The sequence below is a fragment of the Papaver somniferum genome, chromosome 3, assembly GCF_003573695.1.
Source record: "Papaver somniferum cultivar HN1 chromosome 3, ASM357369v1, whole genome shotgun sequence".
NCBI lineage: Eukaryota > Viridiplantae > Streptophyta > Magnoliopsida > Ranunculales > Papaveraceae > Papaver > Papaver somniferum.
The window spans coordinates 32,871,750-32,943,838 of NC_039360.1; the positions used below are offsets into that span (position 1 = coordinate 32,871,750).

At 37.2% G+C, this 72,089-nt stretch overlaps 4 protein-coding genes and 1 long non-coding RNA gene across 6 annotated transcripts; 1 reads left to right on the plus strand and 4 right to left on the minus strand.

Moving 5' to 3' along the window:
* The first annotated feature begins 5,803 nt into the window (after positions 1-5,803).
* Positions 5,804-6,670, plus strand: LOC113359258 (F-box protein At3g07870-like). The gene has a single exon (XM_026602923.1). It carries the CDS (start codon positions 5,804-5,806, stop codon positions 6,668-6,670), a length of 867 nt encoding a protein of 288 aa, XP_026458708.1.
* An 11,841-nt stretch (positions 6,671-18,511) lies between these two features.
* On the minus strand, positions 18,512-20,321 carry LOC113355778 (NADPH-dependent oxidoreductase 2-alkenal reductase-like). The gene is made up of 5 exons (XM_026598723.1): positions 19,937-20,321; positions 19,650-19,839; positions 19,270-19,436; positions 19,106-19,188; positions 18,512-19,011 (listed from the first exon to the last, which is right to left on the minus strand). The coding sequence occupies exons 1-5, from the start codon at positions 20,171-20,173 to the stop codon at positions 18,639-18,641; spliced, it is 1,050 nt and encodes a 349-aa protein (XP_026454508.1). The 5' UTR covers positions 20,174-20,321; the 3' UTR covers positions 18,512-18,638.
* Positions 20,322-20,345: 24 nt separating this feature from the next.
* Positions 20,346-24,401, minus strand: LOC113359259 (L-type lectin-domain containing receptor kinase IX.1-like). Its single transcript, XM_026602924.1, has 7 exons — positions 24,370-24,401; positions 24,180-24,327; positions 23,967-23,995; positions 23,801-23,869; positions 22,808-23,241; positions 21,838-22,563; positions 20,346-21,609 (listed from the first exon to the last, which is right to left on the minus strand). The coding sequence occupies exons 1-7, from the start codon at positions 24,399-24,401 to the stop codon at positions 20,795-20,797; spliced, it is 2,253 nt and encodes a 750-aa protein (XP_026458709.1). The 3' UTR covers positions 20,346-20,794.
* Positions 24,402-24,412: 11 nt separating this feature from the next.
* Positions 24,413-26,899, minus strand: LOC113355779 (RHOMBOID-like protein 5). The gene is made up of 6 exons (XM_026598724.1): positions 26,340-26,899; positions 25,709-25,872; positions 25,452-25,615; positions 25,078-25,337; positions 24,849-24,933; positions 24,413-24,743 (listed from the first exon to the last, which is right to left on the minus strand). Exons 1-5 carry the CDS (start codon positions 26,702-26,704, stop codon positions 24,849-24,851), a joined length of 1,038 nt encoding a protein of 345 aa, XP_026454509.1. The 5' UTR covers positions 26,705-26,899; the 3' UTR covers positions 24,413-24,743.
* Positions 26,900-50,386: 23,487 nt separating this feature from the next.
* LOC113361115 lies at positions 50,387-54,294 on the minus strand. Of its 2 annotated transcripts, none has more exons than XR_003364950.1 (6): positions 54,203-54,294; positions 53,657-53,875; positions 53,367-53,552; positions 52,945-53,044; positions 51,455-51,532; positions 50,387-50,670 (listed from the first exon to the last, which is right to left on the minus strand). It is a non-coding gene; the product is annotated as an uncharacterized LOC113361115 (long non-coding RNA). The 2 variants fall into 2 exon arrangements; XR_003364951.1 differs by lacking the exon at positions 50,387-50,670 and adding an exon at positions 50,891-50,963.
* Positions 54,295-72,089: the final 17,795 nt, after the last annotated feature.

Below are 72,089 nucleotides of genomic sequence, written 5' to 3' on the forward strand. Positions count from 1 at the left end.
GTATATGAGCGAGCCAAGAACAAATTACACTATGCCGCTGCGAAGAGAATTCTTCGATATATCAAGGGAACAAAGAATTTTGGCATCAAGTATACAAGAGAAAAAGACAATGATTTAATTGGCTTCACAGATAGCGATTGGGCAGGTTCTATTGAAGATCGAAAGAGCACATCAGGCTATGTTTTCTGTATGGGAACAAAAGTTTATCTCTTGGAGTTCTAAAAGCAAAGTACGGTGGCACTATCATCAGCCGAAGCAGAGTACATAGCATCAACAAGTGCAGCATGTGAAGCAGATAGGTTGAGAAGAATAATGACCGACCTACTACAACAAAGCAAAAGCAGCCGACGACTATCTACTGTGACAATATGTCTACAATTGCAATGACAAAAAATCCAGTCTTTCACGGACGGACGAAGCACATAGAGCTACGACATCACTTTATCAGAGAGCTGGTCGAAAACAAAGAAATTGAGCTCCAATTTTGTCCAACACAAGAGCAAAATGCCGACATCTTCACAAAAGCAGTCACAGTGGACAAATTCAATCATTTTAGAAAGAAAACTTAACATCACAAATTAAGAGGGGGTGAAAAACATAATTTGTGAAAACCAATAGTAAGGCCCAAATAATCATCTACTCTAAGTAAAGCCCAAATACTAGAATCTTCTAGGCCTTCTTTACATCAAGTATTATCTAGAGAATTCTTTTCTCTAGAATTTTCTTATAATATCTAATTTGAAGAAGAGTCTAGATAGAACTATCTAGAAAAGTAAGGAGTTGGTCATGAAGCCTATAAATAGGCATAGGATGGATTCATTTGGGATCATCCAACAACAATCCACAACTCAAGTGAGTGAGTAAGTAGTAAGAGTGAGAGCTAGAGTTTAGAGTAAGAGCCAAAGTGCCTCTTTGTAAACAACTAGTGTAAGCCAAAGTTGCTACACAAGCCTCTTGTAATATTTTCATTTTCATATTAATATAAGCCTCACCTTTCAATTAACCAACCTCTCTTCCTAAATTCATTTCCATAAACCCATCACATTTCCGCATTGCGCCAACAAATTTGGTATCAGAGCAAACCTAACCCAGTAATCCTAAAACTCTACTCATGGCAATTAACCAAAATATTCAAGGTTTCAACTATGCCCAAAGTCTAATTCCAATTTTTGATGGTGAGAGTTACGATTATTGGAGTCTACAAATGAAACACTATTCATTTCACAAGACCTATGGGATTTTATAGAAGAAGGTTATAAAGTACCAGAGTCGGCAGAAACTCTGTCGTCATGGACGGACGCAGAGAAAAAGGAGTATAGGAAAATAAGAAGAAAGATGCTAAAGCATTACTGTTTCTACAACAGGGCGTAAGCAAAGCTATTTTTCCTCGAATTTCGGTGGCAAAACTTCACAGGAGGCCTGGAATATTCTCAAAGTAGCATTCCAAGGATCAGAAAAGGTAATCTCCATTAAACTACAAAATTTATGGCGAGATTTTGATAATTTACTTATGAAAGAAAATGAAACTATCCAGAACTTCTTCTCAAGAGTTACTGGCATAGTAAATCAAATCAGTAGTTATGGAGATACCATTGAAAAAAAAGAGTGGTAGAAAAGATATTAAGAAGCTTACCATTCAAATTTGATCATATCGTCGCTGCCATTGAAGAATCAAAAAATTTATCGACTCTCTCGGTACATGAATTAATGGGTTCACTCGAGGCGCACGAGAAAAGAATAAATAGGTTCGCGGAGCAACCATTGGAGCAGGCATTTCAATCAAAAATAAATTTCAGTGAGAAGAAAAATACAGAAGCCAAAAAGAAAGCTCCAGAGGGGGATCGTCATCCAACTCGCAGTACGAGAAAGGGTCGACGTCAAATCAAGGACCCAGAAATTTCTACCGCGGACGTGGAAAGGAAAAGGAGGTTATAGAAACAACAATCAAAGGTACGGAAAAAATAACTCCTCAAATCTCCGATGCAATGTTTGCAAAAAGTTTGGACATGCAACTGAAGATTGCAAGTATAAGTGCACCAAGTGTGATAAATTAAATCACATGGAGAAAGATTGTTGGCTTAATGAAGCAAACTATTCCGAGAAAAACAATTCTCAGAATCAAGTATTCTATTCCTGCCTCACCTCGCAACAAGAATCGCAAGGTATATGGTACGTCGACAGCGGATGCAGCAGCCATATGACAGGAAACAAAGAATATTTCGTAAAATTGGAGGAACAAGAGATTCGCCAGTCAAACTTGGAGATGGAAAGTTCCAGAATGTTGAAGGAAGAGGAGTCATATCCGTACGTACAAGGTCAGGTAAAACTCGATACATATCTGATGTTCTTTATTTCCTGGCCTAGCTCAAAATTTATTAAGTGTTGGACAACTTATAAGAAAAGGGTACTCACTACATTTCGAAGACGGAGAATGCACAATTTATGATAAAATTAATAATCAATTGGTGGCAAAAGTAAAAATGTCAGGAAATTTTGTCTTTCCCCTATCTATGCCATCAATTGAAAATTGTGCAATGAGTACCAACCATATTGACGAAGGAAAGCTATGGCATTTGAGATACGGGCATCTCAACTACAGATCCTTAAAGGTTCTAAAATCAAAAGGCATGGTAATTGGTCTTCCCAATATCGACGGTGGAGATAAAGTATGTGAAGGTTGTATTCTAGGGAAGTTTCATAGACTTCCATTTACGAAGACATCGTGGAGAGCAAGAAGGCCCCTCGAATTGGTGCACGCTGATATGCGGTCTCGGTCCGACAAGAACAACTTCACTCAACAACAGAAGATATTTTCTCTTATTCGTGGACGATTATACCAGGATGATGTGGGTGTACATTCTTGAGCAAAAGTCCGAGGCATTCACTAAATTCCTAGAATTCAAGGCGCTGGCAGAGAAGCAAAGTGGCCATCAATTGAAAGTTTTCCGTACAGACCGTGGTGGAGAATTTACTTCAAAAGAGTTTATCAACTACTGCAAAGAAAATGGAATTAAAAAGGAGCTCACCGTCCGATACACTCCACAACAAAACGGCGTCGCGGAAAGGAAAAATCGTACGATCGTGGAAATGGCTCGCAGTATGCTAAAAGCAAGGAAGCTACCCAACACCTACTGGGCGGAAGCAGTCAACACAGCAGTGTACATCCTTAATCGCTCGCCAACAAAAGCGGTTCACAATAAAACTCCATACGAGGGATGGCATAAGAAAAAGCCTGAGGTAACTTCTTTCAGAATTTTTGGTTGTGTAGCATACTCACATATTCCATCCCAACATAGAGAAAAGTTCGATGAAAAAGGAGAAAAGCTTATATTCATCGGATATAGCGAGGAGTCTAAAGCCTATAGACTTCTAAATCCAGATACAAAGGAACTGGTAATATCAAGAGATGTTATCTTTGATGAATTCAAAGCTTGGGATTGGAATGATGAACCAGATAACCACGAGTCTCCACTACTCATCGAAGAAGAGCCATATCTGTCACACCAAGAAGAAAACACTCCACCAGCAAGCCCGAGATCTCCTAGTCCAACACAACAAAGTCCAAGCTCATCTGACTCAAGTGCCCCACCTAGAAAGGTGCGTTCCCTAAGAGATATTTATAATGTATCTAATTGTGTTTTATAGCACTAGAACCTCAAAAATATGAGGAAGCGGCAAAAAAAGAAAAATGGAGAAACGCCATGGACGAAGAAATGCGAGTAATTGAGAAAAATAAGACATGGGAGCTCGTCAATCAGCCAGTTGATAAAGAAATAATTGGTCTGAAATGGGTCTACAAGACAAAATATAATGAAGATGGGTCAATTCAAAAGCACAAAGCAAGGCTAGTTGCAAAAGGATATTCCCAGCAACCAGGAATTGACTACAACGAGACATTCGCCCCAGTCGCTCGCATGGAAACAATCCGGATGGTGTTAGCTTTGGCAGCTCAACTCAAAATGAAAGTCTACCAATTGGACGTAAAGTCGGCGTTCCTAAACGGAGAACTTGAAGAACAGGTGTACGTTGAACAACCTCAAGGATATATCCGAAAAGGAAAAGAAAAAATGGTATATCGTCTCCGCAAAGCACTATACGGTCTTAAGCAAGCACCGCGTACATGGAACAGCAAAATCGACAAGTATTTCCGAGATAATGGATTTGAGAAAAGTCCAAGTGAGCCATCACTCTACATCAGAAAACAAGGTACGGACTTCCTAATTGTCTGTCTCTATGTTGATGATTTAATTTACGCCAGCACAAAACAAGACATGGCAGAAAAATTTAAGAAGGAGATGATGAAAGAATATGAGATGACAGACTTAGGACTTATGCGATATTTTCTTGGGATTCAAGTAAAACAATCCGGAAGAAATATTCATTTCCCAAGAAAAATATGCGGAAGACTTACTGAAAAGGTTCAACATGATGGATTGCAAACCAATTGCAACTCCAATGGGTACCAATGAGAAATTGGTAAAAAATGATGGAGCGACAAAAGTTGATCCAACCTTATTCAGAAGTCTAGTGGCTCACTGATCTACTTAACAAATACAAGGCCAGACATAGTCAATGCAACCAGCATTGTTTCTCGGTATGAGCGAGCCAAGCAATTACACTATGCCGCTGCGAAGAGAATTCTTCGATATATCAAGGGAACAAAGAATTTTGGCATCAAGTATACAAGAGAAAAAGACAATGATTTAATTGGCTTCACAGATAGCGATTGGGCAGGTTCTATTGAAGATCGAAAGAGCACATCAGGCTATGTTTTCTGTATGGGAACAAAAGTTATCTCTTGGAGTTCTAAAAAGCAAAGTACGGTGGCACTATCAGCCGAAGCAGAGTACATAGCATCAACAAGTGCAGCATGTGAAGCAGTATGGTTGAGAAGAATAATGACCGACCTACAACAAAGGCAAAAGCAGCCGACGACTATCTACTGTGACAATATGTCTACAATTGCAATGACAAAAAATCCAGTCTTTCACGGACGGACGAAGCACATAGAGCTACGACATCACTTTATCAGAGAGCTGGTCGAAAACAAAGAAATTGAGCTCCAATTTTGTCCAACACAAGAGCAAAATGCCGACATCTTCACAAAAGCAGTCACAGTGGACAAATTCAATCATTTTAGAGAAAAACTTAACATCACAAATTAAGAGGGGGTGTTAAAAACATAATTTGTGAAAACCCAATAGTAAGGCCCAAATAATCATCTACTCTAAGTAAAGCCCAAATACTAGAATCTTCTAGGCCTTCTTTACATCAAGTATTATCTAGAGAATTCTTTTCTCTAGAATTTTCTTATAATATCTAATTTGAAGAAGAGTCTAGATAGAACTATCTAGAAAAGTAAGGAGTTGGTCATGAAGCCTATAAATAGGCATAGGATGGATTCATTTGGGATCATCCAACAACAATCCACAACTCAAGTGAGTGAGTAAGTAGTAAGAGTGAGAGCTAGAGTTTAGAGTAAGAGCCAAAGTGACTCTTTGTAAACAACTAGTGTAAGCCAAAGTTGCTACACAAGCCTCTTGTAATATTTTCATTTTCATATTAATATAAGCCTCACCTTTCAATTAACCAACCTCTCTTCCTAAATTCATTTCCATAAACCCATCACATTTCCGCATTGCGCCAACAGTTTCTTCAACTACAAAGCATGGATTATTTCAAGTTTCTACCTACGGAAATAACACTAGACATTTTAACTCGTCTTCCAACTGAATCGGTCCTCGAACCCAAACTAGTATGCTTAAATTGGAGAAGTATTGTTAGCCATCCATCATTCTTCAAAATGCATTTCCATCATTTCTCGAATCATCATGATTCTGGTAAACTGGGTTTTATTGCTTTGACTCTTATTGGTAGTTTAGATCAAAAATTACATTACTTGGAGTATAATCAAGATCATAATGAGTTAACAGAACCCATTGTGAGAAGAAGGATTAGATACAACCCTCCATTTGAGAGACCAGAGTTTGCTGGTTCCTGCAACGGGTTGGTCTGTCTTTCTCTTCCATCTTATATAGTACCTTTTTTGATATTTAACCCGATCATTAGAGAGTGCGTTGAACTTCCTTTTATTGAGATAGATTGTGAAAAGATAGATCGTGAAGATAAAAGAAAATTTTATTGTGCAAGTGGATTTGGTTATGTTTCTTCTACCGATGAGTACAAAGTTGTGGAAGTACTTCATAAGACCAAGTTTTATTACGTATACATATATACTTTAGGCAGTGGGAATGGATGGAGAAAACTTGGAACCTTCGATCAGAAATCTGCCGATATTTGGTCAGAAGGTACCTATGCCAATGAATGTGTTTACTGGAGGCGATCCAAGTCATTATTGGTGATGACATTCGATTTGGCTGCGGAAACTTTTCGTGATCATCTTTCACCACCTTCTTTGTCATCAGAGGGTTATTGGCATAGAATAGGGGTTTTGGATGGGGTTTTGTTTTTTGCTGTTGAGATATATGTCAGTGGAGTCGGGGGATGTTATGACGTGTGGCTATTGAGAAAGAAGAATAATAAACATGATGAAATAGAGCAAGGGGCACATCAGTCATGGGTTTGGAGTAAAGATATGATTAAAGGATTGAGAATGGGTGCTTGCAAATTTATTACTAGACTTCTTCTATCTGTTGCTGTTAGCATTTAGTAAAGTTGTGTCATTGATTGCTCAGATTTCTTAACTTTTTGCTAAAATTTCTATCTTTATAACTAAGTAATCAACTTCAACTGTTTTGTTGGTTAGTCCTTTCAAAAGGTCAGAATATTGAGGATGCTTTTCACAAAAATTTCTCTAGTGGTCATCTCTCCATTGATTCAACTAAGCTTTGTAACATCTGCATAGTCGAACCCTAGGAACAAAAAAGAACAGTCATCTTTGCTTGCAAGTGTCAGAAAGTAGAAAGTGTTTCTGCAATTAGGATTCCTAGTTAGGGGATAGATAGATAATTGTGGTGTATTTCATAATGTCCAGTTTTGCCAGACACTGTAGCAGAAACTTACATGAGCAACTAGACCAGATTTATCTGTGAAGACTGATGCTTAAATTGAAATTTGAAATAAAGTGGTAAACAGAGATTTTAACCTCAAATGTCTTGTACTCTATAAGAAGAACCGCGTGTATAGATAGGAGACTAACCATATGAAAAATTCGATCGAATTGTTTCATCATTTGACCTAACTGGACCCTCGTCAGGAATCGGTCTTGCCACAACAAAGGCTCTTGCAGAGACATGAAAATGCTGCGTAATTATGGGATGCGTGGATATCCTCAAGGGCGAGAGAGCCAGGTAGAACTACACCATTATGCAGCACATCAACCTCTCTTGCCTTGAGAGTGTCAGAAAGTTCGTCCATGATGTAGATGATGTTGTTATTGGTGCTGATCCTGCATCTGTGGTGGACAGAAGTGGATGGCATCTTTTGTATGAGCGCTTGTTCGTGCCGGGCCATCATGCCTGAGGAATGTTGCATAAAAGCCCAGTCCGATGGGGACAATGAATGCCCGAAACGTGATTCCGATGGTCGGGGAAATGTAATGTTGACGTAAATTTCTCTATATTTGCCTTGTCATCTTCTTTGTATGTTGTAAAAAAAAAAAATCATAAAGGAAGTGTGTCGATGTCTCTATTATTTGTGGTGGGACATACTTGCACAATATGGCCGATGGACAATGCAGGTCCATTATTGTTGCTGGTTTGTTATCCTTAGGTTGGGTCCTTAGTCCTCGTAACTCTTCTTGATATCTCCGGGAAACCGGCAGTTTTCTTTTAATTACCAAATGGACCCTCGTCAGAAATCGGTCTTGCCACAACAAAGGCTCTTGCAGAGACATGAAAATGTTGCGTAATTATGGGATGCATGGATATCCTCAAGGGTGCTGATCTTGCATTTGTGGTGGACTGAAGTGCATGGGAATTTTTTGTGTGAGCGCTTTTGTTCATGTCAGGCCATTATGCAGCTGACTGAGGATGTTGCATAAAAAGCCCTCCCCTCCAACAGCATAGGCAGATGTTCTTGCAACTAAAAAGTTTGCGGAGCAAGGGGTTGGGAGTCAGAAACTGCAAGATGCGTAAAATTATTGTGAGAAGCAGGGCTTTATACTAAATCTGTTGATCTGTAATTAATATTAGGAGGAAATGGTGGCATCATAATCATTATCTGAGGTGCCTATTGTCGCTGCATAATGTTTTTCACTTCCACTTTCGGTTGAAAATGAATCCTATAGCATTATAATAGAAAGGTTGCTGAATAACACATGTCTTCACCTTAGCTGCCAGTTGTTACAGTTGTACCCGTCTTTCTTTCACACGTGTCACTCTTTCATTGGTTCTCTTGCTAACTAACAGACTGGTTGTCTGGTTTTGATACATGTGTAAACCTATAATTGGTTTTATAATTTCTGTCTGATTCTATTTTTAGGGTTTTCTCTGTAAACCATTTTCTTCTTCATATTCTTATTTTATCAAGAACATAAATCTATTATGGTATCATTCGTATGGTAGGATCTTTTTCCCGCTGCTTTCTTCTTTGATCTCTCTGCAATTTTACTTTCATCCTTCGATCTATAATGGCTTACAATCATTATGATTCTCGAATTTCTCAATTTTCTCTCAATCGCATCTCCAACATCATTCATTTCGAACTTACTGAAGATAATTTTCTTACCTGGAAGAGTGTTTGTTTCCTCTCTTAAACAAATACAAAGTCTCAAGTTTTCTTGATGGATCTCTTTCTTTTCCAAGAAAATACATTCAATAATGGATTGATAGTGATAACAAAGACGTCATCAATCAATCTAACAATAAATGGATCGAAGATTGTAATACCTTAATTCTGTGGGTTCAATCAACAATATCTGATTCAGTTCTTCCTTATGTTATTGGAGTTACTTATGCAAAAGAACTTTGGGATAATATTGAATTGTGATTTGGAAGAATCTCGGCAACACATTTTATTCAACTTCGTACCAAACTTCAATCCTTGAAGCTTGGTTCAGGATCTATGTCAACATATCTAGGTGAGATCAAGAAAATCGCTGATCAATTGGATGCATCTGGATCTCCTATTTTAGATGATGAACTTGTTGTAACTATTTTATACGGAATCAGTCAAGATCAACAAGCTTTTAGCACTTCAAATCGAATTCAATATCCACCTATTAATTCGAGGGAACTTCACAATCTCCTTTTTTTCTGAAGAATAGATCTTCATCTCTCCTTTCTAAAGCTAATGGAAGAGCTTTTGATGTTTTTCAAGCCTCTATGCGCAATCAATATGCTTCTGGATCTCGTGGTCGCGGTATAGGTAATTTATTTCATCAACAATCTATGAGTTAATTTTGTTAGAGCACTTCTCGGTCGAACTCGAAATCGTTACTATATCAAGCATGTTGTCAAGTTTAGTTGCCAAAACTATAGATCTTGATTTCTAGTCTACTTAAAACTAAGTCTCGGATTAGGATAGAAAGTGTAGTTGAGCATTAGAATTCACGGCGTTCATCGATTGAAGACGAAGAACTACTAAGGGGAGCTTGTGGAACTTCATCAACAAAAGGTATGTGGAGACTTGAACTCATCTATCACTCAATAGTCTATCTACTTTATCTCCAATTTGAGACAAAAGTCGTATAGCTATATAGACTTCAATTATACACATTTGATATTTCGAGCTGAGTTTAACTCGCTTACATATTTATCAAAATATGTGTTGATAAGCTTTTGCTTTAACCAAGTTCATATTATATTCTTGACGAAATTCAAAAGATGATCATGTGAAAATCGCCCTGTAACATCTTACATGATTTATGTGAGACAGTCATTTGATGTAGACTCAGAATGTTTCGTATTGATCATTCAATCACTTGAAAATTTCTTTGAAGCTAATAGTTTGTGTAAGACAACTATTGTCGTCTTCTAAGAATGTTTCAATGATTAAAATGAGAGTTTAGAACAATTAACCATGACTGATTGAACAAGAGAAATAACTTGGATGATATCACAAACCAATATCCAGTGTCAGTCAATTAATCAACAACCCAAAGGTCGGATTCAAGAACTGATTGATCTTAACACACAACTTGTGATATTTCTATTATATAACAAAATATAATGCGGAAAAAAAATATCACAAATGCCAGAAATTTTGTTAACGAGGAAACCGCAAATGCAGAAAACCCCGAGACCTAGTCCAGATTTGAACACCACACTGTATTAAGCCGCTACAGACACTAGCCTACTACCAATGAACTAATCGGACTGGACTGTAGTTGAACAGTAATCAATCTCACACTAGTTCAAGGTACAGTTGTGCTCCTTACGTCTCTGATCCTAGCAGGATACTACGCACTTGATTCCCTTAGTTGATCTTCGTCTCATCGTTTGTAATTTCACAATATCTTGTTTGGCTACCGTACGATTAAGATTGTTGTGAGGTGATTGATATTTCTAGGTTGTTCTTTGGGAATATAAGTCTGGTATATCAATTGTTTCTTGTTCACCTTGATTTATCAAAAGACGGAACAAAACTCGTAGGTATTTCTGTCGGAGATAGATTTATCTATTCCTGTTGACTTTTCTGTGGGAGATAGATTTATGTATTCATATTGACTTTTCTGTGTGAGACGGATTAGTTTATTAATTCTTCGACTTTGGGTCGTAGGGACTCTTAGTTGTGGGTGAGATCAGCTAAGGGAATCAAGTGCGCAGAATCTAGCGTGGTTCTAGAGGCGTAAGGAACGCGACTGTACCCTGATCAGTATGAGATTGGTTATGGCTCAACTACATTACAGTTTGAAGTTAACTTGGAGTAGGCTAGTGTCTGTAGCGGCTTAATACAGAGTTTGGTGTTCAAATCTGGACTAGGTCCCAGGGTTTTTTTGCATTTGTGGTTTCCTCGTTAACAAAATTTTTAGTGTCCGTGTTATTTCTTTTCCACATTATATTTGTTTATATTATTAAAATATCATAGGTTGTGCGTAAGTTCAATCAATTTTGAATTCAATCTTTGGTTGTTTATTATATTAATTGACACTTGGATATTGGTTTTTGATACCATCCAAGTTATTTCTTATATTCAATCGGGCTCGCAAATTTCTATTTGTTTGATTGCAGATTGAATTGAGAAATACAGATATAACTCTTGGATTTACTTTTCTTAAGATTGAGTCTGACTGTCTAGTTGATTCTCTTGGAAATATATTGGAGTTAGTCCATACAGATTGCTTAAATGAAATATTGGATGTGGTTGTTTGACCCCGGATTTTTCAACCAATTTTTTGCTCGACTGAGCAACATGGTTCGAACGGACGACCATCCAATATTTCTGATTCCTACTTTGTCATTCGACCATTCATCATATATTAGAGAATTCTGTATAATTCAACAATATCTTTGATTTCCTGTCGAATATTCGACATATCAAAGTAAGTCCTCGATCGAGCAACTTCATCGGACGATCGGTCCAAATTATCAAAATATCATTATTATCTCGACTATAAAATGATTTCAAGACTCAACGTCTGAAGATCATTACTGTCCCAGCAGACATCTTATTTTTAATCCATGAGTCTCAGAGCATACCACATTCGTTCATTATGCTCGACTCATCAAGTCTAAGACTCATTGTCTAGTCAAGACAATAACTGACTAATTAAATACACGTCTTCCTTGCAGACTCCACAATCATGAGACATCAATCATGTCATATGGGGGATATTAATTAGGGTTTTGGTATGGCGGCCTGCGGCAAGTGTGTTCATCCACGATGAGAAATGTGAGTAAGTCTTTCAAGCAGTTGATGGATTTAGCAAAGTAGTGAGTGGATAATAAACCAAGTCTCTGCACGACCTGGAAATGGTTTAACCGCGATTTCCCACTCTTTCACTCGATCAACCGTCACACTTAATAGAGATCAATGTGTATACATTCTGGCAATATAAATAAGTTTCTGAATTCATGATTAAGGACATGACATATATACATGAATTATCAAAAGAATTCTCATTTGAACAATCACTCTCAACTGAGCAGAATTAAAACTTATTCGAACTGAACAGTTCATTTGCAGAAACCTACAACACATTCATATTCGTTGATCACCATTGACCTCACACACTTCTCAGCTTCCCTCCTACAGATCGACCCTCTTCCCTCTTTGTGACCGAATTGACTCTGGAATGACCATTGTCTTGGTTTAGGCCGAAGTCTTATAGATTGATCTCTCGAACTCAAAGCACTACCGTGCAGTGCATCTGTTTGAGGTTAAAAAATATGCTCGGTCAAGGAGTCCCTTCCGCACAGTCGTCTCTTCACTTTCTTAAAAAACTAGCAAATCGTTTTTCCCCATCAACAACTGCTAATGGTACAATTATGAAAATAGCTCATATTGGGTCCTTTTTAAGTATACTCCTTCTCAGATGCTTGCTTTGAATAATGTTCTACATATACCGCAAGCTTCAGCCAATTTGTTGTATGTCCATAAATTCACCTCTGATAACAAATGCTCAATTACTTTTGATCTTACTGGTTTCACTGTGAAGGATCTCTTCTCTGGGAAGATTACTTTACAAGGCCCTCGTAGTAATGGTCTACATCCTATAAAGTTCACTGCCATGACCTCATCTCAAGCTTCAAAAATTACAGGACATCATGCTTACTTCAGTACTTCTCCACCATCTGCAGCTATCTGGCATAAAAGACTTGGCCACCCTTCTTTTAACACAATGCAACATGTTAGTAGAGTCCTCTCCTTATCAAACATAATAAATACACCCATATTTTGTCATGAATGTCATCTTAGTAGAAGTCATAGACTTCCTTTTTCTTATTCTTCTCATTGTAGTACTAAACCATTACATTTGTTTCATCTTGATCTTTGGAGTCCAAAACCTGTAACATCAAACAATGAATTTAAGTACTATGTTAATATCATTGATGACTTTTCCAAATATTGCTAGATTTTTCCTCTCTATGACAAATCATACTTCGAAACTATCTTTTCTCACTTCAAATCTCACGTTGAGAATATGTTTGGCCTACCTATATGGGGATGGTGAATTTCTACATAATGAATTGAAATTATTTTTATCTTTATGCGGTATTCTTCATGAATTTTATTATCCACATACACCACAACAAAATGAAGTTGCAGAAGTGAAGCACAAGCATTTAGTTGAAGTTGGGAGAACTTATCTTATCCAATCAGGATTATCTGATGCTTTTTGGGTTGAAGCTTTTCAAACTGCAAACTATCCCATTAACAGATTACCAACAAAATCCATAACCTATAAGTCACCTTATGAAGTTCTTTTCAGTAGGTCTCCAGATTATCATTTTCTGAAATCTTTTGTCTGTCTATGTTATCCTTGGCTCAAACCATATACAACTCATAAATTGGAACCTATAATCCTCCAATGTATCTTTCTTAGTTATAGTTTGACTCACAAAGTCTACCGGTGATGTTAGAGCATAGCTCGGTTGAACCCACCAAGCGTTGGTATATCAAGTTTGGTTGTCATATTTTAGTGAGCCAAAACTCATTTAAGAGTCGGTTGATTATGTACTAGAGTCAACTTCATATAGGTTATCTTGCAAGTATTAGGATATGAGACATTACAAGTATTGCGAAGACTTGAAGAAGTGAAGAAGTAAGGAGCTACAACGACAACATCATCCTTCCACTTGAGGTTAGTGATATTTGACTTGAACTGTTTCATTCCCTAACTATCTTTCAAGTCGTGCATATTGAAAACAAAATTGCGAAGCATGAATAATTATACTCTAATTAGACATAGTATTAAGGAATACAATACGAGCTTTATTGCTTAACCATTAAATTTTGTAGATAAGACATCGACATAATCGTTTGAATGCTATTGTGATTATGTATGGGTAGAAGGTGAAGATTTCATCATAGGAAACAATGTTTTACATTTTTTTTAGGAAGTAAATTCATGAACTTGTTTTGTGAATCGAAAGAGAAATCGCCATGCATTATTGGTATTGTTATTCATTGCATATATTTTGAACTACCAATATGTGTGATTAGTATGATCGCTCATGACTTGTTTATGTTTTTGGTAGAACTATTCATAAAGGCCTGACTTTTGTATTGGTATGACTTTTATTACTGAAACCGATCTTAAGTAATCACCTGAGATGGTATGATCGATTTAGTGGTATTGGTGTGACCGATTCTGGGGTAAAGGGTAACCGATCCTAGTAAGAGGTTCAACCTATCACAAAGGGGAATCGATCCTTTTATGAGGTGCAACAAGTTTTTAGTAGAAAGGGGAACCGATCCTATGGACATGTGCAACACGTTTTTCGGCAAAGGGGAACCGATCCTATGGACATGTGCAGCAAGTACAAGTTAGATACCATATATATGTGTGGAAACGATCCTAGTACCTAGTCAACCGAATTTTGGTAACTAGCGTGACTATGCAAAGTACTCACATGGAGCTAGAACCGAAACTTGTTTTGGTAGAACCGTGAAACCCATGTTTCGTGATTGAGTGTTCTTGATCAATCACGTAGTTCTTGAAAGTCAGATGAACCAATTCTAAACTTGTTTGGAAGTGTGGAAAATTGGTTTCAAGATTGTAAGTATGAAAGAGGACTTAAAAAGTAAGAATGTCGACATACTTTGAACATGTGCAGTAACGCTAATCTTTAATTTTTCAAAGTTATTCCTTAATAGCTAAAGGAAGAAAATCCCGAATCGAATAAAATAAATTGAGAATCTTTTACTTAAGGTTTTTAATTTTATTTTTGGAAAATGAAAATTAGTAATATGCATTTGCTAGTTGGAGATTTTATAAGAGATTTTCGGTCATTATTTTGGACAAAGCATTTCCAGGAATTATGGAAACCGAATTTGGAATATATTCCATATCTTGAGAATATTTTCGGTTTTTGAAATTTCTTGGTGTCCAAACTTCCTTGGTCTATAAATATCAAAGTTTGCATTTCAAGCAAACTAATCCTCGTACAACAAGAACTATCTCAGTTGTGCTGCTACTGGTGAAGCCGCCTATTCGGAGAGGAGAGTAACCTAATTAGGAGAAATCTCTTACGACCGCTCAGTTTAAATACTTCTTTGGGATTGAGAAGATCTATTATTACCGTTGGTGGGAAACTAGATAATTTTGGTTTATCTTTTGTTTTCGATTGATTTGATTGACTAAGGGTGGTTGAACTTTGATTGCACCTAGTTTTTTTTATGCTTGAGAATCTTCTCTTCTGATATAAGATTCACTCAAACTAGATCGAAGTTTCGACGGGGATCTTTAGACTGTTTGTAGATCTAAAGATGTCTTGTGATAATCCATCGTTAACAGACTCCGTTCTGTAGGTGATTGATCACAAAAGATTCAAGTTGATTGTGTGAAGGTGTTTATTGAAGATCTAAGAAGATTTGAAGACAAAGAAGACTTTGAAGATTTCTGATTTGGGTTTATAATCTTTGGTGTGGACAATACTTGTTTCGGTAAAAGAGGATCCAACTATAATCGGTTTATCCTTGTGATAGATTAGATTGATTAGTTGTGTAGATCGGTATTAATACAATTGTTTGTGATTAAAAGTATTGATTGCAAAATCTTAACAAAGTCTGGGGTTTTATTCAATTCTGGACAAGGTGAACTATAGGTTTAGTTTCTTGGTTTCAACTATACGAAGTTGGTTTGATTTTGTATAGCGGCTGAATCCTGAGAGTATTCAATTCTGGACAAGGTCCCGGGGTTTTTCTTCATTTGCAGTTTCCTCGTTAACAAAGTCTTGCTGTGTCATTTACTTTTATTTTCCGCAATTATAATTTTTGTTATTATAATTTAAAGTAAATTACACAAACGTTAATTCCTATTTACTTGATAAGTAATCCTATTGTGTTTGTTTAAGTCTGAACCTTTTATCAAGTAAAGATACTTCGTTATTGTATTGTCTCGATCTCGTATCAGTAGACGATCACACGAAGTGTAAACCGATTTGTTGTATTGTCTCAACTTAGTCCATAGACAATCACTTTTGGAGAAAGGACTTATAGGTGGAAAAGTTTTAGATTGAGGTATATTTGGGTACCTTCGTCTTTTCAGATGCCTTCATCTAGCTTCTGGAAGAGTATATATTTCAAGAAATGTGGTCTTTGATGAAACATATTATCCATTGAGATCACATCCACTTGTTTATACACCAGTTGGGCCTCCTATATATAATACTTCTACAGGTGCCCGTGTGTCAGATACTTCTCCTACTACATCAGATGTTGTGTCAGTTCCTTCTTTGTCAGATGCTAAGTCAGTTCCTTCTTCACCTGCAATATGCCCTCCTACTTCATCTGATTTACCTCTTTCACCTGTATCTGCTCCAAATGATGTTTTTGAGGTATCTCCTTCTCCTAACATCTCCCCAGCTTCTTTACCCACTTCTATAATTAATCAAACACAACATGGTCACTATGGGTAAAATTGGAATCAGAAAACCAAAGATTTACTACTCCAAATATGATTTATCTGCTTCTATAGTCTCCACTACACCTCCATCTTTACCAACTTATATCTCTCAATACAATAAATCTCCCAAATGAGGTGTTGCTCTAGTCAATGAATATAATGCTTTACAAACAGCAGGAACATGGTCCTTAGTATAACCAGACCCTTCTCAGAATTTAATGGGTTATAAATGGGTTTTTAAAACCAAACACAATCCAGATGGTATTACAGAAAGGTATAAAGCTAGACTTGTTGCCAAGGGTTTTCATCAACAAGCTGGTCTTGATTATGATGAAACATTCAGTCTTGTGGATAAACCTACTACAATGAGAGTTTTTCTTTCTTTGGCTATCCAGTTTAGTTGGAAAATTAGTCAACTAGATGTGAGTAATTCCTTCCTTCATGGTGATTTACAAGAGAAAGTTTACATGACTCAACTACCAGGTTTTGTTGACCCTGATCATCCTGACAAAGTTTGTAAACTACATAAATCTCTCTATGGCCTGAAGGAAACTCCTATAGCATGGTATGAGAAGATAATGAATGTTCCACTCTCTTATGATTTTGTAGCTTCCATAACAGATACTTCTCTGTTTTTTCAGAAGATTGGGTCAAGAATTACCATGATTCTTATATATGTGGATGACATTCTCATTACAGGTAATTCTTATGCATACTGCTCTGGCCTTATTTCACTTCTTCAAACCCATTTTCCTCTCAAGGATCTATGGGTTTTACACTACTTTCTGGGTCTGGAAGTCAAGATAAATAAATCAAGTATTTTTCTTTCTCAAACAAAATATGCTCTGGGCTTACTTAATAAGCATGATATGATGGGTGCTAATCCATGTTCTTCACCAGTTTGTGTTGGTACTAAACTCTCTGTTGATACTGGTGTGCCACTTTCTGATCCTACACCACATAGATCTTTAGTTGGAGCTTTACAGTATCTCACTTGGACTAGGCCTGAGATAAGCTATGTTGTTAATCAAGTTTGTTAGTTTATGCAAGTCCCCCTCCATTGAACATTTAACAGTTGCTAAAAGAATTTTAAGATATATCAACTCAACTGTGGTTTATGGGATTCTCTTCAATAAAGGACTGTTGGCAGTTAATGGCTTCAGTGATGCTGATTGAGCTGGTTCACCTGATACTAGGAGAAGTACAGGAGTCTATTGTATCTTCTTTGGAACTAATCTCATTTCTTGGTCTGGCACTGTGGCTAGATCCAACACTGAGGCTGAGTACAAATCACTAGCCAATTCAGGTGTAAAAGTTTTCTGGGTATGTCTGTTTCTAAAGGATCTTCACATTTTTCTGCTACTTACTCTAACTTTACAATGTGACAATCTCAGTGCCATTTCATTATCCTCAAATCCTGCAATTCACAATAGAATGAAGCATTTGAATGTGGACTTCTGTTTTTTTAGAGAGCTAGTTCACTCCAAAAATTTACAGGTTCAATACATTTCAACCTTGGATCTAAGTTGCAGATATTTTTACAAAGGGTTTGTCCAGTCCCAGGTTTCAATTTCTTAGAGACAAGTTGAAGGTTCATCATTCTGGGCACCGGTTACTGAATAACACATGTCTTCACCTTAGCTGTCAGTTGGTTACAACTGTACCAGTCTTGCTTTCACATGTGCCAGTATTTCATTGGCCATCTTGGTGACTAACAGACTGGTTTTCGGGTTTTGATATCTGTGTAAAACTGTAAATGGTTTTATAGTTTCTCTCTGTATCTGTAATGAAGAACACAGGCTGTCTGATTCCATTTTTAAGGTTTTCTCTGTAAATCATTTTCTTCTTCATATTCTTGTTTTATCGAGAACATAAATCTATTAATTAAAACCCTTACGATAGAAATTCAAATAAGAACAAGAAAGCCAAATGAGAAAATTAGCTGACTTGCACATTCTACCTTTATGCATAAACTAGTGCCCGAGAGATTGTGTAAAGAGTGTCCATGGATCCTCCTCTTGTATAAAAAGGCACATATAGAAACAAAAATTAACTTTTATTTAAACAACCAATTCTGGTATAGCGGGATTTCTAAAATTTTCACTGCATAAAAACTAAATCTAATGTAATGAACCAACCAATACATTCCCTGCTCCATCCAAGTCCTTTAAACAATTTGAACCATCTTTTTGCCAATGTTATCGCCACGAAAAATTCCAACTAAAGCAGAAGGAACACTCTCAAGACCAACTGAGATATCTTCCAAGACATGTAATTTAGCATTACGAATGTAATCGGATGTAACTGATGTGAATTCAGCATAATCCTTCATATGGTCAGCGGCTAAAAATCCCTGAATAGATAGGCGCTTGTATATTACATCCATCATATTCGGTGTAGCTCGCTTTGTTTCATCAGTGTATTCAGACATCACACCACATACAACCACTCTACCGAATGTGTTCATGTTAACAATGGCAGCCTCTAACATCTCTGAACCTACATTATCAAAATATACGTCTATGCCGTCTGGGAAGTACCTGTGGAAACAAATTCAAAATAAAGGCATTCAATATTCGTTTTAAAGTTCGAGGACAGACTGGAAATGCCTAATTCTTAAGAGAGAGTTGTAACCTTTGAAGTGTTGAAGTAAGATCGGATTCATCCTTGTAGTTGAATGCATCATCAAAACCGAGTTTGTCTTTAAGCATTTGTACCTGCAAAATTTACCCAATGTCCAACATTATACAGCCATAAATCATGGACTTCAAATTTTGCAGACAAATGACAACAATTACCTTTTGCTTGTTTCCGGCGGAACCAACAACATAGCAACCAGATAATTTGGCATATTGTCCCACCAGATTTCCTACTGATCCAGAAGCTGCAGAAACAAAAACTTTGTCTCCTTTTTTAGGCCTACCAACATTGTAGAACCCACCATAAGCTGTTAACCCACTTAACCCTGTAACAAGCATTGGTTAGACATAATATTCCAATTTAAGAAACAAGTTCTAGTTGTGTTTTTGACTTGGCATCTGAGTCTAAAGGCCAATAATGTGGACTAGGATGAATGGTTTAAGAATAACAGATGTGATGTTTTCATGTCATCCAGATCACTCTCAACCCGTAATAGTTGTCTTCACGCTAAATGAAGATTTCTTGGTAATCAAAGTACCTAGAACTCCAACTTGGTGAGACAAAGGGAGATCCATTGTGGTTTCTAACTTCCTTAGAAAGCTTAGCTTGAATTCTCCTTGTATTGAGCTGTATTCTTCCCACCCTAATAGTCCTGCAACCAAATCATCTTTTTCAAATCTAGAGTTTGTAGATGCCACAACCCTCCCAACACCATAAGCATCAATTGCCTGCAACATGCAAATTCCCACATTACAAATCATCCAGCTTCTAGATTCAAAAACAATAAATAAGAGCAAAAACAAGAATCAAAATAAATATACATACTTGGCCAGGAGAAAGAGCAAATGCGAAGTTAATGGCTTTATGAGAAGAACTTTGTTTCTTCATTCTATTGATTTGGTATGGATCAATTGATACATAAAGATTCTGAACTATAACCTCGTCACAGTTCAATGATGCAAGTGAAATGGTAGTATTCTTGAACTCAAAATCTGACTCTTTTGGTTCTTCATCTCTCTCTAACTGATTCTTCAGTGTCACATATCTGTTCTCCACTTCCATCTCTCCAACTCTCTTGTTCAGTTGTCCTTTCTCTCAGTCAGGTAACACAACTTAAATAGACCCTTGCAGAAGAAATATATTCTGTCTAGAACAACAGAATTTAAGACAAACCAATTCTTGCTAACATCAATTATTTATTGGAACTATGTATGTCATTGTCAATTATATTAAATAACCAACTGATATTGATTAGGCCAATTTAAAACTGCAAACTATGGCATCTTAAGGACACTGGACGGCAGATCCTCTTCCTGTAATGCCAAAAAATAAGATGCCCTTCAATTTCGATTACAGGACATCCTATCTGATATTGTCTAGCAGTTGAGGTGTTTGCCGTCTCAGGAATCAGGATTGGAAATTACAAGAGTTTTAATGCAGAAAACACACGAAGAAAAAATCTTATCTGCAGGTAACAAATGGTAATAATGCTTATCTGGTGAGACAAAATATTATGTACTATTGAAGAATAACTTTCTGCAAATCTATTTTCACACACCTTTTTCCCTTCAAAAATTTATGTTTTACTCAAGAATCATCATAACATACAAATTGCAGAAAATAAAATGTAACCGTAAAAAACAATACTATGATAGGACTTGGGAAATTTGAGGTATGTCCAACTTACATCACCTGCCATACTGGATGACTGCTTAACCCCAAAAGGTTTGTTGTAGAGACAGAAGAGACAGAGTTGCTAGGTAGATAACCAGAGTTAGATCTAAACTTTGGCAAATCCATCAGAGGTTCATTTGGGTTCCTGAAAAGCTGAACAACTTTACGAACATTAGGCCGTGAAGATGGATCTGGATGTGAACACGCGAGGCCAATAGATAAAGCAGTTAACATTTCATCTTGATTGAAGTTGTTTTTAAGCTTTGGATCCACACACTGCAGCAATTCACCTTTTCCATGGAGACCCCAAACATGATCGACTAAGCTTTTTTCCTCCATTGTACTGATACATCTCCTTCCACACAAAACTTCAAGTACGACAATTTCGAAGCTGAAGACATCACATTCTACTGTTGCTTTGCCAGTATAACCACATTCTGGTGCTAAATATCCAAGAGTGCCAGCAACATTTGTTGTCAATGAAGCTTCATCTGGGAGTAATCTTGCTAACCCAAAGTCACCCAAATGGGGATTATACTCAGAATCTAACATCACATTGTTCGGCTTAACATCGCGATGAACAACAGCATTACCACACTCTTTGTGGAGATACAATAATGCTGATGCCAACCCTGTTAAGATCTTGTATCTAGTGTGCCAGTCCAGGGAGCCATTGCATATGAAGCGATCAAGGCTACCGTTAGGCATGAACTCGTAGACAAGGAGGAGTTGATGATGTTCATGACACCAACCTAGAAGTTGTACGAGGTTTCTGTGCCTTAGGCGTCCAATAGTGCATATCTCCGCCAAATACTCCCGCTCACCTGTAATGATTTAAAAACGTAGGTATGAGTTGCAATTTACGATCCGAGTACTTTCATTTGGTTCCGATATTATACATGAACATGTACGTTCAATCCATTAGGTGCCTATAATCATTCGGATTATATCTGCCAGAAACAAGCTTTGGACCCAAAATGTAGACCTTCCTATTTAATTATGCAAGAGTTGTCATGCTATACAACAGAACCCAAGCTAAAATTATAGCAAACCTTGTTTTGAAGCTGCTGATATCTTCTTGACAGCTACGGTGGAGTGCGAGTCCGATATGATGCCACGATAAACACTCCCAAAGCCTCCAGTCCCCACTAAGTTCTCTTTGCTGAAGTTATTTGTGGCCTTTGACAGTTCCTTAAAACTAAAAATCTTGGGGCCATTCGCAGCAACCCGAGACCTACTCTCGATGTCTTCTTCCTTTGAGTTATCCACGCATTTTGGCCGGCAAGTTTTTACCACTCCATACGTGCATATGGCCAACAGCAACACACCAGTCAGGACAGGAAAGATTATTACAAGAATATCTTTTATCTTGTGATTGCTGTTAGGATCATGAATTGTAGGATAATTTGGTAATGGGACCGAAGTGAAAACCCAGTTAAGAATCTGATGCGACTCTAACACAAGCCCAGTGGAGCCTGTAAATCCCACATAAACCCAATTTGGAACTGTTTTTGACATTTTAATTGAAAGACTGAGAACAGACACTAGAAGGGAGCCAGCATATGCCACTGAAATTTGGAGTTTCTCCCCCCACCCATCATAGTCGATCTTAACCTTTACCCATCTTCCACTTTTGAGATTCACACCAATGTTGTTGAGACTGGATGTCACAACAGATTTTATGCTCACTGTGTCTATCCCAACATGGTTGTCGTCAGGGTCAAACTCATTGTTCTGGAAAGTGTCCAACTCCACAGCTAGTTGCTGAACTGTGGTACCTGCAATGAAGGAATTTAAGCATAAAATGAACAATCTGCATAAAAAACCTATAAAATTCCTTGGCATGAAAATGACCAACAAGACAACAGAATATACACCTCAACAACTTGAAAACAAGAGAAACCAAAGAAAAATGTGATAGGTTGGCGGTATGAGAACAGCTTTTTCAAAATTACACACTTGATTCGAGTTATGAATTCAGTATTTTTAATTTCCAAAAACATGCTTTATCTTTATTTTCACCTTCAGTACTTCGATTGAGGAAACCTAAAAACGACCCATGGCTGTTGGCTGGCGAAGGACTACTGTCAGGTGCCATGATAAATGTCATTCCCTCACCGAAACCTGTTGCATTTGGGTTCGTCGATATCCTAACATCAAAGGTAGTGGAGAAACCTGCCGGCCAGGCAAGAACAGGATACTTATACAGAACACGACCAACAGTATTTGTTGGCACGGAATTTAAGCTGCCATTATCTAGAGCCCTTGGGGTGATATCCAAATATCCATCACCAGCCACAACAGAACCTGAACAGATGAGGTCTCCACCTTCATCACAACTATTAGAATTAAAAGACGGGAAAGAGAAACTTATAGGATCAAAAGCGCTTACAGATGCTTGATTTAGAAAGATAGAGAATGTTAAAAGCATCAACATGGTTTGAGAAGAATTTGAACTGAAGAACAGAAGTGAATACCATCATTTCTATAAGTAGATGCAGCAGAAATATAATTAAGCTTCATATTTGAATTCAAACTTGTTTTTTATGTGTTTCATCACTTCATTGGAAGATGATGTTGCATGGCATCATCAATACCCTTCATTTGTTTGTTGGGGAAGTTATTCTCTTTTAGCAATTGTTAAAGAGTCAAGAAAAAACAATTATGTAATAAAAGATGCATTGTTTTGTCTTCTCTTCAAGAACATATTTGCAAAAAGTTGGACTACTGTAGCTTAATATCGATAAAATTAAATTAGATGCATATTTTTGTCACTACAGATATTTTTCAACTTTACCTGGGAGTAGAAATTTTCTGACTGGGCAGGTAACGCTGGTTTTCTTTCCCAAAGAGAATGCATCAACAAGTAGATCTTACTTCTTAGGCTAATAATTTTTGTTGTACGCGTTGCTGAGACAAATGAACCAATGAAACCACAGAGTACACGTAGCAGTATGGTGTGTAATTTATAGCCAAGACTCAAGTCATGAATATAGAATCATCAAAGTCACTTACCTCAAGGCGTTAACTAACTCTGTTCTGAGTGGATCAACGCTTGATACTCTTAGCAAAGTTCCTGTAAGGCTTGGAGAATTCACCAAGTTGATTACAAAAATGAAATTCGGGACTTGTTTATGATTTAAAACAAACAAACAAAAATACTTAACCTCTGCATCAGCACTTCGATATGAGCTTTATACTGAAAAGAACCTGCACAATTAGGATATACAGTTAAATGCAATTACCAAAGAGTTTCTAGAGAAAAGAGGACCTTCACTGTCCACAACCTGTCGCCTCAATATCATCTAAGTGATCAGATTTTATGGTTAACCTTGTGCGCAATCTTCTCTGGATAACCACGAGCAAGAAAAATAAACTGCTGTGGCTCTTATACCTTTGTGCTATTCACCATGACAGAATTGACAGACTGGCACTCAATGCCCTGCTCCAACAATTGTACAGGATTTGTAGTAAATCCTCGCCATTCTTCCAAGTGCTTTGGAAGGAAACCTGTACTGCTGATGCAACCATAAGCTTGCATCCTGCAAAGCATTAGTATTAAAAAAATACGCCAATAAACATACTCAAGCATTCTGGTTTCTGAATCTTGACACATGATGAAATCAATTGATCTCAGTGAACAAAATCCCCCAAAAGGGAGATGGTGAATAATTTCATTAAAAGATTCAGGATGGTAAGTACTCAACAAGCTAAACAGTAGAGACAGAGTATGAATAATAATACTTATACAACAATCAGTTACATGCATTATAAAGTAATCCACACAAAGCACTTGAGCTATAACTATTTCCGTAATCTGGATAGGTTTTGATCCTTTAAGTTAAATGTCAAAACTGTATTTTGGATCTTTGCAACTTTCATCCTGATGAACCTGTAAGCTTCCAGATACTTGGTCTTTGTTTTCCTTGGCTTAGCAACACTCAGATAGAGCAAGTACCTATAGAGAAAAACAATGCAGGAAACTCAAACAATATGTTGATCAAGTTCAGTATCCTAAGATACTTGTATTCACAGGGGGGAGTCGATAATACGAATGGTTTACCTACAACTGCTGATTAATAGTGGGGAGTGGTACATAAATATCAGGAACTTTCCCAGTGAATAGAATTACCAAGCCAGCAACATATCTGCAGAATTGGTTAACATGGGTATAATACATTAGAGATGGAATAGACATAATGGATGATTTAGAGGATGTAAGGCCTGCATTGCCATCTCCAATGCCAAAGATCATCTTATGATAATATTATGAAGTGTGTCTAATACTTTACCCAGCTATTAAGAGGACAAAGGCAAGAACACCCAAAACATATTGGTAGCACTTGTGCCTTGGCTTCAAAAGGTTCTTGTCATAACCAGCAGGAACGTACTTGCGACTCACATATCCAAATTGTGGACGAATTAAGAGGACAAATCCGAGGAGAAAACCCGAAAGAAATCCTCCAATATGGGCAGAGGCATCAACATGAGGGAGAAGACTAACAGCCAAATTGATGGCAATTACAAATATTAAGGTGAAAAGTGCTGCACACTGTAAAAAAAAAGAACAAAAAAAAAACAGGTACATAATTGTAAAAATGAAATTGCATAAAACTTGATAGATCAGCCTAACTAAGATCATTTTTGGAAACAATTAAAATTGCACCTTATTTGCATATATTGTCCAATTGGTGATGAGTTCAGAAAGCATGGCTCCTAAGAGTCCGAAAAGTGCACCTGATGCTCCAACTGATATTGTTGACCTTAGATTAAGAGAAGATAACAAGCTCCCACCAAATCCAGAAAGAACAAACAAGAGCCCTATTTTCACTGCAAAATCACACATTAAGATAATCATTTGAATCTGAATGAGATATAAATGTTTAAAATTAAAAAAAAATGAGTAATTCATATAGTTCTTACAAAATCCAAACTCTTGTTCAAGGCGAACGCCAACGAATAAAAGACTCATCATATTAGCAACTAAATGTACAACTCCAGCATGAAGCCAAATGCAACTGATAAGGCGCCATGATTGACCTTCATTCACCACTAATTTCCACTCAAGGGCTCCCAATTTTTCAAGCCTGCAAAAGGTAGAACATAAGATAATTTACCAGCCTTTTCCTCTAAGTTCATTGATGCTTTCCTCGTCTGGTATCTGGTGATCAGTAACAACTCAACCATACCACTGAGAGTTCAATTGCTATATGAACTAAAGCATAAACGAAACCCATTGAAGTAACATACCAATCCATTTTATAAAACATTGGACAATGAGACTGTGTTCCTGCAAAACCTTGGGATAACAACACCCCATTGCAATTCAGAACCAGGCATTTACCATTCAACGCTCACCAAATTGCCCCTACCTACCCTTCTATGATCCACAATTAAACAATTTTCGCACATTAAAATGAAATTTTACACAAAAATTATTTCTAATCTCCACATGCATTTCCTAATTTTAAACATTTATACCCTAATCACATAGAACAAAAATGTACAGAAACCTAATCACAGACAATTGATTAGAGAGGGATAGAGAATTTACGTGGTGGTGGAAGGCCCAAAAAGGGGATTCTGAGAGAAAGGCTGAAAAGCGAATCTACCCAAACCAGGGAGAATACAATCATTGCTAGTTGAAGGACAATCATTTACATACAAAGAGTAAATAAAAGCTGCAACATCAACCATGAAAATGAGCGGAACCAACCATGGAAACCAAGATTTCTGTGATGGTGGACAAATATGAAGCTGAGGGTTATTATGATTATGATGTTGTTGCTGTTGATGAGAATTCATAACAAGATGAGGTGGTGGAGGTGGAAGAGGTCTACCATATTCAATATCATCTGATGATGATGATAATGTCGACGGTGGGGGTTGTGGTGGTTGTTGTTGTTGTTTCTTCCCCATTGTTTAAGAGGGAGAAAGAGAAATGAAGTTAATGTTTGGTGGTTGTGGTTGCGGTGGTGGTGGTGGAATGCGTACAACGCCTACTTTTTGAGCAGGCGATGACGCTTTCTACCGTACACCGTGTTGGTGTTGTTTGATGATGGTGGTGACGGGTGGAAAGTCGGACAGACTGATTTTCTCTGTTTTTGAGGGAGAGATTTTGGCGGGTTAGTAACTAACTGATGAGCAAATGATCCGAGAAAGAGTCAATGGCCAAGGAAGGTCGGTTACGTTTACGGTTTTAGTTTTCTTATGGTAGCTCTAAAAATTTGTAGGATTTCTCTTTTCTTGCAAGAGTATAAATTTGATTTTTGATTGGATAAGTAGTTAACAGTATTTTATCGTGATCATGGTGGAATTATTAAATCGAAATAAGATTGAAATGTCACATAAATACTTATTTTTATTTTTATTTTTGATGTAAAGACGAAATATATTAACTAGCAAATATATTATAGGAGATTTACAATTTCATTTCTACCAAAAATATTAGATGTAATGCTAGAAATCTTAATTCTTCGTTGTAGCTCCGTATATAAATGTTGAAGACTCTTTATCCTTGCTTCCTTGGCAATTATGTCCGCTACTGAATTGTATTTTGGATTTGTGTACATTACCTGAGCCTGAGGAAGATCTTTTAAGAATTTCTTTACTGCTTGAACGGTGTTTTCGGCTGTCCAAAAAGGATTTGTGTAATCCTTGTTGATGCAGTCTGCCAAAACTTTACAATCCGTTACTATTGTAACGCTGGAAAGAACATTTTCTTTTAGCCATGTGACCGCTTTTTGTAAAGCTTTTGCTTCCGCATGAAAGGCTGAAGTAGCTGTTTCCGAACCCGCTGAGATGTGCATAAAAGACTGGAGATCTACTGAATATATTATGTGGGCATATCCTATGGAAAGGTCTTCTTCCTTGAAAGTATTCGACCACTTGGAATTGATGATCATTAGCTGGTTATTATCCAAACCTTTTTATTTTATTCTTTTGGGGGATGGACTGCAAAAATTTATTGATCTGATCAATTAGATTCCTTGGATTTGGGATTACCTTTTCGAAAACCATCGAACATCTATATTTTCAGATGAACCATTATATGGTTGCTATTTTCCCAGTCAAATTATCTAGATTTGGATTTATGAGCCACCTTTTGACCCATGTTGATTGAGTCCGCATTACCTGGAAGAATCAAGTGTCCCAAAGAAAAGCTGAACCAAATGGCTCTGGCAAACGGGCAAGATCCAAATAGATGCTTTTCAGTTTCCTGAACCTGAGTATTGCATAGCTGACAGTTTGGGTCAATTTTCGGGTTATGGGTACCTAATCTCGAAGATGTGGGTTAGCTTCCACACAAAAAGCTTGATTCTTGGAGTTTTGTATTCTCCAAATGCTTCTCCATGGGAAATCTAGTAACAAATTATCCTCTTCTTGAACTTGGTTAGCTGAAAAATTGTAAATTTTTTTAGCCGAGAAGAGTCCTGAATGATGGTGTAACCATTTGATTTTATCTTCTTCTTCTTTACTTGGAGATATGGCTTGAATTTTATTTCTCACTTCCGGATTAAAGTATTTTTCCAGTTTTCCTTGGTCTCACTTACTGTCTTCAATGATAAGCTCTTGAACTTTTGTCGGAATTGTCCCCTGTGAAGCTTGAGGTTGTGGCAATGATTCCGAATTTGGAATTCATCTATCTTCCCATATTTTAATTGAGTTTCCATTTTTCACTTGCCAGATAAAGTTTCCTTTAATTAATTCTAGGCCTTTTCGGATGCTTGTCCAAATCCATGGTAAGTTGGAACTTTTAGAAGCTTCAAGAGGATGGGATTTTGGGAAATATTTTGCCTTGATACCTTTTTCCCATAGTTGATCTTTTTCTATTATAAATCTGCTGGCTAGTTTGGTTAGAAGCGCTATATTAAATTGATGAGGGTTTTTGATACCTAAACCTCCTTGAGCAATGGGCTTGCATATGTATTTCCAAGCTCTAATGAAATCCTCCTTGTCTTTTTTGACCTTATTTATTCCACCAGAAATTTCTTTGTATACGATCCAATTGATTCAAGGTTTCTTTCGGAAGGGAAAGCACCTGCATCTGGTATGTCGGGAAAGCTTGAAGTATAGATTTTATTAGAACTGTCCTCCCTGCTTGAGATAGGAGTTTCAATTTCCATCCTTGTAGAGTAGAATAATATTTTTGAAGAAGTGGCCCGAAGTTCGCTTTCCTATTTTTATCAAAAAATAATGGAGTTCCTATATATCTATCATTTTTCGTCATCAGAGGAACTTTAAGGATTCTGACTATAATTTTTCCATGTTTAGGATGAATTTTTGGGATGAAATATACACTGGATTTTTGTAGGTTTATCATTTGGCCCGTAATATCTCCGAATAGGGATAGAATTTCCAGAAGATTTTTAGCTTCCCCCAGATCAGCTTTTGTAAAGAGAAAACCGTCATCTGCGAAGAAAAGATGGGAAATATTTGGAGCATTTTTATTAATTTGAAAGACGGAGATTTTTTTCTCTGTTATCGCATTTTCTAGAAGCCTGGAAAGAATTTCCATGCAGATCAGAAATAGATAAGGCGAGAGTGGGTCCCTTTGTCTTAAACCTCTTGAAGCTTTAAATTTTGACCCAGGCGAACTATTGAGGAGGATTGAGAAAGAGGTGGTGGAGACGCATTGTATAATGAGATCAATCCACCTTTCATCGAAACCAAAGCTAAGAAGAGCTTTTTCGATAAAATTCCACTCCACTCTGTCAAAAGATTTGGAAAGATCCAATTTCATGGCTAGAGAGCCTTTTTGTTTTCTTTGAGGTTTTCATAGAATGGATGAGCTCATGTGCAATGATAATATTGTCGGTGACTTGTCTTCCAGAGAGGAAAGCTGATTGTTGGGAGATATAATTTTTTTGAGAATGGGCTTTAATCTATTTGCGAGAATTTTTGAGATTAGTTTGTATACGGTGTTGCTTAGGGTTATTGGTCTAAACTCAGCCGGAGTTTGATGAGTTGAAATCTTTGGAATAAGGGTAATGAAAGAGTAATTTAAATCCTCGTTAAGAATACCCGTTTTAAAGAACTCTTGCACTGTGTTTGCAATGTCCGTGCCGAATACTTCCCAATTAGCCTTGAAAAAGACGGGTTGAAATCCATCTAGTCTCGGCGCGCCCCATTGGTTCATATTGGAAAGAGTGAGCCAAATTTCATTTTTGGATGTGATTTTTAACAAGGATAGATTTTATTCATCATAAATGCACGTTTTTATTATGCTTGACAGGTCAAAACTACAATTTTTTATCTGCGATGTACATATATGAGAAAAGTGATTTATCAGAAGAGAGTATATTTGATCTCTGTCCAAGAGCCAGAGGCCAGAAGGTTCTCTGAGGGTATTGATAGAATTGATTCTTTTCCTAATGGAGGCAGTAGCATGGAAATATTTCGTGTTTTTGTCATATTCCTTGAAGAATTTATCTCTGGACAGTTGATGATAGTAATCATTTTTAATCGCGTACCATTTTCTTAACTCTACTTGAAGTTTTTTTAGCTTGTCTATATTTCTGGATTTATGGATCTCTCAATTTTATTGTTTAAGATCCTGATATTTTTATGGAGATTACCGAAGACGTCTGAGTTCTACTGGGAAAGATCTGAGGACAGGAGTTGGAGTTTTAGGGAAAAGTTTTCATTTGTTGAGTAATTGGAGTGTAATTCCCAAGATGCTTTTACTACCTCGTGTAGGTCAGAGTGAGATATCCAAGATCTAATACATCTAAAGGATTTTTGAAGTTTTATCTTTTTGGGTTTAACATCTAATAAAATAGGAGTGTGATCTGATCCAACTCTAGGTAAATGAGTTACCTTAGTGTCCGGGAATACATGTGTCCATAGAAAATAGGTCAACGCTCTGTTAATTCTTTCGCAAATGTTCGCTTCTCCTTTTCTGTTATTTGACCATGTGAATGGAGCGCTTTCATATCCCGCATCTTGTATACCAATTGCGTCGATTATCTGGATGATGATATTCTTGCTGCTAGAGCTGGCCTTATTTCCCCCTTGCTTTTCATCCGGATCAAGGATGATGTTTAAGTCGCCAATAAAGGCCCAAGGCTTATTCACTTGTTGGGCCATTTCTGAGATATAATTCCATTGTTCAATTTTTTTCTTCGGTGTCAATAGCACCATAAACGCAAGTGGTGAAAGAATTTTCGTCGCCTAAATTTTTCAAAATGACACACGCTAAATTGTGCTGATATTAACTTTATATCTATATTATTATGCCAGGCGATTATTAACCCTTTCGCTAAGCCCACGGATGGAATGATAAACCAGTCATGAAAATTGGATTTTAAAAAAAATAAATCCATTCGAGACAGCGGTGCTTTTGTCTCAGCTAGAAAAATAATGTCAGGGTTATAAAATTGGCTAAGGTAGTGAAAATGATCCTTAGTGATAGGAGTGCCTATACCCTGGACGTTCCAAGATAGAAGTTTCATAGTGTTAAGGAGTTAAAATATTATTTTCAGTAAAAGAGATGCACAAGAGACAGGAGGAAGATTGAAAATCAACTAAAAGAGACGAAGGGGTCACAGAAGGTGAAAGAAAACTTCTATATGGTTTTAATGGGATTAACTAAAATGAACTCAGGCTAACAAAAAGATTGTGGAAAATTACTAAACAAACAATGATTGCAAAAGGGAAAACGGGATCAGAGAAACAAAATGAAATAATTAGACAACATCACTTATGAGAATGTTATTAAAATATTGAAGATTAATGGATAATATGAAAGGAAACTAGAGTAATGCACAAAGGATAAAAAGGTTAGCAGTTTAACACTAAGTAAGGAAAGATACATAACTGGATAAACAGGGTACAGACTGACACCGACTAGGGAAACAAAAACATATAATTACAGAACTACACCAACAAAGACTACAAATAAGAAAAACAACAAATAACAACAGAAAGGATACTAAAATAACAAGAAAACAGACTAAAGCAAAAAACAACCAAGAAAAGAGATATAGGCTCTGAATCTAAGGCTGCACTGTGAGTCATATAGGTTTATGTTGAATCATATGGGGTCATATAGGCCTCAGCCAAATTTAGCTATTCCTTTGCCCTTAGCCTGAGGGTCCACTATGGCTTGAGAGGCAGTAGAACCTTCACCACAAAACCACTGATGAGGATGTGAACTTGTAGAGTTGGACTTGTCTTTCTCCTCAATAACATGAATGTCCTTTGAAATCTCAGGAACTTGTTCTGGTGGCTGGCGGTCAATCTCAGTGATCTTCACTTTCTTTGAAGCTGGTAGAGGCACATCCCAGTGGAAAAAGGATTTTATTAGTTGCCAGTTTCTGGAGTAGTCCATATCCAAGTTGAGTGGTTTCTGTGATGAGATAGAACCACTCCACAATCCATATTCAATGTTCAATGAATGAGCAGGTTTATCCCTTTTATGTACCACCTTCCACATGTAAGCATCTTTGTTATCACAGCCAGCAGGAGGAAAAGGAGTTGCATTTGCATTAAGAGTACCCATAGAAGGATTAGTACTCTCACTGTGTTGTTGTGTTTCACCAGCACTGCCTTGACTAGCATGATCCACTTCAAACTGCTTTAGGTAATCAGAAAAGGTAACCTCAGAAGCAGCTTGTTCTTTATCAGAGTTGATTAAACTGTCTTCGTCAAAGCCCATCATGTCATTCTGCATAACCTGCTGAGCTGGCTATTGTAAAATCTCATGTTCCATTTGATGTTCATCAATGTTCTTCATAGAAGCCATTACAGCATCTGCCTCATCTTGTAGCTCTTCAATTTGTTGCTGGTAAGCCACAAATTGCTCACAATTATCCAGTTTATGACCAATCACCTTACATAAACCACAGTAATTGTTGGGAAAATGATGGAATTGGAAGGACACCTCATTGTTGTACCCCATCTCATTTTCAGCATATACACTGAAGTTGAGTCTCTGCCTGAGTCTAATGCTAGCTCTAATAGTTATAGAGTAGCTTCCATTTGATTTTCTCACAGGGTAAGAAAAAGAGAGAATTTCTCCCATGCAAGATATATATATTCTTAAGTTCTTACTAGTCACCTGAGCTTGAGTTAGATTGTGCACTGTGATGAAGAATTTTTCTTCAGTTGGAATCCATTTAACCAATCTCTCTGCCTTATCCCATTTCTTGATGCAGAACAAATCACCATAGACTACTCTTGTAGACACTGCAAATACTCTATGCATTTCCTCTTCTCTCTCAAACCTCACCAGAAACATAAGTTCACTAAGATACTTGACAGAAAGGCCTCCTTGAATCTTCCACTGAAATAAAAGGGCATTTCTAACATCCCAGCTGTTTCTAGCAACTGGTTCAGCAAAGACTCCTAACAAGCATCTTGTCCACAATTGTTCATTATTCATGAACCTTGGTGGAATAATATCTTCTCAAGCAAACTGCCTACCATTACTCAAATTCAAAGAGGCTTGTAACATGTTTGTTAAGTTGGAAACATCACCATGCCAAACAACTTACATGGTGATACTGAAACTCGGCTGGAAAGCTACTGCAAAGGTTATGAAGGAAATTGAGTTGTGTGCGATAAGGTTGAAAGGTAATCAGAGAAAGGATAGCATAACAAGGTTTGTGAACAATGATATGGTGATTAAATAGTGAAAATTAGGATTTGAAAGGAATTAAAAAATTGCTTCACAAAAAGATTAGGGATAAAAAATTCACAGAGGCTAATCTAACATCGATTAGGTAGAAATTAAATTGATAATCAAAATCAAACAAGTGTAAAAGAAGATCTTAGGAATTGAAACAGATGTCAATTAAGAGCTAAAAATGAAAAATATATCTAAAAATCCGGCAGAACGGAGGGATGATTATTGAGTGAATCAGACTGAGAAGGATTAATCATAATCATTACCTGACATGGGAGATTAAGATTCAAACGCAACCGAGTAGATTTTGCTAAGCTAATGAGATTTTCTCGACTGCCACCACCACTACCAAGCTTCCAATAAAAAATTAAACCTAACCCTATTATAATATATGACCCCATTAAGCAGAAACCTATATATTTAAGTGCTTCCCTATCATCAGAGCCTATGAACGGCCGATTAGCCTCTCATGGAGATAGAAAAACCAGAATGAGAACGGTGGAGAAGGAAGAAAAACTTGAAAGAAAACCGGTTTTCCGTGGGAAAGCGATATTCGGGTTTTAAGAGGCCTCTTCCTATCTGCTCTGAATACTTATTGTAAATAAGTACAAAAAATTACATTGAAGCGGATGCAAAATTTGTCATACAATCAGTTACTGGATCTTCTCTACTCTTCAATTGGAAAATAGGAATCCAAAGATAAAACACTAAATATCAAATTTTCCAATATATAATTTTCTTTTATTAGTAGGGATGATAATCAAGTGGCAGATGATATTGCCAAATTTGTTAGAGAGAAGGATTTGGCATTAGAAACCTACGGTGAATTTGACAATATAATCGGTGGTCTTTTGACCACATATCAAAACTTTACTACTCATTCAGCAATAAATTTTCATTTCGTATAACAAAAAAAGGTACAAAATCAAACATGAGAAAGATGGATATATGATAAAAATTAATGTACATGTCTTCGGCAAGGTTTCTAATTGTAAATTTACTCGTCTGTGGATGGTGATATCGACTTTAAAAACATCCCTCGTTTGTGTTTAGTTTGTTTGCATCTTTGATTTTTGTTTTACGATTTTTTTCTGTTCTAGACCTACGATTTCAGTTAGAGTGTTTGTTGTGATTTTTCTATTGTAATATGTATCTACTAGTAATCAATTATTTGTGGTAATGGTGATTCCAATCAAGGGGGATGATTCTTTTTTCACCGGAGAAGAACTTCATTTTCGAGGAAAGCGACAACATCGACAAAAACCAAACTAGGAACTAGAGCTTTAATTCCATCAACAACCACATCAGTTAATTCATCAACAAGTTCAGGCTGATCAACCAAAACTCCCTTATAGATCAGACCGATTCACTAAGACTCCGACCGTTTCACCAAGACTCAGAAGACCTATATATTCTACTCTTGTTACTCAAAAGGCCGATGTTGTTACCGTTACTTCTCTTTACGAGATATTAAAGAACCTGAATTTTTTGAAAATTCCGGGATGGATCTTTCAAAGATCCCACCGCTGCGAATCTGTAGTAGTGCAAAAATTGTTTTGGTTAAAATATATATGGCGTTATAATATTGATTTGCTACTGTTATCGTCACTGCGGTCTTTGGGTATGGTTGGAACGGTTGATTCAATTGAAAATTCGGTCAAGAATTAGGGAATAGTAATATCTTTGATGTCTGTAATCTGATATTTTATCTCTGTAACCTTTCAGATTTTAAATCAGTTCCATCATGAAAACTCTTATTTTACGAAGGAAAAAAAAAGTGAATGGTGATTTTTAATAGTGAACTATACAATCGGTAATGTTTTTTATTCTTCGACTTTTCCTATTATGGATAGTGACTTTCAGTTACAAAAAATAAATTTGCGACGGATTGGGCTTTTTTACTTAGCCGATTATGGATGGTGATCTTCAATAATTATGATACATATATAGGATCATCTAGGTTTCTTTATATTTTTGGGAGTTCCTTTATATACCCCCAGAAATACTGACGATGCCCCGTAAGTTAGTTCTATCGGTTATAATTCGGTTATAACGAAAATCATGATTTTTTTTGAAAATTTTGATAGCCATACCCTCTCTTTTTATATAACCATATGTAGTACCGTTTAAACAATAAATGCATATACATGCATATAACGGAAATCATGACAAAATATTTTTCCCAGAAAAATATATATAGCAAAATTTTAGTTAATATTTTTTCCAGAATCTTTGTACCTGTAAGTTATGGAAGAACACGGAAAAACCCTACAGCTCAATCATGGAATTGTTAGAATCTCATTTTAAAGGTCTAGATATTGGACCATGTCATGATGAAATCAAGGTATAAGAACAACATTTATTATTATTTTGAAGATTGTTGTACATCATTGATTGGAATCATAATCTAGAACCTCCTGTGAATCTCATCCACACACAAAGAATAGATAATAAGCTAACAATTAAGGTTTCTTTTCATTTGTTAACACTTTGGTCCTTTCTGCACTTCTCAAAATGACGTAATAGTGAAATCGATCAATTATTTTATATTTAAAGACGATGGTAAACTTTGTTTTTCCGTGTATATTGTTTTGTTTTAGCTTTTCTTTTTTATTTTTGTACAGGACGTGGTATTTCCTTGTGTGAAACTAATTCTGAATCTACTGCTCCTGCTGAAACCGACCCCGAAGAGACTCAAGAAATCTCTCCTCTGACACAAGAATATTGTGAGTTGACAGTTGAATTCTCAACTGATGAGTTACAAAACGATCTATTAATGGATTTCCAATTATACCATACTACATACAATCCTTCTTAAATAAACTGTATATACTGTGGCAGGTATTTGCTAGCTGCGAAGAACTTATTCAATGGTGTCATGATAAGGAAACGACACAAATACAGTGGTAATTATTCGGAATTCAGAGAAAAAATCTAAAGTACAAGGCTCTTTCGTTGTAATGGAATGTGAAATATTTGGGGTGTATAAAAACGTTAAAAGAAGTGCTGGGCAAACTGCAATAGCACGACGTCAAAGGAAAAGACCGAGGACGACGGGATCAAAGAAATGTAATTGTCCTTTTCGGCGCAGGGCTACATGTTTTGATGGAAAAAATTGGCGATTACGGGGTTTTAATGGACAACACAATCATTCGCCTTATGAAACATTAATTGGCCATTTTTTTTCAGGTAGGTTTAATCCTGCTGAAAAAGATCTGTGCATTTCTCTGTCGGTGAATGGAGTGAAGCCCGATATGGTTTTATCTACTTTAAAGAGTCAAAACTATAAAAACGTCTCAACAGCACGGACAGGTGAAGTGCAGGCTAATGCTTTTCGATTGTTGAAGCCCATATTCTTATTTTATAACTCAAAAATTACCTGCAATATCGAATTCCATGACATAAACCTCTTTCGTAGGTCAATTACCTGCAATATCTAATTCACCTCTTAATCTCTCACCAGTCAACTCATAAACCAACAAAAAATCTTAAAATATCTCTTCGATCTTGTCTTGAATATCACAGGTGATCATAAAAACTTTTTTTTTTTTCAGATGATAGGTTATGCTTAATTAGACTTTTAGAGTTTGAGGGGTTTTAGTGAAAGTAGAATTGGTGTGGTTGATGACGATGTATCCATCAATAGCTCCAAGAACCCTATCACGCAGTTGGGAACATAGAGAATAGAAAGTTTAATGTGTTTCTATTTCTGGAGTATATAAAGGAACACCCACATTTTTACCTAGCCGATTGTAATGAGTCGGTGGGATAATCTAGCCACTGTTAAGTAAAAGTTTGATGTGGAAGTCTACCCTACACCTCGCCAGGAGAAGGTGGGATCCATCACCTGATCCCGTTTCGCCGGAAAACAAAATACATATAGAAGATTAAAAAACATACTTATTTTGAAGTAATTAGATTTTGTATGATGTAAGGGTGCACAGGTAACTTACACAAAGTGAAGGGTGGTATTATATTCACTGACGATTATGACAAACCTTATCCCGCCACCATGGATGACATAGTCCTCTATCATTTTGCAAAACAATGACTTCAAAATCATTCTACAAGCTGCAAACAAATTTATATAAAGACATTAATTTAAGAATCTTATTATTGGGGCTTAAAAAGGGTGGGTTTTTGGAGGTTTTTTGGGATCATGAAATAACAACCTATATAACCCCTTATCTATATTTTTCTCTAATGTCTGATCTACTCTTAATTTGATTAGTGCTAATTAAATTGATTAAGCTAACTAATCAGCTTTAGCGAATCGATTAGAGTAATCCAAACATTAATTTTTTGTAAATCTAAACTTGATTTTTTTGAGTTTTGAAGAAAGAAAAATGGTGATTTTGGTGAAACTTTTTTGACAAATTTTGAAGAAAAATGACGAAACCCTTCATCACAAAACTCAAGATAACTTTATAATCAACTCCCAACATCAATTTTATTAGTTCAAATCCGTCGAAAATCTGGAAAAAAATCTGGAATTTTCAGCAGTAACGGCTGGGTAAACTTGTCGACCCGGCCGAAAATCAACACAACAGTTGGGATATTAGAAATTCCCATAGGTAACAACACAAAATGGTTGGGAAATCAGGAACTCCCAGCCGTGATTATGGAAAACGGACAGGAATTTACGAACTTCTGGCCGTTATTCTTCACAGAATAATCTGAGTCTGCAAAACGGCTGGGTTTACAAAACATTCCCGGCCGTAATTAGATTTGAAAGTTGAGAAATTTTTTGATTCAACATGTATTCTTAATACGATTGATAATTACTAATACTTTCATTAACTAGACAATAATAAAACTCATTACATGCTTAATATATCGCCATTACAAAGTTGGTTTTAATAACATCCCTTCCGATGTATCAAGAAATCTTTGATGATGGTCATTTGAGCTTCGAAGTTGAAATTATAACCTTTCCATTTTCTCCATTCCTTGTTAGCTTGAGATACGACTTCTTCATCAGTCTCACCTCTAAGTCGAAGTTGCTTGCACATACGAAGTAAAGCCATATACTCTTCCACATTTTTGCGTATGTTTGAGAATCGAAGATACAATTCAATCCCATCGCGGTTGTTAGTGTTTCCTGTTTGACTACAAAAAATTTCAAAAATCTTTTTCCAATAAGATTGACTTGGTACACCACCATTCTTTCGTTCTTCTCCCTTCTTTGGATACCATAGCACAAAATTTTTGCAAAGAGATAAGTCTTCATCCAAAGTAAAGTCGGGTTTATCCTTTGAGTACATTGCATTGAGTTTGTAGGAGTTTTACTAGAGCTTGTAGTGTGATTTTGATTTGGAATGGGTGGTTATATGGAGAACAGGTTATTTCAAGTTTAAATAGGTGGTTGAACAACTAGAACCTTTTATAGGTCAGTCTTCAAACGAATATATTTTTCAAAAATTAAAAAAACTAGCCGATTTGAAGTGGTACAAGTGAAATTATAGAGAATTACGGCTGGAAAATGCTAGGCATACCAAGCCATAATTCTGTATGACCTGCAGAGTTGGTGGTCTGTCAGAGTTACGGTTTGGATTCCTGGCCGTAATCCTGATTTTTTACTTTTAGCCAGAAAAACGGCTGGGATTCATGTCCGTGCTGGAAATTACGGCTTGGATATGTATTCGTTTCTAGGCTCCCTTTTGTCTTGGTTTACCAGAGTTCTATACGGCTAGGAATGTCTCAATCGTAAACTGTCACGGATGGGTTTCCGAACCGTTTCCCACATAACGTCTAGGAAGTATCTAGGTCGACCAAGACGTAAATAAATTTACGGACATAGGACCTAACTGTGATATTAACACGGCTAGGTTTTTCCCAATCGTGCACAGGCCACGGACGGGTTTCCTAACCGTGGTGCATTTTACGGCTGGCAGTTTCTAACCGTTTTCAATTTTACGGCTATGAAAGTTTATTTTTCAACATTTATAGGCATTTTCGGCTAGGTTTTGTGAAGCAATGACCTAGCCGAAAATGCCTGAAAAAACCAATGATGTTATTTTTTTCCTCATTTTTCTTAGATTAAACACATTGAAAGATTAACATTAATTCATAAATGCAAAGTTATAAAAATCCATCCATCTCAATTCTTAACCAAAGAACAAAAACAATAAAATGTCAAAGTCTTAGATAACAAAATATTCATGAAGTAAAATACTAAAAAGCGAGTAGATTTTCATTCACTTGATTCCTCCCTAGAAGACTCTTGTAAAAACGCCTCCAAATCGTCCTCTTGGTCCCGTTCAACAACTCTAGCCTTTTTACCTCCTTTTCCCTAACCAGCTTGAGTGGGAGTCTTTTTACCTCCACCACGTCCACCTCGAGCAGCACTTGTTCCACCATGGCCTTGTTTTTTTCCACCTCGAGCACTTGTTCCAACACGGCCTCCTTTTTTTCCGCCTCTTCCTTGCTTTGATGGAGCTTGCTCACGGGGGGGAGTATCCGATTCTTCGCTAGAAGAAGGAGACCTATCCCTCTTATTTCTCCTTGATCGGTCATCTTCTTGAGGATATAAACCTCATTTCTCAGGGAGTATTATGCTTTGGACTCGATTCCGAAGTAATCTTAGTTCAGGGACGGTTAACTTCTCTCCCGAATCAATCATACAGGTGATGTCCTTGGACACCCAATTAACTCGTTCAACCTATTTTTCATATCAAATACACTTATTCATAGCTAATCAACAAAAAAAACATTTATAAACATAATTAGTAATATACATACCACCATCTTCTCCCATTCATTTTGTTCATTTATCTCTTCCGCTGATTTTGAAGTCTCTTTCCCCGCCTTCTTAAAATATTTCTGCGCCTCGAGATCCAAATTTCCCACATGAGGATGAGCCCACTCTTGATACCATCCCATGTAATTAGCATCCGCTTCGGAAGTCCCATGAGCATCTTCAAGCCCTTTTTTACTCATTTGGTTTGCTTGTTGGGAACGAGCATTCCAATCTTCGACCGACGGAGCTATTGTTGTTGCATAGTTCAATTTGACATCTTTTTCCTTAAACATGGAGTTGGCTACGCTCAGTGGAAAACGATATTCTTGAGGTACAATTTTCTGGAAAATACCAATTTGGAGGAGCGTTCTACGAGGATCCAAAATGACGAACCCGGTTGAAGGAAACAAAGGTCCCGTATAGGTCGCCACATTAGAAAATACTCTATCACCAACTTCCTCATATCCATCCTCATCAAGTTTCAAATATGGATCAAACACACATCATTAATTGTCAAAGCATCCAATTTTCTCCTCATTTCGACCATTTCATTCTCTTTATCCTTGTGTTGGGTCCTGCTAAAGGGGTATCTTCCTCCTGTAGGTTTCTCTAGAGGCCATTTTTTTATCCCGAGTAGGCCTCAAGGATTTGAAATGGTCGTAAACCCATGACTACGGAACAAAAATTAATCAATTATACATACAAAACAATATATATAAAAGTAAAAAAAACCAACATTTGTTATATTAACACAAAAATATACCTGGATAAGAGCAACACATCCCGTAATTTGTGTTATGTTCCACCTAGAATCTTTGCAAAGATTCTCCATCGCACTAGCAAGGACAGCGGTGCCCCACGAGTACCTAGGAACCTCGTTTGTTTCCGGATCGAGACTGAGAGTCTTCAACCAATGCAAATAACAAGCATTTACCTTATTTCTTGAGAAATCGGGAAAAAAGACGGTCCCAAAAGCGTGCAACAAGTAAGTTATAGCCGTATGTCTAGCTATTTCTGCGTCCATCATGATCTCTCCATTCTTGGTCTTACGGTCAGAATCCTCAAACTGCTCCCTCAGAAGAACCAGGTTAACCTTCCTTGACTTATTAACTGTTTCATAACGTTCACCCGGTTGTCTAACTTCACTTTTAGCTCTGGGCGGGGCTCCATAACCAATCTCAAACTCTTCTTTCGCTTGATCTTTGCTCCATCCAAGACAGTGGTTAGCCAAGACATAAAGTTCATCATAAGGTAGAGTACTGTTGAAACCCTCATACACAGCCTGTCCTTCCAAAGCAAGACCGGTGATTTCCTTTGCATCATCCGGAGTCATAGTCATCTCGCTGAATGGGAGTTGGAAAGCCATGGTTTCTGGACAGAATATTTCTCTAAAATTACAAACTGTCACAACATCATACGACTTCTGTAGCGCCTCGATTCCGGACCATAACCCCGAAGCTTTTACCAAAGCTACCAAATCTGGATGCTCTGGATGCTCACCCTCCAACGGCCAAAACCTTGGTTGTAGGTTCTTTAGTTTAGGAACCGCTTTATCGGGAAACTACAAATAATATAAAATTTTGGTTGTTACGATTGAATATCCATAATAAAATGAAAACAACATATATTAAGTTTGATTTATTACCTTTGCGGCACAGACTCTAGCATCCCATGATGACTCGTAATCAATCAAGACAGAACGATCTTTTGGCAAACCCCAAGGTCTCCCATTCTTCTTTTTAGGTAAAAACTCCATAGCATCAATGACGTCTCTTTCATTATACTTTGGTGGATACTTCTTCTTTCCATCCTTCTTTTCCTCCTCAACCACCGCTTTACCTTTATCAAGAGCATCACCACTAGAACTACCAACTTCAGTAACAACTACACCATGATCAAGAGCAGCACTAGAAGTGGCAACTTCAGTAACAGCAAGTCCACATTAATTTCCTACAATAACAGTATCTACACCTTGATTTCCTAAAGCAACAACATCTACACCTTGATTTCCTACAGCGACTCCACCTTGATTTACTAAAACAACTTCACCTTGATTTCCTACAGCAACTTCACCTTCATTTCCTCCAGTAACAGTAAGACCATCGTTTCCTCCTGAAACTCCACCTTTATTTCCTCCACTAACAGCAAGCACAAATTCACTTACTCCACCAACTCCAACTTCACTTGTATTCCTTGTGTTTGCACCTAATGGTTTTCCGTGACGAGGTTGTGGAGTGGGCTCACTAGAAGGTGTTACTTCTATTGATCTTTTCTTCCTCTTTTCGTTTCTGTTCAAAGACAAACCAGACAAGAATGCAAAAGAAGATAAGTCACGACGGCTGGAAAATCTTGACAAAACCCAGCCGACAACATAAAAAAGGCTAGCATGTATGAAAATTTCCAGACGAAAATACAGTTACGGATGGGTTAATTATCAAACGACCAAGACGTAATCAAAAAACGTCTAGGAAAAGTGAAAAGTCCCAGCCGCAACAGAAATAACTGATGGGATTTTGATTTATCGACCAATCCGTAAAAACAATAACGGCTGGGAAGTTTTCTTTTCTCATTGCTTACTCATATTACGGATAGGAAAACCTAGACGTAACCACTACCGCTGAAACATGAATTCGAACACAGAGATATATACGTCTAGGAAAGTCCCAGCCGTGATTAAGTTGTTGCTGATGGGATTATTCTATCTCGTACGCATCGACTAAATTACGGATGGGAGTTCTTCGGTTTCCCAATCGTGAGAATATAAACGGCTGGGAGTTCTTAGATCTCCCAACCGTGATACATATAAACGGCTGGGGAAAAAACACATCCTAACCGTGATACTTATTTACGGCAGGGAAACAAAGATCTCCAAGCCGTAAACAATTTCTGAAACTATTTTTTCAGACCTAAAATCTTCGAAACATAATGAAAGATCGATAAAAAGCTTAACTAAAGAGTGGGTATTTCGATTCATACCTTATTGCTGTCATCTCAGGAGTCCGGGAGGCTGGTGCATCTCCTTAATTCAATTCCTCTTCATCTTCACTTACCACTTCATTAGTTGAAGTTGGTTTCTCTGCTTATGTTAGAGCATTGCTCGGTCGAACTCGCATGTGTTGCTATCTCAAGCATGTTTGTCAATTTTAGTGATCAGAACTATAAGTCTTGATTTCTAGTCTACTATAGCTAAGTCTCGGACTAGGATAGAAAGTGTAGTTGAGCTCAAGGACTTCATGGAGATTCATCATACAAGAAGAATAACTACTCAAGGAACCGGTGGAACTTCTCGACAAAAAGGTATGTGAAGACTTGAACTTATCTGTCACTCAAAAGTCTATCTACTCTATCTCCTACTTCTTGAGACAGAAATTTGTATGCTATATATAGACTTAGATTATACACATTTGATATTTCGAGCCGAGTATACTTCGCCTATCTATATCTCGAAATACGTGTTGGTAAGCGTTTCGCTTCGAAAATGTTTATATTTACCTAGTGACGAAATTCATGATATGTTTCAATCACTTTGAAAATTGCTTTGATGAGAAATGGTGTAACAACTATATAACGTCCTCTAAGAATATTTCAATGGTTGGAATGAGAGTTTAGATTCCATAACCAATGATGGACATGAGCATTGTTGTGGAAACACATATGTGCATAAGTCCTTTTCCTTGAACCAAAGTTTGCGAACTTTGTTGATCAAGAGAAACCGGAAGAATGGCTTGTTTCCAAGTCCGCGAACTGCCGAACTTCTCATCCCGAGAAATTATGCTGGAGTTGAAAAACTTGTTACGTGAGTACCAGTCCGCGAACCGGCGGAAAGTCTTTGCCGAGATTTTCTGCTGGAGTTTGTAAACTCTGCCCCGTTTTTTAAGTCCGTGAACCTAGTGTACGAACTTAAGAAGGTTATATATCTGAAGATGATTTCTGAATTTAAACTTATAAAGACTAAGGAATTCCAATTGTAAATCGTGGCTATAAAGTTCATGAACTGATTCAAGTGAATCAAATCATCTTTGCTTCAATTGTGTCTTGTGTAGTACATAAGATTTTCTTGCAATTGAACAACTCTCTAACTAGTTCATTTTAGTCACTTGAACTAATTAAGGTGAAGAAGAATATGGTTGGTATGAAATGCTCATATGGCTAACTTTTTGGTTAACTATTGTTGAACCAACAATGTACATGTTTGGGTACGGTTAACAAACCTAGAAGCGTACATTTCATTTGTGTATAACAATCTAAGTTTTCGATCTAACGGTTGACAAATATTAGCTTGAATCTAAATCAAGTTTAAATCTAACGGTGGATCAATTGGTATCAGAGCAGGAAAACACGTTCATGACCTCAAAAGTCTGTGTTTGTAGCAATCTGACTCTATGGACAGAGGTGTTATCTCTATTAACGTACCAGCAGTCTTCGATAGCTCTAATTACTTATGGTGGAAAATTGCTATGCGAGCTTTTCTTCAAGCGAGTGATTTTCAATCGTGGGTATATTGTGTTAATGGCTATGATGCTCCCGTTGTAGCAGTTGGATATGTAAACGTTCCCAAGAATATTGGTGAATATAATCCTACCGAGATACTTGATGCAAATCAAAACTACGACGGTTTGAATGTCATCATACATGCCATTACCCCAAATCTTCAGCACCATGTGTCAAATTGCACTAGGTCTAAAGATGCTTGGGATATCTTATAAACCGTATTTGAAGGTAACTCCAGTGAAAAGGAAGATAGGCTTCAAAACCTTAATTCTGATTGGGAGAACCTTCGTGATGAAGATACATTTGATGAGTTTAATCACAAAGTGTCTGAAATTGTTAATGCATCTTTCGCATTGGGGAAGATTATTCCTGAAAAAGGACATTTTGATGAAAATTCTCAGATCGCTGCCATCTAGATACGAGTCTAAGAAGCATGCCATTGTTGAGGGAAATAACCTTTATAATCTTTCCAGAAATACATTAGTTGGAAATCTAAAGATCTTTGATCATGAGCATACATCCAAAATCGGAAAGGATGTTTCCTTTAAAGCACAGAAGAACACTAAGTTACTTGATAAAAGTAAAAGTGTTTATGTCTCTGAGGATGATCAGTCTGGGGGTGATTTTTCGGATGAAGATATTGATAAATTAGTCTCCTTGATCAAAAGACAGTTTAGGGATCTTCAATTGAAGCGAAGTAAACGGTTTTCAAGAGACAAACCTAGGTCGTCAGATAAATCTCACAATCGTGTCCCTCCTAAAAACAGGGATGCTGACGAGGCTGATGACGAGGATATGCCACAGTGCTTAAGTGTAAAGGTTTTGGTCATTTTGCAAACGAGTGCCTAAATCGTAGAAAATACACTGGGAACAAAGGTCTTGTTGTAACACTTGATGAGATGTCTGAGATCTATGATTCTGATGAAGATAGGAAATCAAGTGTTGGTCTTCTATGTGAAAACATTAATTTTGATAATTGTAGCAATACATATATCAACCTTGATGGTTTTGGTGAAGAAGAGAATCCAATCAAGCTAGAAGAATCAATTGACCCATCCTTTGGAAATTCTGGTTGTAATGTTTCAGGATCTACTACGTGTCTGGTTGCTTTCACACCATAGATGCCTGAATACTATCCAAGTTTTACGTGCTTGTTTTGTTCTCAGAAGGGTCATGAACTATCAAGATGTTACAAGTACAAATATCAAGTAAGGCACGCCAACAAACTTCAACGAAGATCAAATCGATTGGCAAGGAAGCTTAAACTTGCTCAGAAGACTGCTGAGGGATGTAGGATTTTATCTTCGTCTAAGAAGTTGATTTCCAAAGACAAAATAAGACCATTAGAGAAGAAGGTATGGTCAAATCGCTTTGATAAACAGAAGTCTGAGGATTCCTCTCAAGAGGAAAATGGTGGACAAATTGTTGTTCACCACAGCACAACTTAATTGTGTTGTTTGGTAAATCTTGTCTCATGTGCCTGATCAAAAAGAGATAAGATTGTGTACCGCTCAGGCTTTAGGAAAAGTTTTTTCTTAGGTTTGTTTTTCCTGTCTATCAAATAAAGTAAAGGGTTATTATCTATAATTCTACTCTTTATAGGGTTTAGAATTGGGCGTCCACGAACCTGTTTAAAAGTTGCGAACCCTACATTCCTTTTTCCTCTCTGATATCTTTTATATCTTAAGACTGCTTAATAAGATTATGAATTCCACTCACAAAAAACCAGTTGTTTATAATTGTTCTCTAAGCATCATGTCTTTGGATGGAAAAGATGTCAATATGATTGTTAAGCCATCAATCAAGGAAAAAAAGAAATCTCCAATAACTCCTTCCTTGAAAAGAAAGAGGAGGAATACAAGAAAGCCAAGGGCTGTCCCTTCTAACTCTCAGAAGTTTTCCGATATTCTTTATGAGTTGAAGGAAGTAAGAAAGGATATTAGTGAAATAAAGGCTTGTATTTTAAGATCTTTGGATATTCAGAAGGCCCTGGTTCGACATCATCAACCAAGACGGTTTGTTGGTATTGACTCCTTCCTCCACGAACCTTATATTCCAATGGCTGTTGATGACAAGGAGTTCGGGAATGATAAGGAATTTCTTAAAGATATTGTTGCCTAGTATTCCTTCTTTTTGGTTTAGTTGGAAGAATAACTAGTGCTTGAATAGCAATGTTTGTGGTTACACATAGCTATTACATTTTTCATCTTTTTTTATTTAGGTTTATTGATATTAAATTCTTAAAAATATTTGGAGGATGATGGTTTGCAGTATTTAATCCTTATGATTTTTTATATTGCAATTTGTTATGGGATATTGGTGTTTACGTCTGTGAACTATGTTGTCCCATATTTTGTCAAAAGTAAAGTCGTTCATGATCGGTATTCATTTATTGATTTAAGGATGAATAGACTTTTGACATATACAAAAGTTAAGCCTATATTGTCAATTCTTTGATGGAAGATAGGTTAAAATCTTTTGTGTTCAAGGATTATGTCTATTAAAAATCGTTATGCAAATAGTGATGGAAGATATAATGAATCCTTGTGTATTCCACGATATTGATCTTCACTGATCCATATTTATGTAATACTATGAGGCTCCGTAATGTGTCTTATGTTGAGCACGATACAACCAAGTTGATTAATTTTTTATTAATTCTACATTTGAGCTAAATTAATCATCTTGTTTGGTTATTTATTTATTGCTCCATAAGTATTTTTATGTCGGGCAAAACAAATGACAATTAAGTTGATTACTTTTGTAATTAGTTTGATTGTGTATTCCAATTAGATTAATTATGGGTTCTCTTGTAATTAATCTAGTTGAGTATTTTCATACTCCGTAAGATTCCTCTTATCTTAAGTATATGAACGACTATAATATTCATTTTTTGATGGGTATGTTATTCGTATGCTCCGTAAGTTCTCTTATGTCGAGCATAATCAATTAAGTTGATCACTTTTGTTTTTAATTTGATTGTGTATTCCGATTAAATTAATCATGGGTTTACTTGTGATCAATTTTATTGAGATTTTGGATATAGAAAATCATTCTCATGGTTTTTAGTGTCCAATAAAAATCCTTCTTTTCTTTTGAAATTAAGGTCGCTCTTGTTGTTCCCTTGGGAATGACATCAAATTGGGGAGAGTTCTTTTGAACTTGTACTTAGTGGTCATATCTTGAGGGGTGTGCGGCTGTGAAATTTTAAAGGGGTTATCTTATATCTTTTAAACTCCTTGATGAATGTTATTAGCTTCTGCTATATGATTGCATCTAAATTAGATGGTATGTATTTTTTCTTTTAGTCATGAAATGTCTCTTACGGAAATTTCATTATGATCCCGTTCTTGTACCTTTGCCAATTTTATTGACAAAAAGGGGGAGAATTAATATGTAGTTCACACTACAAATACATATGGTTTTGGGATCATTGTGTAAGGGGGAGTGGTTTCCATGTGAGATGTAGTATTGACTAAGGGGGAGTGATACATATCACCATAGTATTATTGTTGAAGTTGTGATACAATTGGACTTTGACACTGTGTAATAATACTATGACATTGTACAACAACGATCGAGACTGATGCTTTCTCAATGTTATAGCTTCGGATCTTCAACAATAGTGATGCTAAACTTACAACCTTTGGGATCATTGGAGTACTTGGAAGTGACGAAGATTTCTAGGAATGTTAAAGATTAGACATGTGGAACATGAGCTACTAAAGTTTCTTTATCTTTTTTGTATTCCATGTGTATTGATAATTCTGTCACTAAAATTGACAAAGGGGGATATTGTTAGAGCATTGCTCGGTCGAACTCTCATGTGTTGCTATCTCAAGTATGTTTGTCAATGTTAGTGATGAAAACTATAAGTCTTGGTTTCTAGTGTACTATAGCTAAGTCTCGTACTAGGATAGAAAGTGTAGTTGAGCACAGGGACTTCATGGCGATTCATCATACAAGAAGAAGAACTACTCAAGGAACCGGTGGAACTTCTCGAAAAAAAGGTATGTGAAGACTTGAACTTATCTGTCACTCAAAAGTCTATCTACTCTATCTCCTACTTCTTGAGACAGAAATTCGTATGCTATATATAGACTTAGACTATACACATTTGATATTTCGATCCGAGTATACTTCGCCTATTTATATCTCGAAATACGTGTTGGTAAGCGTTTCGCTTCGAAAATGTTTATCTTTACCTAGTGACAAAATTCATGATATGTTTCAATCACTTTGAAAATTGCTTTGATGAGAAATGGTGTAACAACTATATAACGTCCTCTAAGAATGTTTCAATGGTTGGAATGAGAGTTTAGATTACAACCAATGATGGACATAAGTATTGTTGTGGAAACACATATGTGCATAAGTCCTATTCCTTGAACCAAAGTTTGCGAACTTTGTTGATCAAGAGAAACCGGAAGAATGGCTTGTTCCCAAGTCCGCGAACTGTCGAACTTCTCATCCCGAGAAATTCTGCTGTAGTTGACAAACTTGTTACGTGGGTACCAGTCCGCGAACCTAGTCCGCGAACCGGCGGAAAGTCTTTGCCGATATTTTCTGCTGGAGTTTTTAAACTCTTCCCGGTTGCTTAAGTCCGCGAACCTAGTGTGCGAACTTAAGAAGGTTATATATCTGAATATGATTTATGAACTTAAACTTATAAAGACTAGGGAATGAAAATTGAAAACCGTGGCTATAAAGTTCATGAAGCGATTCAAGTGAATCATGTCATCTTTGCTTCAATTGTGTCTTGTGTGGTACATAAGATTTCCTTGCAATTGAACAACTCTCTAACTAGTTCATTTGAGTCACTTGAACTAGTTATGGTGAAGAATAATATGGTTGGTATGAAATGCTCATATGACTAACCTTTTGGTTAAATATCGTTGAACCAACAATGTACACGTTTGGGTACGGTTAACAAACCTAGAAGCGTACATTTCATTTGTGTGCAACAAGCTAAGTTTTCGATCTAACGGTTGACAAATATTAGCTTGAATCTAAATCAGGTTTTCATCTAACGGTGGATATTGTTTGTTTTATGACCAAGGCGAAACCCTGATTTGAAAGACTATATAAGGGGACATTTAGCAACTCTGCAAAACTAATCCCCACACCTCACATGTGATACTAGTTTGCGTGCTAGAGTCGTTTCTCCTTTAATCTTTGGTTTTCTTCTTCTAAAACTAGGTTAACGACTTAAAGATTTCATTGGGATTGTGAAGCCAGACCCAATATAATTTTATCGTAGTTGTGTGACTTGATCTTGCATTTTCTATCGTACGAGTACAATAAGATTGATTGGCTTGAGATTAATATCTCCGATAGGCAAGATATCACTACACCAAATTCTGGGATTAGAAACAGAAATGAACGTTACTAAAATGGGTTGTAACGGCTCTTGCCTGTTTCAAAAAAGGGTGTTATATTGTTTTTGTAACGGCAGCGGGGCCATTACGATTTTTGGTTTGTAACAGTATTTGTAACAGGTTCAAGCCGTTACTACGTGGCGAATCGTAACAGCTGACAGCAGTTACGAAAATTTTGTAACAGCAGAAGAATTACTGATAGCCAATATTGACCAGGTCAAAATAGACAATAATGACCAATTTTGACCAGGTCAATATGACCGGCAATTCTTTTCTGCCGGAAAAGAGCCAGAATTCCAATGGAACCAGCATACACCTTTCAATCCATTCATCATCCATATTCAACAATATTCCATTCAATTTATATCAAATGTTCACCCATATTATATCAAAAAAGAATACAAATTTTTGAAGTATCAAAAAAATTCTAAGGGAATAGATAAAGATAAAAACTTCACAAGTTGAGCTCATTCTCACTTATATCATTACAAGTTCATTCCTATGTCCTAAGGGAATACAAATTCTCTGTATCACAAATATCATGAACATATTTTATAACTAAGCATACCATGAGAGTGGATAGGCTTATCTTTGTTCGCCCTCAGCTGCTTTCTTTAAGACCAGACAAGAGCATTTCTTCTTTAAGTGCCTGCAAGTGTCAAAAGAAACATGTAAGCTACGGGTAAGCAAAGACATGCATGAAGCAATGCTGAGAGTGGATAGTTTTGGATGCACTATCCCTATCCGAATATCCTGACTTATGAAACCAATTTTAACAAACAAAAAGATGAAGAGAATGAAGACTTTAAATAAGATACTCTAAAGTTTAACAAAGACAAGAACATGGCTCTGCATACATACTCTAAAGGAAGGAATTGAGGTCAGCAAGAACTGCAAGAAATCTCCTATGAACACTAACATGTCTTCATTCTCTCATTTGACCTGATTTTCATGTACTGCAAGCAATCATCTCATATTCGGACAGTACCAAACAATCAAACAAGGCAATATAACATATTTATTTTAACCATCCTAAACCATTGAACCTCAAACATCACAGAAGACAAACATACATCTAAGCAGAAGCATGAGCACATTAGCAGCCAGAGAAATATAAAGATATTACACAGGAAGAGAACAAAAGAGTCTAATCGATTCTAAGGCGAAAAACATGGCAGGCAACTGAAATCATAGAAACATGGCAGGCAAAAGAGGTATGTTGACATTTTAATATTTGACCAAGTTGGGATGTACCACTATATATAAGGACGAAAAATGCTCAGGGATAGGACAAGGAATAATCGTGCATATACATGGAAAGAAATCAACGTAGAATATTCTTCGAAGTGCAATTCATACCCATAATCTTTCACCTAAATTTGAAAGTTTTGCAATAATTTCTGTTCAACAAAATCTGCCAAGACAAATCTTACCTGAGTGTTATTTTTGACACTCATCATAAGAACAGAAGGGGGTCCTGTGTTGAATTCCTCTTCCTTAGTCTTGCCACCCTGCCAACAAAGATTGGTTAATAATAAGAGGTCTTATCTTTCGTGGTAAACTAATTGACCAAGTAGATAAAAATGATAAGCAGCAAATAATTGCATGAAAGTGCAAGACATCAGTCAAGTTCATAAAATGGTTTCACAGAGCAAAACATTGGGCAGAAGACCAAAAGGCAGCATTTAATTGACTGGCTAAGAAAAATGAACTAAAATCTACTAGTCTAATACATGGAAAAGTCGAACTACTCGATAAAAAAACACATTCTCATATATGAAGATGCACAATAATAAACGGTAAGCTCATAGAAGATGCCAAGTTGAAACATAGTAAGAGAAAAACATCATTATGACCTAATTCTGATATATAACAACGGGCATTCTCATTTACTTGATTTGCTTAGGTTAAGCGATGTTTACGGATTGAGAAGTTGTATTGAAAAAAGGAGTGTTAGTTAACAGTCGAGATCAAAATGGGTGGACTTCTCTTCATAGGGCTTCATTCAAAGCTCAAACGGAAAGCGTAAAGCACATATAAATGTCATAAAATAAGCTCCAGATAGTCACTAGGATCACAGCCTACTGTCAGTTACCAAAACAGCAAGTCTGAAAGTAGTACTAATTTGAGGTGTTGAAGAGAAGACAAAATTACTTAAAGTAACTAAATTCATTCCCTGACTTAATTTGTGGTCAGGCTCCGATCTTTAGAGCTTTATGTAGTTTATACTCGACTCATATTGTAGCTTTACAAAGCTTATTCGTTGCATAAGTTTAAATTTTGGAGCTTTATGTACATTACATTACCACTGAGTATTGACATGGCAAGAGATTAATATGGTGAGAGACTTGGGTATGAAACAACTAAATCCCCTCTGCCTAGACTAGACAGTCTAACTTTCCTTGGAAACTGATATACACCATCGAAGTTAATTAAAGACTCATTCTCATTCCTATAATATCCCTTCGTATTCTTGTATCTTCCTTTATTGGAACTTAAACAAATTTGTTAGAAGCTGCAACATAGAAAGATTTGAAAAAGACTAATTAAGGGAGAATCTAGCATTTTTTTTTTAAAGATGGTCATGGCATGACCAAAACTAGCCAGTGTACTATATTCAAGTGCTTGAAATCTATGAACCCCTTCCTAGTGCAGTTCCTAGATTTGTCTAGAATCAATGGGACTCATCGTTCAGTTACATTGCAGGCACGAAGTAGTAAACGAAAACAAAGCAGACAACGTGAGTGAACTGTTCAGAGCCATTTCTAATAGTAGTGATCATTGCAATCCCATGGGGGGAATTGTTTTCTATAGGGTTGAACTCCAGCGATTAAAATCTCTAGAAACGAAACTCATGTCAATATGATGCTCATGTGTAAAATAATTTCATGGAGAATATTCAAAGGGAGGCAAGAAGTTGTACCCAATGTCAGAAGCCTCGACACAAAGTGCATAGAGCCCAATTCTACTGATTAGGAGAAAGCAAGTAATATCATATGGCCATCAAAATCCCATGTCGCGCGCTGAAAATTCAAGAAACTTTGATGAGCAAATTAGTGATACAAACAGCTTCGCAGAATCAGAGACTACATACGTGGTATGATATAAATCACTAACTTTCAGATGTACAAAGGACAAAAGATAGTAATAGAGAAAGAAGCAAAACCATATCAACGTAAACATGGTGCCGTTCCTTGAATATTTAGTTTGGACTAAAGATATTGCATACCTATCAGGTTAGAGCATCATCTTGGACCATCATCTGCTCATTCCCTGAATCCTAACAGTATATATAGTATGCTTACACATATTATAGAAACAAGTATTTTGATATTAGAAGCTTACCATCCCAACCAAAAGGAGCAGTCTTTTCCCATTTTTTGAATTTTGACTCCACTGCCTCTTGTGTATCAAGCATGTATGCCTTTGTCATATCCAATCCTGTAAAATTTCATCTTCAGGCGGGGAATATGTGGCAACTACACTGAACCACTGAATGTCCTTTTGAGGGTCATACTTCTTAAGACCAATCTGAAGTTCCACCATCTCAGTAAGTTTAGCTTATTAGTTGGCAAATTCAGTACATAAGTAAGCAAAACAAAAACCCCTAAAAAAGAAGGGTTAAATGGACAAACCTGAACAGAGCTTTCTTCAACAGCAAAAAGTTTACCAATAACAGGACATTGAAACTTGATGTGCGCAATTCAGTTTATCCTATAAAGCTGTAAAATCATTCTTCCTTCTTACTACTTGAGAAAGTTAGTTTTACCAGAGATATTGAATTACTCTAACACCACATTCACAAGCAATTGTTCTGCTTTCCTCACTACATTCAGAACAAGGGGTTTCCCCTCCTGTAACGATAAAAACAAGAACAACCCAATAAGAGCAGTTTTCATCAGAAAAAAAAAATGAAAAGGTGATCAAAATTGAATACAGAATTAAAACCCTAGACAAATCTCAGTTATATAAGCACCAACACCCAAATTCAGCTTGTTAGGACTACGATTATATACTGAAAATAAAAAAAAAATAAAACACAATTATGTTCAATAGATCTTTAAAATACAAATCTGAGAATCGAAATCATTAAAAGAGATGAGATTAAGAATACCTAGAAAAATTAAGAGCCAAATCATCCTAAATCAACTTACCATTAGAGAAACCCTAAATAAACTTACCATTTCTGCTGAGTTGAATCAACATTTGATTTAACAGCACCACCATGAATCACCGTGGATCTCAACAGATCCATCATCTTCTCATGATTTCTTCACCTCAAGAATAAACCCTAACCCTAACCCTCTCTCCATGATTCATCACCTCAGACAGAGAAACTAAAACGCCTACTTGTTCTGTTAAGCAACTAACTCAGTCAGCCTATTGTATGCGTTCAGCTCAGTCATCCTCAAGACTAGCTAACCATAAGCAGTGACTGCGTGTATCTTGTTCAATTCTAGTTAGCTATTTTACCGTCTTTAAATCTCTATCTCTGTAACAATTTCATATATAAATAAGACATTAATCTCCACAGGTGAAGTGTGGAAGATATTATCACCAAAACCCTGATCTAATTTGGTATCAGCTTTTTGATCCAAGCCACCCTTCCGCATATCAAAAAAAAACAAAAAACAAAAAACACACAAAACCGAGTAAACCACCAAATACAACTCTGATCAATCAATGGCAGACACTACAAACACCCTTCGTCAGGTGCAAATTCACCATCTAGTAACCTTGAAACATACCGAAACAAATCATCTGCTATCGAAAGCTCAGTTTAAACCCATTCTTAAGGGTCATGATCTCACAGGTTTCATAGATGGAACAAAACAAAAACCATCAAAAACACTACCAGACGGTGTAACCATAAATCCTAGTTTTACTGCTTATGAATCACAGGACTCCCTAATAGTTGGATGGCTGAATTCAACATCGCAACCCGAAGTGTTAAGCACAGTGGCAAGACTTGACACGGCTAAAGAAATATGGGACAAGTTGGAATCAGAATATGCACCCAAAACATTTGTTCATCAAATGAACCTGAAGAAACAGTTTCATAACCTCTCAAAAGGTAATAAGACTCTGAAATCTTATTTGACTGATGTTAAAGCTCTGTTTGCTCAATTAGCAGAATCAGGTTATACAGTATCTGGTGATGAAAAGAAGCAAGCCATCTGCAATGTCTTAAATCAAAGCTATGATCCAATTGTCACTGCTCTCACTACCATTGAGGGTATGGACATTGATCTCTTTTACTCTCATCTTTTAACATTTGATATGAGGCTAGAGCAACAACTAGCCTTGATTCAGTCACCATTAGCCAATGTAGCTGTGTCTACCACAGCAACATCAAGCAACAGACAGGACCAAAGGAGATATGCAGGTCCAGGATCTCAGTATCAGCAGCATACAAATATGAATTTCAGGAGAAACAACAACAACAATAACAACAACAACTATCCTTCACAGCGCAATAACCAGCAGCAGTCACAAAATGATACAGGCACAGGACCCAAGTGCCAAATCTGCAAGAAAAGGAATCATCTTGCGGATAGATGTTGGTTTCGTTATGAGAAACCTAACAACAATCAGCAACGCCAACCAGCTGCTTACATAGCTCTACCTGGTGGACACCAAGCCATAAAGTGGGTCACAGACACAGGAGCTACCAATCATCTGACTGCAAATATGAGTAATCTGACAATACCTCATGAGTATGATGACACCGAACAGGTGCAAGTGGGTAATGGTAATTCATTGACTATTTCTCATATTGGTAACAGTTCCTTTACCAAAAATTCCAGATATTTTTGCTTGAATAATGTTTATCATGTACCTGAAATCAAGTGTAATATACTGTCAGTGTCTAAATTCTGTAAAGACAATGCAGTTTTCTTTGAGTTTCACAAATGTTTTTTTGTTGTGAAGGACAAGCACTCGGGGCTACCGCTGCTGAGAGGACTTGAAAGAAATGGTCTGTATGTCCTAGATGGAGTCAGTGAGCTGGATCATCCAATAAAACCACAGGCAAACGTCGCTTCTAGTTTACCGTTGTGGCACCAGAGATTAGTTCATCCCATGTTGTGCACAGTCTCAAGAATATGCCATCAATTTTCCCTTCCTGTTGCTAATAAAACCTTTGATTATTGTCACTCTTGCCACATCAGTAAGAGCAAGAAATTGTCTTTCTCACTCAGTACGACTGTTTATAACAAGCCCTTGAGCTTGGTTGTTTCTGACATTTGGGTCTCACCTCACTTGTCAAGAACTGGTTTTCGTTATTTGCTTTTGATAATGGATGTCTTTTCTCATTATACCTGGGTTTTTCCACTTGTGCAAAAGTCAGATGCTCTTAAGACTTTCATTATGTTTCGGAAACAGGTTGAAAATCTAACTGACCATAAAATCAAAATATTTCAGCCAGACAATGCCTTAGAATTTAAGAAATTCACTTCTTATCTCAATGATTCAGGAATTCAACATAGATTTTCGTGTCCACATACGTCTCCTCAAAATGGCCTGGCAGAACGTAGAATACGTCATGTAACTGAGTCTGGTCTGGCTCTTTTATTTCATGCACACATGCCTCGTTCCTTCTGGGCTGATGCCTTTACAACAGCCTCTTTTTTGATCAATAGGCTTCCAAAGTCCAACTCAGAGTCAAAAACTCCACTAGAGATTCTTTTTTCTAAAAAGTCCAGACTACTCTTTGTTGCGAGTTTTTGGTTGCCTTGCTTATCCTTGCCTTCGGCCATATAATGCTAATAAACTTGAACCAAGGTCTCTTCCCTGTGTCTTCATAGGATATACCAGTGCCCATAAAGGTTATTTATGTTTGCATAGAGAAACAAACAGGCTATATATATCACGTCATGTTAGGTTTGAAGAAAGATCATTTCCATTCCAGTCTCCTCGGCAGCGCCTGCCTCTTTTGTCTTGTTCAGGTAATGTACCGTCCAGCACTGGTGTTTTACTTTCTCATACTTTTAAACAAGGTGTGTCTCCAGTACATCAGGATAATGATCAATTTGCACAAGAGGTTCATGCTCCATCACCAGCTGCATCTTATGCTTCAGATTCTTATGATATAAATAGCACCCCTGCACCGATATTGAATGACATGGAACCTGTTTCTACATCTGATTCTGTGTTATCTAACACGAGTGCTGATTCAACTAGGGTTCCTAATGAACCGGCTGTTGTGGTCCACCCTATGATGACAAGAGCTAAGTCTGGCATTACAAAGCCCATTCAGAAGCTTTGTATGACTACCACAAAGCATCCTCTTATGGAAGAGGATTTCATGGATCCAACTTGCTACTCTATAGCCTGCAAGCTTCCTCAGTGGAGAAGGGCAATGGATGTTCATATTAATGCACTAATTCGAAATGGTACTTACTCATTGGTGCCTTTTCAAGAAGGAATGAATGTTGTAGGTTCAAAGTGGGTCTTTCGTGTTAAACAAAATCCTGATGGAAGCATAAGTCAGCATAAAGCACGTCTGGCAGCCAAAGGGTTCAACCAACAAGCTGGAATTGATTATGGTGAGACATTCATCCCCGTTATAAAACCTTGTACTATATGTCTTGTATTATCTATTGTTGTGATGCACTGTTGGCCTTTGAAGCAATTGGATGTTGAAAATGCGTTCCTGCATGGAAACTTGGAGGAAGAAGTCTACATGAAGCAGCCTGCTGGGTATGTTGATCCAAACTATCCAAATCATGTATGTAAGCTGCATAAATCTTTATATGGCCTCAAACAAGCCCCACGTGCTTGGTTTTCTAGGATGAGTGGCTATCTGGTTAAGCTTGGTTTCACAGGTTCTATATCAGATAGTTCTTTGTTTATTCTGAAAACTCCTGATTATGTGACCTATGTTCTCATTTATGTGGATGACATTATTGTCACGGGATCTAATGCCTCAAAGATTCAGCAATTAATTGAGTCTCTTGGTTCAAAGTTTGCTCTGAAGGATATGGGAGATTTATCTTTCTTTTTGGGTGTAGAAGTCATCAAGAGTGACACTGCGCTGGTTCTAACTCAGAGAAAGTATGTTACTGATCTTTTGAAACGTACAAAAATGGATGGTGTGAAACCTGTGTCTACACCTCTAGCTGCGAATGAGAAAATTCAAAAAGGAGGCAGTGAGAGATTCAAGGATCCTTCTTTCTATCGTAGCGTTGTAGGTGCGCTGCAGTACTTACATCTTACTAGACATGACATTTCTATTACTGTCAATAAGGTGTGTCAGTATATGCATGACCCTTATATTGAGCACTGGGAACTTGTCAAACGGATTATCAGATATCTGAAAACTATCATAGACTATGGGCTTCATCTTAGTGCCTCATGTGATTTCTCCTTACATGCGTATTCTGATGCTGATTGGGCCGGCAGTCTGGATGATCGTCGTTCAACGAGTGGTTATTGTATTTTCTTTGGTGGAAATCTTATTTCATGGAGTGCTAGAAAGCAGAAGACAGTCTCCAAGTTTAGTACTGAGGCTGAGTATCGTGGTATGGCGATTGCAACATCAGAAATTCTCTGGATTCAATCTTTGCTTCAAGAACTAGGCATCACCATTGCACCACCCTTTCTTTGGTGTGATAACCTAGGTGCAACTTACCTGGCATCCAATCCAGTTTTCCATGCCCGTACAAAACATATAGAGATTGATTACCATTTTGTTCGTGAAAGAGTCGTTATGAAACAGTTGCTGGTTAGATTCATCAGCTCAAGGGATCAGCTGGCAGACATTTTTACCAAGGGCCTTTCTGCGCCAAAATTTCATCTTTTATGAGCCAAGTTGCACATTCGTCAGCTCACGTACAACTTGAGGGGAGGTGTTAAGAAACTAACTCAGTCAGCCTAGAGTATGCGTTAAGCTCAGTCATCCTCAAGACTAGCTAACCATAAGCAGTGACTGCGTGTATCTCGTTCAATTCTAGTTAGCTATTTTACCGTCTTTAAATCTCTATCTCTGTAACAATCTCATATATAAATAAGACATTAATCTCCACAGGTGAAGTGTGGAAGATATTATCACCAAAACCCTGTTCTAACTTTTTCTCCTTCGTACATCAACAATTACACCATCACCATTATTATCTATATAAATTTATTCTCTGTTTTCCTATAATCAATAATCAGAAAGCGCCGGAGAGAAGAAGAGAATAAGAGAAAAGAGAGAAGAAGAAAAATGAGTGAATGGTCGAGATTCGAGAGATGAGAGGAAATACCTAAGGATAAGGAGGGGAAGAAACATCATCTAATTCATTTTAGGTGGGGTGGGAATAAAACATTCGCGTGTGGTTGGCACACGCACAAAATGCAAGTGTTACGACCAAGGTGTAACGAAGCGTGTAGCTGGCACGCCTATAAAAAAAATCGTAACATTCTGTTACTAAATTCGTAACGGTCTCTGCCTGTTACGATATTTTTTGTAACATCCATTTGTAACGGGAATTTTGTAACGGCTGCTTAGCCGTTACGAATTTTTGTTACTAATCCGGGAATTTGGTGTAGTATAAAAAGTAGTCACAAACATCTTCGTCTCATTGTTTGTGATTCCGCAACATCTTATTTCGCTACCATACGATTAACAGTGTTGTGAGGTGATTGATTTATCTAGGCTGTTCTTCGGGAATATAAGACCGGATTATAAATTGGTTCCTGTTCACCTTGATTATTATCAAAAGACGGAACAAAAACTTTAGGGTTTTTCTGTGGGAGACAGATTGATCCTTTAATAGACTTGTCTGTGTGAGACAGATTTGTTTATTGTTAAAGCCTGCGATTTTAGGTCGTAGCAACTCTTAGTTGTGGGTGAGATTAGCTAAGGGAATCAAGTGCGCAGTATCCGGCTGGGATCACGGGCGTAGGGAGTACAACTGTACCTTGGATCAGTAGGATACTGATTGGGGTTCAACTACAGTCCGAAGTTAGCTTGGAGTAGGCTAGTGTATGTAGCGGCTTAATACAGTGTGTGTTCAATCTGGACTAGGTCCCGAGGTTTTTATGCATTTTCGGTTTCCTCGTTAACAAAATTTCTGGTGTCTGTGTTATTTTAGTTTCCGCATTATATTATTTTATCTTTATAATTGAAATAATACAGGTTGTGCGTTAGATCATCAATTAGAGTAATCCAACCTTTGGTTGTTGATTGTCATTGATTGATCCTTGGATATTGGTCTTTGATACCATCAAAGTTATTCCTTGTATTTGATTAGTACTCGCAGTTTCTGTTTGAGGAAATCAAGTCAAGAGAGAGATATAAACTCGTTGATATACTTTTAATTGATTGAGTCTTGTTGATTCTCTTAAAAGTATATTTGAGTTTGTCCATACATATTTCTAAGCGAAATATTGGGTGGTGTTGTTAGACCCCCGCTTTTTCAATTGGTATCAGAGCAGGCAAACACGTTCAAGACCTCAAAAGTCTGTGTTTGTAGCAATCTGACTCTATGGACAGAGGTGTTATCTCTATTAACGTACCAGCAGTCTTCGATAGCTCTAATTACTTATGGTGGAAAATTGTTATGCGAGCTTTTCTTCAAGCGAGTGATTTTCAATCGTGGGTATATGTTGTTAATGGCTATGATGCTCCCGTTGTAGCAGTTGGAGATGTAAAAGTTCCCAAGAATATTGGTGAATATAATCCTGCCGAGATACTTGATGCAAAGAAAAACTCCGACGGTTTGAATGCCATCATACATGCCATTACCCCAAATCTTCAGCACCATTTGTCAAATTGCACTAGGTCTAAAGATGCTTGGGATATCTTATAAACCGTATTTGAAGGTAACTCCAGTGAAAAGGAAGCTAGGCTTCAAAACCTTAATTCTGATTGGGAGAACCTTCGTGATGAAGATACATTTGATGAGTTTAATCACAAAGTGTCTGAAATTGTTAATGCATCTTTCGCATTGGGTAAGACTATTCCTGAAAAGGACATTTTGATGAAAATTCTCAGATCGCTGCCATCTAGATACGAGTCTAAGAAGCATGCCATTGTTGAGGGAAATAACCTTGATAATCTTTCCAGAAATACATTAGTTGGAAAGCTAAAGATCTTTGATCATGAGCATACATCCAAAATCGGAAAGGATGTTGCCTTTAAAGCACAGAAGAACACTAAGTTACTTGATAAAAGTAAAAGTGTTTATGTCTCTGAGGATGATCAATCTGGGGGTGATTTTTCGGATGAAGATATTGATAAATTAGTCTCCTTGATCAAAAGACAGTTTAGGGATCTTCAATTGAAGCGAAGTAAACGGTTTTCAAGAGACAAACCTAGGTCGTCAGATAAATCTCACAATCGTGTCCCTCCTAAAAACAGGGATGCTGACGAGGCTGATGACGAGGATATGCCATAGTGCTTAAGTGTAAAGGTTTTGGTCATTTTGAAAACGAGTGCCCAAATCGTAGAAAATACACTGGGAACAAAGGTCTTGTTGTAACACTTGATGAGATGTCTGAGATCTATGATTCTGATGAAGATAGGAAATCAAGTGTTGGTCTTCTATGTGAAAACATTAATTTTGATAATTGTAGAAATACATATATCAACCTTGATGGTTTTGGTGAAGAAGATAATCCAATCAAACTAGAAGAATCAATTGACCCATCCTTTGGAAATTCTGGTTGTAATGTTTCAGGATCTACTACGTGTCTGGTTGCTTTCACACCATAGATGCCTGAATACTATCCAAGTTTGACGTGCTCGTTTTGTTCTCAGAAGGGTCATGAACTATCAAGATGTTACAAGTACAAACATCAAGTAAGGCACGCCAACAAACTTCAACGAAGATCAAATCGATTGGCAAGGAAGCTTAAACTTGCTCAGAAGACTGCTGAGGGATGTAGGATTTTATCTTCGTCTAAGAAGTTGATTTCCAAAGACAAAATAAGACCAATAGAGAAGAAGGTATGGTCAAATAGCTTTGATAAACAGAAGTCTGAGGATTCCTCTCAAGAGGAAAATGGTGGACAAATTATGGTTCACCACAGCTCAACTTAATTGTGTTGTTTGGTAAATCTTGTCTCATGTGCCTGATCAAAAAGAGATAAGATTGTGTACCGCTCAGGCTTTAGGAAAAGTTTTTTCTTAGGTTTGTTTTTCCTGTCTATCAAATAAAGTAAAGGGTTATTATCGATAATTCTACTCTTTATAGGGTTTAGAATTGGGCGTCCACGAACCTGTTTAAAAGTTGCGAACCCTACATTCGTTTTTCCTCTCTGATATCTTTTATATCTTAAGACTGCTTAATAAGATTATGAATTCCACTCACAAAAAACCAATTGTTTATAACTGTTCTCTAAGCATCATGTCTTTGGATGCAAAATATGTCAATATGATTGTTAAGCCATCAATCAAGGAAAAAGAGAAATCTCCAATAACTCCTTCCTTGAAAAGAAAGAGGAGGAATACAAGAAAGCCAAGGGATGTCCCTTCTAACTCTCATAAGTTTTCCGATATTCTTGATGAGTTGAAGGAAGTAAGAAAGGATATTAGTGAAATAAATGCTTGCATTTTAAGATCTTTGGATATTCAGAAGGCCCTGGTTCGACATCATCAACCAAGACGGTTTGTTGGTATTGACTCCTTCCTCCACGAACCTTATATTCCAATGGCTGTTGACGACAAGGAGTTCGGGAATGATAAGGAATTTCTTAAAGATATTGTTTCCTAGTATTCCTTCTTTTTGGTTTAGTTGGAAGAATAACTAGTGCTTGAATAGCAATGATTTTGGCTACACATAGCTATTACATTTTTCATCTTCTTCTTTTTTTAGGTTTATTGATATTAAATTCTCAAAAATATTTGGAGGATGATGGTTTGCAGTATTTAATCCTTATGATTTTTTATATTGCAATTTGTTATGGGATATTGGTGTTTACGTCTGTGAACTATGTTGTCCCATATTTTGTCAAAAGTAAAGTCGTTCATGATCGGTATTCATTTATTGATTTAAGGATGAATAGACTTTTGACATATACAAAAGTTAAGCCTATATTGTCAATTCTTTGATGGAAGATAGGTTAAAATCTTTTGTGTTCAAGGATTATGTCTATTAAAAATCGTTATGCAAATGGTGATGGAAGATAGAATGAATCCTTGTGTATTCCACAATATTGATCTTCAGTGATCCATATTTAGGTAATACTATGAGGCTCCGTAATGTGTCTTATGTTGAGCACGATACAACCAAGTTGATTAATTTTTTATTAGCTTTGTTGGTTGTTCCGTAAGGTACTTTATTGATGAGTGCCAAATATTGTATATATTTATCCCTTTTTGTTGGCATTTTAACTCATCTTTTGTGCATTAATTCTACATTTTATCCCATATTCTGTATTTTCATTGTTTTCAAGAATAAATATTTTTATTAATTAATTTTGCATTTTTAGGTAATAAATAAAGTTCGGATGAGTCGCGGAGCGAAAAGAGCAGAAAAGTAGTGAAAAGCCGGGAGAAATTACGCAAGGAAGCCGCGAAGAATGGTGCGCACAACCTCATTTTCTACACACAAAAGCGCCTCCGTTCTCAGCCGTCAGATCAGTTCCCAGAAGCATCCGATGGTCGCTCCTTCATAGAGCATCAAAATCTGAAGTCTCTGCCAAGCACCACAGCGCTGAAATTCCAAGCCTTCAGATTAGATGGTAGTTGAATCCAACGGTCGCTCCCTTGCTGTGCATCAAAGTTTGATATCTCCGCCTAACACTACAACACCTAACTCCATCTGGCATCGTTGATTTTGTTGTATCATATAATCTGACGGTCGCTACAAGCTTCACTCCGCATCACCGTCTGATTCACCTACCAGCTTCGCATCTCGCGGCCCATCTCACGAAACATCGAACTCGATGAAGCCGCCTCACACCCTAGCGACCGAACCCATCCACCTAACCAAACACCCTTCTCTCCCAACCAGTCGAGCCACTTTCTTCTCCACCTTACCCCTCTGCAGAACCATCTCCCTGCAGCCATCACCACCACCTGCTCCGCCACCAACTCCTTCTCAATCACCACAACCACCACCATCTCTTCTCAAATCATCATACACACTCGACCCATCACCTATATCACGTTCTAATCTCTATCAAACAACTAATTTCGCCTATTCTCTCACCACTGAACCCTAAGAGTGAGTTGGTGAAATTAGTTGATGATATAGATAAATTGGAGGTATGGGAAGCAAGAGAAGATGACAAGGAAGATTGGGTCGAAGCTATTGAGTGCTATCAGTGATTAGGTAAAACCTAATTTCAATTTTCACCAAACCCTAATTTCACTGTTTTGGGGTTTTTTTTGATTGATAGTATAAATAGATGATTTGGGTATATGTTAGAACTCATGTTTGGACTAGCCTACATCCAGGACTATCATGTCCTGTTAACTGTTAATTTCTGTTAAATATCAATTTCAGCTAAAATTTCAGTTCATGTTGTGTTTAATTCCTGTTATGCTTATGTCCTGTCATGTTAGTATCCTGTTAAATGTATCTTGTTATGTGCTTGTTTAATTTCATGTTTTGATTCCCATTTCATTCCTGTTAATTTTCAATTTCATGTTTCACTGTTAAATGTGCTTATGTGCTTATGTTATTCACTGTTAATATCATGTGTTAGTTTCAATTGCTAGGGTCTTAAGGAAGCCTTAACTTGCTATCCTGTGTGATGTGAGTATGCACTCTTGAATGTTAAACATGTTTAGGAGATAATCACCTTGGCAAGTCTGCAAATTGCTCTCACAGTGGATGCTATGTATCCATTGTAGTTAGAATATCTCTCTGTGGACATAGCCACCAATCATGCTAAACCAGACCATGTTGAGCCTTAGACTAGTTATACTTAGTCAGATAACTAGTGCTTTGGAGCAATGTCTTATTGGGGATGATTTCTCTAGTGGAGAAACTTCTTAGACATTGGGCAGACCCCTTCTTAACCCATGTCATCACAAGAACAAGAATGTAGTCATTGAATACATGGTGTAGGTTAGTGGTGGAATTAGTGATCCTAGTCCCCTTCATTTCAGTTTCTTTATCACCCCTGCCCTTGGCCTTAGGCCTTGGTTCAATCTGCTTTGTTCCTTGTTTTTGCACTGTGTTGTTTTCCTTTGGCTTGTGCAGCAGCTGCTGTTGCCAGTTCTGCTGCAGTTGCTGTTGCTGTTGGCCTTGCTGTGCAGCTCTTGCTCCTGCTGCTGCTGCCACTTCTTCTCCTGCCAAGCCAAGTCCAGTTCCTGCTGCTGCTGCTGCTTTGCAGACTTGTTACTCCTGCAGCCAAGCAAAGGCCAATCCAACTGAGCCCAATTCACTTCAGTGAAGCCTAAGGCCCAGTCCTCAGTAACCAAGCCCAGTTTCTAAAACCAAAAGCCCAGAGCACAACTTGGGCTCATCAGAAGACCAAGACCAAAGCCCAAATTCATTAAGGCCCAATCCAATTCAGGCTTAATCAAAAGCCTAAGTTTAAGGCCAAAGCCCATTTGTACTTCAAAAGACCAACTGAGCCCAAGCTCAGTTCCTTTTATTGTGAACAAACCCATTAGCACTCAAAGCCCAATTTAAGCCAAAAGGCTTCAAAACCCAACAACAATTTAGGAACCCAATTAGCTAAAACACTTCCAAAACACACCCGATCTCTGTGGATCGACCCGTACTTGCACGAGCTACAACTGACGACCGTGCACTTGCGGTATTACTGTAGGCCCGTTTCATTGCTTCATTTTTATACACCTTTCCGGACCTGCCAAGTTTTTGGCGCCGCTGCCGGGGATTGGTGCTGTGTTTTATCTGTGTTTTTCTTAGCTATTTTGTATTTCATTTCATAGCATTTGCATCTGCATCTGCTTCACTTCATTTGCTGTTGGACCTGCTGCTTCTGAACCTGTTTTTCCTCTGCTGGGACGCCACTAAGGAAAAGAACCAAAACCCAACTGGGTTTTTGCAACAATATCAGAGCAGCTGGGCTGTGCTAAAAAGGTAAGCCTAAACCCATTTCATTGAGAGAACCCAACCTGTGGGCTTCCAAATTTATTTAATTGTGGGCTTGTAATAATTAACCCAATTTTTTGGGCTTTTTATTTTTCTATTTTGGGTTTGTAATAATTTATTTTTGGGCTTGTTGTTTAATTTGTGGGCTTGTATTTATTTTGTGTGGGCTTGTTTAAATTCTTCCATTGGACTTGTATTTTGGACTCTGGGTTTAAACCCAGCTGAGCTTATAACTGATTGTGGACTTGTAAGTGGACCTCGAAACCAAAGTTTTAAAACAAACGCCGGGCCTTAACCAACTGGGCCAAATTAAACTTTCAAAATTAAAACTTGGATTTTCGTAGGCCGCAGCTTTCATTTCATTAGAGGCTTGCACAGTGGGCTTGCTCCCATTTCAAAAACCAAATTTTTATTCTTTTTATTATATTAAAAAAAAAAAAAAATTAATTTTCTCCCATTTTAAACAAAAATTTACTTGCTCCCAATTTTTAAACCAAATTTTCTTTTTCTTTTATATCCCACCAAAACCAAAATTTTTCCCAAAAATCCAAACCCTTTAAAAACCAAATTTTGGGCTTTGTAACATAGTTACTTAGCTCTTGAGCCAATCATGTCTGGATTTTGGTCTGCTCCTGGAGATGGAAATAAAACTCTTAGAGAACTTGCTTATGGGAATGTGCCACGTTATGAACCATCCACGGACCATGATGTCAATAGTCATAGGAATTATTATGGACATTTTCAAAGTCCCGAGCCGCAATACATGAACCCTAATGACTATTCATACATGCATCATTTATCGCAACGTGAAAATTTTGCTAGTGCCTCACTCACACAATCATCTCTTATGGATCAATTAGAAGCTCGAATCGCAGCTTTAGAAATGCAATCACATGAGGAATCTGTCACATCTAATTTTCTTAGGCAACCTGAAATCTATGCATGTCCCGCATGTGGTAGTTTAGACCACCCTGTTGAGCATTGTCATATTTTGCATAATTTTAGGCCATCTAAAGAAAATCCAATGTATGAAATGCCCATGAATTGTGAGAATGGTAGTCATTGGGACCATAATCAATCCTTTGAGGGTTGCGATCAATATTTTGTAGACCCTAATGACCATGCATACATGTACCATTCACCACAATGTGAACATGAAGAATTTTGTACTCCCATGAATTTAGACTCCACCACAGAAGCTTTAAGACTCTGTAAGCAAGACTATGATAGATCTACAGCACGAATTCATGCCCATTTAGATCAGATTTTGCTTCACAGACAAAAGGAGGAAATTCATGAGGAAATGTATGTTGTCCCTAATGAAGTGTCTAGTCCCATTCATGTAAATAATGTTGAATATGAACCTAATTTAGAGGAACATGAATCGACTAATGACACCACCACTGTCAATGAGGACCAATATGCATGCTACCATGATGATGATTATGATGATATGTTAGAAGAACATGAAAATATTGTAGAACCTGTTAGTTCAATAACATATGGCTTCTCGCCCTCGACCTTCATGAATGTTGTTCTTTCTAATACTCATTGTAATTCATATGATTTTGATATTGACATGGGATTCGTACAATTATTCTGTGAAGATGAGCATGACATAGGAATAGTTGAATCTTCTGTAGACACTAATATGCATGAAAATATATTTGATGTGTCTGATTCTCTACCTAGGTCACATTGTGATATTTCTCCTGATTTGCCGATGCATGAGAATAAATTTGTTGATGATGTTGATGATTCTGAGTGTGAACTTGCCAATGTGATTGATGATTGTGAGCATGATGTGACATGTGTAGATGATTTAGGAGATTTTGATTTGATTGATAATGATATGCCTATTCTCCTACATGAGTCACAATCTGTTGGCCTTCCACCCAACCTAGATTTGGTTTGTACCAACATTGTAAAACCAATTTTTCTGAAAAAGCCTAACCTAGGTTTGGAACTGTGTGCTTCCCAAGTCCTTTTGGACTATTTTGCTTCCAAATATAATACATTTGAGGAACCACAGTTGGAATTAGCATGTTTTCCCGTCCCTAACACAGTTCATTTCGAGCTAGACCTTTTGCATGATGAACCCCCGAAACTGCGCGATTTTGTTTTCAAAACTATATCTTCTGTAAAATCCAGGTTTGGGGGTAGCTCATTTTGTTTCACAGTTTCACTTGCATTTCTTTCCTGTTATTATTGTGTGAAGCTGTTGAAATGTCTACACTTCGTCTTTTGGGTTGATCCTCAACTCTTTAGATTGTTAGTGTATGGTGAATATTTTTGTACATAATCCAGTAGATAAAATTTTAAAAACCCTTTTGTTCCTTTTGTATATATTTTGCTAATCCAATATGATCTCGGCTGAAATATGTTGGATTTTTGCCTTGAATAAACGGAGTTTTAATTCTGCTTTCGCCGAAATCGGGTATTCTCTCTCCTTTTACTCTACTCAGCATGTCCCTTTCCATATGTTGCATTTTAATCTTTTCCATATTTTGAAACATTGAGGACAATGTTTAGTTTAGGTTTGGGGGTATAGAGTAGATGCCACGATAATATGCTATAATTGAAAACGAACTCCTTCTTTTTGAAAAAAAAAAAAAAAAAAAAAATTGAAAAAATTCCGAAAAAAATTGGAAAATCAAGAATTCAAAAAAATTAAAAAATGAAAAATCATAAAAAATGGAGCTCATTTACCTTGAAATGTTGACTCTTGTGCAAATATGTATTTTTATTAGGAGTCTTAGTCTAGATATTTAGGCACCCTGATTCTAGCACAATTCACATAGTGATAAGAAATTTGCACGCGCACGATCTACCAAAACATGTATGGCCTCGATCTTCAAGGTGTTGGATAGGAAGTTACGATTGCCAATCACTTTAGAATACTGAACGAAACTTGACTAGCTTGTTCTTTGGTTGGTTGGGATAGAAGATGGAGGTTACATTAAGAAAAACAACCATCGAATTTAACTGGGTGCATCAAAAGGGCTACCTATTGCAAAGTGTCATGTAATCTTTTGTTTCTTTTTGTACATGTATCAAAAGTTCTTCCTTATATTCAAAAAAAAAAAAAAAAGAAAAAAAAAAAAAAGAAAAAGAAAAAAAAAACGATGTATATATTCAGAAAAAAATATCAGAAAAATACCAAAAAAATCAAGTATTTATCAATTCCATCATCTCTTGTTCCAAAAATAAAAAGAGATTTGTCAATGTAAATAAGAGTCATGTAAATAGTCATCTTTTGTTGTTTCGTTGTAATAAGCAAGGAGGGCGTATGCCATCTTTTATCCCTTTTTGTTGGCATTTTAACTCATCTTTTGTGCATTAATTCTACATTTTATCCCATATTCTGTATTTTCATTGTTTTCAAGAATAAATATTTTTATTAATTAATTTTTCATTTTTAGGTAATAAATAAAGTTCGGATGAGTCGCGGAGCGAAAAGAGTAGAAAAGTAGTGAAAAGCCGGGAGAAATTACGCAAGGAAGCCGCGAAGAATGGTGCGCACAACCTCATTTTCTACACACAAAAGCGCCTCCGTTCTCAGCCGTCAGATCAGTTCCCAGAAGCATCCGATGGTCGCTCCTTCATAGAGCATCAAAATCTGAAGTCTCTGCCAAGCACCACAGCGCTGAAATTCCAAGCCTTCAGATTAGATGGTAGTTGAATCCAACGGTCGCTCCCTTGCTGTGCATCAAAGTTTGATATCTCCGCCTAACACTACAACACCTAACTCCATCTGGCATCGTTGATTTTGTTGTATCATATAATCTGACGGTCGCTACAAGCTTCACTCCGCATCACCGTCTGATTCACCTACCAGCTTCGCATCTCGCGGCCCATCTCACGAAACATCGAACTCGATGAAGCCGCCTCACACCCTAGCGACCGAACCCATCCACCTAACCAAACACCCTTCTCTCCCAACCAGTCGAGCCACTTTCTTCTCCACCTTACCCCTCTGCAGAACCATCTCCCTGCAGCCATCACCACCACCTGCTCCGCCACCAACTCCTTCTCAATCACCACAACCACCACCATCTCTTCTCAAATCATCATACACACTCGACCCATCACCTATATCACGTTCTAATCTCTATCAAACAACTAATTTCGCTTATTCTCTCACCACTGAACCCTAAGAGTGAGTTGGTGAAATTAGTTGATGATATAGATCAATTGGAGGTATGGGAAGCAAGAGAAGATGACAAGGAAGATTGGGTCGAAGCTATTGAGTGCTATCAGTGATTAGGTAAAACCTAATTTCAATTTTCACCAAACCCTAATTTCACTGTTTTGGGGTTTTTTTTGATTGATAGTATAAATAGATGATTTGGGTATATGTTAGAACTCATGTTTGGACTAGCCTACATCCAGGACTCTCATGTCCTGTTAACTGTTAATTTCTGTTAAATATCAATTTCGGCTAAAATTTCAGTTCATGTTGTGTTTAATTCCTGTTATGCTTATGTCCTGTCATGTTAGTATCCTGTTAAATGTATCTTGTTATGTGCTTGTTTAATTTCATGTTTTGATTCCCATTTCATTCCTGTTAATTTTCAATTTCATGTTTCACTGTTAAATGTGCTTATGTGCTTATGTTATTCACTGTTAATATCATGTGTTAGTTTCAATTGCTAGGGTCTTAAGGAAGCCTTAACTTGCTATCCTGTGTGATGTGAGTATGCACTCTTGAATGTTAAACATGTTTAGGAGATAATCACCTTGGCAAGTCTGCAAATTGCTCTCACAGTGGATGCTATGTATCCATTGTAGTTAGAATATCTCTCTGTGGACATAGCCACCAATCATGCTAAACCAGACCATGTTGAGCCTTAGACTAGTTATACTTAGTCAGATAACTAGTGCTTTGGAGCAATGTCTTATTGGGGATGATTTCTCTAGTGGAGAAACTTCTTAGACATTGGGCAGACCCCTTCTTAACCCATGTCATCACAAGAACAAGAATGTAGTCATTGAATACATGGTGTAGGTTAGTGGTGGAATTAGTGATCCTAGTCCCCTTCATTTCAGTTTCTTTATCACCCCTGCCCTTGGCCTTAGGCCTTGGTTCAATCTGCTTTGTTCCTTGTTTTTGCACTGTGTTGTTTTCCTTTGGCTTGTGCAGCAGCTGCTGTTGCCAGTTCTGCTGCAGTTGCTGTTGCTGTTGGCCTTGCTGTGCAGCTCTTGCTCCTGCTGCTGCTGCCACTTCTTCTCCTACCAAGCCAAGTCCAGTTCCTGCTGCTGCTGCTGCTTTGCAGACTTGTTACTCCTGCAGCCAAGCAAAGGCCAATCCAACTGAGCCCAATTCACTTCAGTGAAGCCTAAGGCCCAGCCCTCAGTAACCAAGCCCAGTTTCTAAAACCAAAAGCCCAGAGCACAACTTGGGCTCATCAGAAGACCAAGACCAAAGCCCAAATTCATTAAGGCCCAATCCAATTCAGGCTTAATCAAAAGCCTAAGTTTAAGGCCAAAGCCCATTTGTACTTCAAAAGACCAACTGAGCCCAAGCTCAGTTCCTTTTATTGTGAACAAACCCATTAGCACTCAAAGCCCAATTTAAGCCAAAAGGCTTCAAAACCCAACAACAATTTAGGAACCCAATTAGCTAAAACACTTCCAAAACACACCCGATCTCTGTGGATCGACCCGTACTTGCACGAGCTACAACTGACGACCGTGCACTTGCGGTATTACTGTAGGCCCGTTTCATTGCTTCATTTTTATACACCTTTCCGGACCTGCCATTTATGTTGAGCATTCTTGAGCTAAATTAATCATCTTGTTTGGTTATTTAGTTATTGCTCCATAAGTATTTTTATGTCGGGCAAAACAAATGACAATTAAGTTGATTACTTTTATAATTAGTTTGATTGTGTATTCCAATTAGATTAATTATGGATTCTCTTATAATTAATCTAGTTGAGTATTTTCATACTCCGTAAGATTCCTCTTATCTTAAGTATATGAACGACTATAATATTCATTTTTTGATGGGTATGTTAGTCGTATGTTCCGTAAGTTCTCTTATGTCGAGCATAATCAATTCAGTTGA

Bases quoted from the DNA above. Each gene is read 5' to 3' on its own strand.
- LOC113359258 (XM_026602923.1), top strand. From the start codon at position 5,804: ATGCATTTCCATCATTTCTCGAATCATCATGATTCTGGTAAACTGGGT.
- LOC113355778 (XM_026598723.1), bottom strand. From the start codon at position 20,173: ATGGAAGTGGAGAACAGATATGTGACACTGAAGAATCAGTTAGAGAGA. The intron at 19,437-19,649 runs GTACTTTGATTA...TGCTTGTTACAG, and splicing joins TCACCAAGTTGGAGTTCTAG to GGTTAAGTGGGTTAACAGCT. The intron at 19,189-19,269 runs GTAATTGTTGTC...TAAATTTTGCAG, and splicing joins CCGCCGGAAACAAGCAAAAG to GTACAAATGCTTAAAGACAA.
- LOC113359259 (XM_026602924.1), bottom strand. From the start codon at position 24,401: ATGTGTCAAGATTCAGAAACCAGAATGCTTGA. The intron at 24,328-24,369 runs GTATGTTTATTG...AATGCTTTGCAG, and splicing joins TCAGAAACCAGAATGCTTGA to GATGCAAGCTTATGGTTGCA. The intron at 22,564-22,807 runs GTGAAAATAAAG...CCTTCATTGCAG, and splicing joins CCTCAATCGAAGTACTGAAG to GTACCACAGTTCAGCAACTA.
- LOC113355779 (XM_026598724.1), bottom strand. From the start codon at position 26,704: ATGGGGAAGAAACAACAACAACAACCACCACAACCCCCACCGTCGACA. The intron at 25,616-25,708 runs GTAAGAACTATA...GTGATTTTGCAG, and splicing joins TGAACAAGAGTTTGGATTTT to TGAAAATAGGGCTCTTGTTT. The intron at 25,338-25,451 runs GTGCAATTTTAA...TTTTTTTTACAG, and splicing joins GGACAATATATGCAAATAAG to TGTGCAGCACTTTTCACCTT.